Source organism: Lissotriton helveticus, chromosome 2_1 (assembly GCF_964261635.1).
Source record: "Lissotriton helveticus chromosome 2_1, aLisHel1.1, whole genome shotgun sequence".
Classification (NCBI taxonomy): Eukaryota; Metazoa; Chordata; class Amphibia; order Caudata; family Salamandridae; genus Lissotriton; species Lissotriton helveticus.
In genome coordinates this window covers 1301495185-1301567273 of record NC_136059.1, presented here as the reverse complement: position 1 = coordinate 1301567273, position 72089 = coordinate 1301495185, and positions in this window count along the sequence as shown.

Sequence of the window (72089 nt, the reverse complement as noted above, 5' to 3'; positions counted from 1 at the left end):
ATAACACAGGGCATGAACAAAATCTTTATCAACACCAAAACTATCTCTGATCCCATCCAACCCTCGCAACTCCCCTCTCACAATATCATCAGTGAACCACCCCGGCTGTCCAAATTCAACCCAAACAGCTGGTGGACTCCCCTTCTCAACAATCAATCTCACAGGCCAAAAAGAGCGAGCCCTTAGATGTCTATGAGAGAAGTGAAGGATATAACTAAATCATACAACCATATGATATCTAAACTCCCCCACCTCTAACATCCTGGTGATCACCAGTATTGGCAGAAACGTCACCCCACCCTGAGTTACCAGACCACCATCACAATGCACCAGAATACCTCTGGCACCCACTCCCATAAACACATGACCAGTAGTAAGATAAACTGCATGTTCGTAAACTGTAGATCAGCACTCAAGCACACAACAGGGTTAGCTGAAGCCATACTGCACCATGACATTGACATTCAATTTGACACAGAAACCTGGGTCAATGAATCATCCTATCTGATCCTCATCCTAATAATCCCCACAGCTTTATCCATCATCAAGAAGGACAGGATAGACCATCACAGAGATGGCATAGCCATCATACATAAGAACAGCATCACAATGGCTGAAAACAAATACATTCTCCTATACAACTTTTCAATACGCCAGTACCACCCTAGAGCTCAAAGATAACAAAATAGCGAAATGTCATCTACCACCCAAAAGGAAACTTGCCTGCCTTCGGGGAACAAATGTATAATGGACTGCTCTCTCTCTAACTCCGGATATATAATCCTAGGTGGCTTCATTCTCCACTGGAATAACAAGAAGAACACATTATTATAATCATTGAACAAACTTCTACTCTGCAAAGATCTTACCCAACACTGCAAGGGACAGACCCTCAAAAGGGGTTCAACCTTAGATGCTGCCATAGCCCAAAATGAATTAATAGGCATGACCAATATTCTCCCAATTGTCTGGTCAAACAGGCACATCAATCCTTTTAAAATCAACCAAGTGGCAGCGCCTCCCAACCGATCGCGAAAAACCATCCATTGGGGTAGGAAACTCAATCAGATCCCTCTAACTGACCTGCAAGACAAAATGTCATCCCTGCCCACCTAGTACAGACAACCTCAATCTAGATGAGATCACTGCCCTCTACAACTTGAAAATGAAAACTGCCCTGGACCAACTAGCCCCCCTGACACTAATAAGTGTCAAGAAACCCACTTAAGAACAAGGTTAAAAGAAGACCTCGACACAGAAAGAAGACAAGGAATAGCTGCTGAAAGACTCGGAGACCGAATCCATTCACAACCCACCTATACCAGCTCAGAAGAGAATGCAGGAATTACAAAAAGAGCATCCTAAAAGAGAAAAACAGCTTCTTCCGGAATGTAATAGACAAAGCGTAAAAATACCCCAAAGAACTTTTTAACATCATTACACAACAAATATTTAAACCAACCCCACAAAATTCCCTTGCCTTAATACTGGCCTGCGACAACCTGGCCAAATTCTTCAATGGCAAATTCACTAAGATCAAGTTCTACCTGGACTGTCTCCCATAGACTCACTCTAGCAACTCCTCCCAGAAACTTTGGAAAACTCAATCCTGGATCTCCCCTTTATCCTACAAACTGAGGACCCTCCCCCAGGTACTACACCCAAGGCCCTCCTCAGCGTCCTAGATTTGGAAGACATTCAACCCATTCTCAGAGAAGGACATCTCCGTTATAATTGCCAAATCCAAGCCCTCCTTACACTATGCAGACCCACTCACTGCATTCCTGGCAAAAAGCCTCAATCTCGATTTAACCCCTCTATGGACCAAGAATATAGAAAACTCCCTGAACAATGGGATGATACCTGACAACCTTCAAGAAGGTCAAATTGCTCTTTTAATAAAAGACGGACGCAGACTCAAAATATCCCATGAATTTCAGATCCATCACCAACCTTCCCTTCTTAATTTTTGGTAAAACCCTTGAAAGGCCTTACAGATATCCTCCGGGGTTTTAGCAACCGTACCATCTAATGACTTAACTTCTGTGATCTCCCCTTTGGCGGCTAGCTAAAAAGATATATTAATCCTTCATATATAGAGGAATCATTCTTGTAAAATGTTTATGAAACTGTATAATTTAAAACAAAAGTACTAATCTATCATTCTTAAACATGCACTTTTGGTTAGGCTTCAAAGCTTTCTCTTTTGACTCTTGCTTATAGCTTAATAGACATTTATTAGAATACTTTGCCTAGCACCAGCAACTTAGTTAGAATGTGCTGAATTCAGATATATGCTTTATTCAGTTTCCTCACCCCATGTTAAGTCATTTACCCTAATACAATTAGACTTGCTGTGATTGTTATAATAAAAACGATTTAGACATTTTATGTCTGCTTCATCAGAATATTATTGCTAATTTGACACTGCATCTCTGACAAGCTTTGTCTTCAAATTGAAACACAAAGTACATCTTTTAGCTTAGGTAAAAAGGTTTACAAGATAACTTTCCCTTATGTATCAAAGTCTTGAAACAAATTTTAACACTACAGCAGCGTGAATGTTTACCGTGGGAATTGGGAGAAGAGACTTCGAAAGCTGACAACACCATCGGATGAGCTGTTTTCCTTGGATGCAATAGCCGACACCTAATAGAGTGTGGATAAAATATGGTGTGATTTTATATTAATGAGTGTTCCTAGCTAGTAGAGAGAGAGAATGTGCAATGTTCCTGATCCAGACCTATCTTCCCTGCCTTGTGCTTCTTCTCCCAGAAAGTTGATCTTTTGCTTTGTTACCAACCGCTGCTGCTAAAGGTGACTTATTTCCTTATTTAGCTAATGACCTTTTTCTGGCCATTGCTACTGCAGAAATCATTCTATCATTGATAGTTTCTACTACAGATGTAGGGAACTTGACTGAGTTTCCAGAACAATTATTCATGGGAAGTTCTTTTATTTTCATTGTTACTCTTTTTTGAAAGGAGGCTTCATAGGTTTTACTCAAAATAGGTTAGGTTCCCATGCTAGTTTAGTGATGGTTTCCTTTCTAGAGCACTGTGTATTTATTCATGCTGTCCCTAATACATCTTTTAATTATATTTCTATAAACTGACTAAATTGAATAAATATGACAAAATTATACTAATTCTTTAAGATAAATAAAGGTGTTGACATTTTTACCAACCTCTCTTCATTGACTGCCATTATAGATAATGGGGTTAACCCTATAAGTCAAGGCTGACCTGGGTATTAGACAGGAATGAAGAAATGGTCTGTGAACAATTATGTATGAGAGTTGAGTTCAATTCTTTACACAGTCAGTATTATGTGAAGTCTCTTCATTGACTGAACATTTAAAATTCTACTGTTAGTGAAACATGCATAGTTTATGTTTTATTCTAGTTCCATTCACAAATGGTGGCAAAGGTCCATTGACCTTTTCAAGAGCCATCATGATTTCCTGACGACGAATTCTGTAAGTTGGGTGTTTGATCTTAAAACCATATATGGCTAATCCTCTGGCTCCCGCATTACGCCTCACCTCAGGAGGGGTGTAGATTTGACACTTCACCAGGTTTACATCATGATCTACCTAGATACTGACTTCTGTCCAGTTCTTTGGTGAGGAAAGAGGTCTTACACACTACTAGGGAACATCAATCTTTGAAAATCAACTTTTGGTTTAAACCTGCAACAACTACTGTGCAAGGACTGGGCTCTCTCAATCCAACCTAAATCATTTACTTACAAATTAGCCAGCTCCATTGTTAACCTCATCTCATTGTTCCTTATTTAATGGGCTTACCTTTCCTTTTTGTGTGTTCTGTCCTGCCACTGGAGTATAGAGTCGCTATCTCCCTGTTGATAACCTGTTATCAAAGACTCTATTTCGAAGGCTCCTGCCACAAGACCCCCTCAAAATGAGGAAGATAACAATTAACACAAGACAACACCTTCAGCCTGCCACTTAACACATCACCCACTATACAAACTCAACTGCCTGAAATCCCACGGACCACACGCTTTCTCCACCACTTACCCCAACATCTCAGCTAACGCCACTAAAATCGCTATCAAGATCTTCAAACAAAGACTACTCAAACAACCCCCCAAAACACTCATTTCAGACCTCTACTACAACACTTCAAAAAGACAATACAAAACGGATTTAATCTTTTACACTACCTGCCAGGTCAAATGGAGAAATAATCTATCTAACCCCTTATGAATAACCTACACAACTAACAAGCCTTATGACCAAAAATGGCTGATCTGCAATTTTCCCACCTTTGAAGGCAACGCTACCGTACAAATGTACTGAAATGGCATGGTACAAGCAAAATCATCAACTTGCGCCAATTTGAATACACATTCCCGATGCTAATCAACTCCATCTTTCATCACCCCAACCATCTAAATATAACCCCACTACTTCTCCAAAGCACACCGCAAGGAAGAACACACAAAGAACTCACCAAAAGCTCACACTCAATGCACACCTCTGACCTACACTCCACCTTTACGACATACGTCCTCATGCCTACTACCTCACAACTTCACCCCTACTCCTCTCTCCCTTGTAAATAACCTCTCTACCAACCACATCACATTAGCCAAGCTATGCACAATTCCATTGCCAGTCCCAGTCCTCCTCTCTACAACTCCATGAAATACCTCCCCTCAGGTTACCCCTCCCCTTCCCCCAACCTACACAAAACACTATCCTAGAGTTACCTGCCCCTGGAAATCCCAACCTACTTTTAACCACCACACAAACTGTAACCAAGGAAACACATGGGTTCCTACTGAACGCATACCCCATGTTCCTCGCAAAGGAAAAATCATGTGGTATTACAAAGCACACTCCAATTGACCCACACGCCCCTAGCCCTGGTCAACACTCTCATGCTAACCTACTCCTTAATATCCCCACTCTCTTGACATTGAACCTGATGTCTATTGTCAAACTAATCGAACACCTATAATGCATGGAGAGACTACTCAAGCCACTCTCTCCACAGAACCCTATGCCTACGTATACCATAACTGAAAGTCTAATTTGTCTTCACAGACAACTCAACATAATAACACAGGGCATGAACAAAATCTTTATCAACACCAAAACTATCTCTGATCCCATCCAAACCCTCGCAACTCCCCTCTCACAATCTCATCAGTGAACCACCCCGGCTGTCCAAATTCAACCCAAACAGCTGGTGGACTCCCCTTCTCAACAATCAATCTCACAGGCCAAAAAGAACAAGCCCTAAGATGTCTATGAGAGAAGTGAAGGATATAACTAAATCATACAACCATATGATATCTAAACTCCCCCACCTCTAACATCCAGGTGATCACCAGTATTGGCAGAAACGTCACCCCACCCTGAGTTACCACACCACCATCACAATGCACCAGAATACCTCTGGCACCCACTCCCATAAACACATGACCAGTAGTAAGATAAACGGCATGTTCTTAAACTGTAGATCAGCACTCAAGCACACAACAGGGTTAGCTGAAGCCATACTGCACCATGACATTGACATTGCATTTGACACAGAAACCTGGCTCAATGAATCATCCTATCTGATCCTCATCCTCATAGTCCCCCCAGGTTTATCCATCATAAAGAAGGACAGGATAGACCATCACAGAGATGGCATAGCCATCATACATAAGAACAGCATCACAATGGCTGAAAACAAATACATTCTCCTATACAACTTTTCAATACGCCAGTACCACCCTAGAGCTCAAAGATAACAAAATAGCGAAATGTCATCTACCACCCAACAGGAAACTTTCCTGCCTTCGGGGAACAACTGTATAATGGACTGCTCTCTCTCTAACTCCGGATATATAATCCTAGGTGGCTTCATTCTCCACTGGAATAACAAGAAGAACACATTATTATAATCATTGAACAAACTCCTACTCTGCAAAGATCTTACCCAACACTGCAAGGGACAGACCCTCAAAAGGGGTTCAACCTTAGATGCTGCCATAGCCCAAAATGAATTAATAAGCATGACCAATATTCTCCCAATTGTCTGGTCAAACCAGCACATCAATCCTTTTAAAATCAACCAAGTGGCAGCGCCTCCCAACCGATCTCTTAAAACCCTCCATTGGGGTGGGAAACTCAATCGGATCCCTCTAACTGACCTGCAAGACAAAATGTCATCCCTGCCCACCTAGTACAGACAACCTCAATCTAGATGAGATCACTGCCCTCTACAACTTGAAAATGAAAACTGCCCTGGACCAACTAGCTCCCAAGACACTAATAAGTGTCACGAAACCCCCTTAAGAACAAGGTTAAAAGAAGACCTCGACACAGAAAGAAGACAAGGAAGAGCTGCTGAAAGACTCGGAGACCGAATCCATTCACAACCCACCTATACCAGCTCAGAAGAGAATGCAGGAATTACAAAAAGAGCGTCCTAAAAGAGAAAAACAGCTTCTTCCGGAAAGCAATAGACAAAGCATAAAAATACCCCAAAGAACTTTTTAACATCATTACACAACAAATATTTAAACCAACCCCAAAAAATTCCCTTGCCTTAATACTGGCCTGCAACAACCTGGCTAAATTCTTCAATGGCAAATTCACTAAGATCAAGCTCTACCTGGACTGTCTCCCATAGACTCACTCTAGCAACTCCTCCCAGAAACTTTGGAAAACTCAATCCTGGATCTCCCCTTTATCCTACAAACTGAGGACCCTCCCCCAGGTACTATTCCCAAGGCCCTCCTCATCGTCCTAGATTTGGAAGACATTCAACCCATTCACAGAGAAGGACATCTCCGTTATAATTGCCAAATCCAAGCCCTCCTTACACTAAGCAGACCCACTCACTGCATTCCTGGCAAAAAGCCTCAATCTCGATTTAACCCCTCTATAGATCAAGAATATAGAAAACTCCCTGAACAATGGGATGATACCTGACCACCTTCAAGAAGGCCAAATTGCTCTTTTAATAAAAGACGGACGCAGACACAAAATATCCCATGAATTTCAGATCCATCACCAACCTTCCCTTCCTAATTTTTGGTAAAACCCTTGAAAGGCCTTACAGATATCCTCCGGGGTTTTAGCAACCGTACCATCTAATGATTTAACTTCTGTGATCTCCCCTTTGGCGGCTAGCTAAAAAGATATATTAATCCTTCATATATAGAGGAATCATTCTTATAAAATGTTTATGAAACTGTATAATTTAAAACAAAAGTACTAATCTATCATTCTTAAACATGCACTTTTGGTTAGGCCTCAAAGCCTTCTCTTTTGACTCTTGCTTATAGCTTATTAGACATTTATTAGAATACTTTGCCTAGCACCAGCAACTTAGTTAGAATGTGCTGAATTCAGATACATGCGTTATTCAGTTTCCTCACCCCATGTTAAGTCATTTACCCTAATACAATTAGACTTGCTGTGATTGTTATAATAAAAACCGATTTAGACATTTTATGTCTGCTTCATCAGAATATTATTGCTAATTTGACACTGCATCTTTGACAAGCTTTGTCTTCAAATTGAAACTCAAAGCGCATCTTTTAGCTTAGGTAAAAAGGTTTACAAGAGAACTTCCCTTATGTATCAAAGTCTTGAAACAAATTCTAACACTACAGCAGCGTGAATGTTTACCGTGGGAAATGGTAGAAGAGACTTCGAAATCTGACAACACCATCGGATGAGCTGTTTTCATTGGATGCAATAGCCGACACCTAATAGAGTTTGGATAAAATATGGTGTGATTTTATATTAATGAGTGTTCCTAGCTAGTAGAGAGAGAGAATGTGCAATGTTCCTGATCCAGACCTATCTTCCCTGCCTTGTGCTTCTTCTCCCAGAAAGTTGATCTTTTGCTTTGTTACCAACCGCTGATGCTAAAGGTTACTTATTTCCTTATTTAGCTAATGACCTTTTTCTGACCATTGCTACTGCAGAAATCATTCTATCATTGATAGTTTCTACTACAGCTGTAGGGAACTTGACTGAGTTTCCAGAACAATTATTCATGGGAAGTTCTTTTATTTTCACTGTTACTCTTTTTTGAAAGGAGGCTTCATAGGTTTTACTCAAAATAGGTTAGGTTCCCATGCTAGTTTAGTGATGGTTTCCTTTCTAGAGCACTGTGTATTTATTTATGCTGTCCCTAATACATCTATTAATTATATTTCTGTAAACTGACTAAATTGAATAAATATGACAAAAATATACTAATTCTTTAAGATAAATAAAGGTGTTGACATTTTTACCAACCTCTCTTCATTGACTGCCATTATAGATAATGGGGTTAACCCTATAAGTCAAGGCAGACCTGGGTATTAGACAGGAATGTAGAAATGGTCTGTGACCAATTATGTATGAGAGTTGAGTTCAATTCTTTACACAGTCAGTATTATGTGAAGTCTCTTCATTGACTGAACATTTAAAATTCTACTGTTAATGAAACATGCATAGTTTATGTTTTATTCTAGTTCCATTCACAAATGGTGGCAAAGGTCCTTTGACCTTTTCAAGAGCCATCAGGATATCCTGACGACGAATTCTGTAAGTTGGGTGTTTGATCTTAAAACCATATATGGCTAATCCTCTGGCTCCCGCATTACGCCTCACCTCAGGAGGGGTATAGATTTGACACTTCACCAGGTTTACATCACGATCCACCTAGATACTGACTTCTGTCCAGTTCTTTGGTGAGGAAAGAGGACTTACACACTACTAGGGAACATCCATCTTTGAAAATCAACTTTTGGCTTAACCCTGCAACAACTACTGTGCAAGGACTGGGCTCTCTCAATCCAACCTAAATCATTTACTTACAAATTAGCCAGCTCCATTGTTACCCTCATCTAATTGTTCCTTATTTAATGGGCTTACCTTTCCTTTTTGTGTGTTCTGTCCTGCCACTGGAGTATAGAGTCGCTATCTCCCTGTTGATAACCTGTTATCAAAGACTCTATTTCGAAGGCTCCTGCCACAAGACCCCCTCAAAATGAGGAAGATAACAATTAACACAAGACAACACCTTCAGGCTGCCACTTAACACATCACCCACTATACAAACTCAACTGCCTGAAATCGCACGGACCACACGCTTTCTCCACCACTTACACCCACCATCTCAGCTAACGCCACGAACATCGCTATCAAGATCTTCAAACATAGACTACTCAAACAACCCCCCAAAACACTCATTTTAGACCTATACTTCAACACTTCCAAAAGACAATAAAAAACGGATTTAATCTTTTACACTACCTGCCAGGTCAAATGGAGAAATAATCTATCTAACCCCTTATGAATAACCTACACAACTAACAAGCCTTATGACCAAAAATGGCTGATCTGCAATTTTCCCACCTTTGAAGGCAACGCTACCGTACAAATGTACTGAAATGGCATGGTACAAGCAAAATCATCAACTTGCGCCAATTTGAATACACATTCCCTATGCTAATCAACTCCATCTTTCATCACCCCAACCATCTAAATATAACCCCACTCCTTCTCCAAAGCACACCGCAAGGAAGAACACACCAAGAACTCACCAAAAGCTCACACTCAAGGCACACCTCTGACCTACACTCCACCTTTACGACATACGTCCTCATGCCTACTACCTCACAACTTCACCCCTACTCCTCTCTCCCTTGTAAATAACCTCTCTACCAACCACATCACATTAGCCAAGCTATGCACAATTCCATTGCCAGTCCCAGTCCTCATCTCTACAACTCCATGAAATACCTCCCCTCAGGTTACCCCTCACAATCTCCCCTTCCCCCAACCTACACAAAACACTATCCTAGAGTTACCTGCCCCTGGAAATCCCAACCTACTTTTAACCACCACACAAACTGTAACCAAGGAAACACATGGGTTCCTACTGTACGCATACCCCATGTTCCTCGCAAAGGAAAAATCATGTGGTATTACAAAGCACACTCCAATTTACCCACACGCCCCTAGCACTGGTCAACACTCTCATGCTAACCTACTCCTTATTATCCCCACTCTCTTGACATTGAACCTGATGTCTATTGTCAAACTAATCGAACACCTATAATGCATGGAAAGACTACTCAAGCCACTCTCTCCACAGAGCCCTATGCCTACGTATACCATAACTGAAAGTCTAATTTGTCTTCATAAACAACTCAACATAATAACACAGGGCATGAACAAAATCTTTATCAACACCAAAACTATCTCTTATCCCATCCAACCCTCGCAACTCCCCTCTCACAATCTCATCAGTGAACCACCCCGGCTGTCCAAATTCAACCCAAACAGCTGGTGGACTCCCCTTCTCAACAATCAATCTCACAGGCCAAAAAGAACAAGCCCTAAGATGTATATGAGAGAAGTGAAGGATATAACTAAATCATACAACCATATGATATCTAAACTCCCCCACCTCTAACATCCAGGTGATCACCAGTATTGGCAGAAACGTCACCCCACCCTGAGTTACCAGACCACCATCACAATGCACCAGAATACCTCTGGCACCCACTCCCATAAACACATGACCAGTAGTAAGATAAACTGCATGTTCTTAAACTGTAGATCAGCACTCAAGCACACAACAGGGTTAGCTGAAGCCATACTGCACCATGACATTGACATTGCATTTGACACAGAAACCTGGCTCAATGAATCATCCTATCTGATCCTTATAGTCCCCACAGGTTTATCCATCATCAAGAAGGACAGGATAGACCATCACAGAGATGGCATAGCCATCATACATAAGAGCAGCATCACAATGGCTGAAAACAAATACATTCTCCTATACAACTTTTCAATACGCCAGTACCACCCTAGAGCTCAAAGATAACAAAATAGCGAAATGTCATCTACCAACCAACAGGAAACTTTCCTGCCTACTGGGAACAACTGTATAATGGACTGCTCTCTCTCTAACTCCGGATATATAATCCTAGGTGGCTTCATTCTCCACTGGAATAACAAGAAGAACACATTATTATAATCATTGAACAAACTCCTACTCTGCAAAGATCTTACCCAACACTGCAAGGGACAGACCCTCAAAAGGGGTTCAACCTTAGATGCTGCCATAGCCCAAAATGAATTAATAAGCATGACCAATATTCTCCCAATTGTCTGGTCAAACCAGCACATCAATCTTTTTAAGATCAACCAAGTGGCAGCGTCTCCCAACCGATCTCGAAAAACCCTCCATTGGGGTAGGAAACTCAATCAGATCCCTCTAACTGACCTGCAAGACAAAATGTCATCCCTGCCCACTTTGTACAGACAACCTCAATCTAGATGAGATCACTGCGCTCTACAACTTGAAAATGAAAACTGCCCTGGACCAACTAGCCCCCAAGACACTAATAAGTGTCAAGAAACCCCCTTAAGAACAAGGTTAAAAGAAGACCTCGACACAGAAAGAAGACAAGGAAGAGCTGCTGAAAGACGCGGAGACCGAATCCATTCACAACCCACCTATACCAGCTCAGAAGAGAATGCAGGAATTACAAAAAGAGCGTCCTTAAAGAGAAAAACAGCTTCTTCTGGAATGCAATAGACAAAGCATAAAAATACCCCAAAGAACTTTTTAACATCATTACACAACAAACATTTAAACCAACCCCAAAGAATTCCCTTGCCTTAATACTGGCCTGCGACAACCTGGCCAAATTCTTCAATGGCAAATTCACTAAGATCAAGCTCTACCTGGACTGTCTCCCATAGACTCACTCTAGCAACTCCTCCCAGAAACTTTGGAAAACTCAATCCTGGATCTCCCCTTTATCCTACAAACTGAGGACCCTCCCCCAGGTACTATACCCAAGGCCCTCCTCAGCGTCCTAGATTTGGAAGACATTCAACCCATTCACAGAGAAGGACATCTCCGTTATAATTGCCAAATCCAAGCCCTCCTTACACTATGCAGACCCACTCACTGCATTCCTGGCAAAAAGCCTCAATCTCGATTTAACCCCTCTATGGATCAAGAATATAGAAAACTCCCTGAACAATGGGATGATACCTGACTACCTTCAAGAAGGCCAAATTGCTCTTTTAATAAAAGACGGACGCAGACACAAAATAACCCCTGAATTTCAGATCCATCACCAACCTTCTCTTCCTAATTTTTGGTGAAACCCTTGAAAGGCCTTACAGATATCCTCCGGGGTTTTAGCAACCGTACCATCTAATGATTTAACTTCTGTGATCTCCCCTTTGGAGGCTAGCTGTCTTGTCCTTACTGCCAATAAATGCCCTACTTGCTCGCTAAATTTGTACTGTGTTTGCTTCCATGCTAGAAATTTCCCTGCTGCTTTTACTGCAATAGCTTCCCCTGCGGTCGATTTTGCCTGAGTCAATTTGCACAGGATCCCATCTATATTCAAGCCATGAGCAATTACCTTAACCAGCTCCTCTTCAAGATCCCCAATTAACCACTGCATAGTCTCCCATTCACACTTTTCCAACCGGCTCCTTCTCAAGCAGTAGGTCATTGTTTCCCCCCGAATTCCAGCCTTAAGAGAGTCCCAGACAATTCAAGGTTCAGCACTCCCCCAGTTAATCTCCAAGAAATCCTTGAGCCAATTATTCATATGGTTTACATATTCAGAATCGTGTAATAAGGCTCATTCAAATGTCCAATTAGCTGTTTTTTTGGCCCCTCCATTGGTCTGGATGTCTAAAATCAAAGGGCTATGGTCCGATATTAGACGCGGTAATTTCTTAATTTTGCAGGCTGAAATAATTGAAAGGGAAACTAAGAAGTAATCTAGACGCGCCACTATCCTGTGAGGTGCAGAGTAATAGGTGCTACCGGTGCCTAGGGAATTATAATGCTCCCCTACATCGACAAGGCCATTATCCTCCATCGTTTGAGTTACCGCCCTATGGTCCTTCTTTTTCCGGCCTGTAAATTTAGTTGGATCCCCCTTCCATAGCCCATTCATACCATTTATATTAAGATCTCCACAGTAGATAATCGGGAGTGGCCAATTCGCCAGTTGTTGGTTAACTGAATCAAACATCTCTGCATCATCAACTGGGGGGCCATAAACCGAACAGGCACTTTTTAAAGGTTAGCCCACTGCTTTTAGCCAATATTACCACCCCCTGGTCCTGGTTCCCTGTGAGCTACAAGCTATTAGTTGAAAGCCTAGTTGTTCCAAAGGAACTTGCGTGACCCCTCAACATGTGTAAGAAAAATCAAAGGGGGGAGTGAAGAGGTGGTGCTGGATGGCACCAATGTGGGCACGTCCTCCTCTTTTCTGAAGTACTATTAATCAATCGGGTCCACCTCACGTAGGGTGAGTGTATACCCAGATGTTAATGGAATACACATCGTTTTTTAAAAATACCCCTCACACACCAAAAGGGCCCTTGGTGTCATGCTTCATCATCGGGGTCTTCCCGTCCCGCTGCGGGACGGGGCTGTGCTGCGACGGCGACTACGCTGGAGCACCTTTAGATGGGGGTGCTATGTGAGTGGAGTGAGTGTCAGTGAGGTCAAGAGTGATACACAAAGTGTTGTTAAAAAATACCTGGCCTGGTGATAAGAAAAAATATTTAATAAACACTGGCTGGTATTGTTAAAAATAAGTGTGGAGCGGAGAAGTTAAGCTGGTTAATGGGCTTACTCTCCTGTGTGGGCCAACATGTTTTGGGGCATGGAGCCCCTTCGTCAGGACCGGGAGAAGATCCCCCTGTCACTCACTAGTGTTACACCACAATAAAAAGATTCTCTTAAGGTGTATGTACAAATAAGTGTGAAAAAAATTATTATCTTATCAATGTGTGTAACTATATATTTTATATTTACACAGTTCCTACCACTATCAGAATTGCTGATGTAGTATGCCTGAAAGACAAGAACAGGTGGTTATAATTGCGCGGATCCCAAATGCGCTTGACTCTAAGTCACCTGTGAGGGAGAAAGAGAGAGACAAACATATATACCGACTTAGGTATTGGGATTTTTGGTGATTTTGAGAAATACTCATTTGTGAAACAGCTAGACACTGTTTGAAACACACAGTCAATCACACATAGAACTGGAACACACGTGGGTAGGTTAAGCCATAAAGGTAGTCTATATTAAATACATACTTTTAGAGGGAGGAGTCAATGCCCCATGAGCCAGCTCTAGACAGAAGGGTATTGGAGGGTCCAACTGCAGATGGGGAAACAAAGGTAGAAAACAAAGACGGATGTTTCCTATTCCAAAGTTCCCTTCTAGTGGTCCTCATGAACTAGAGTGAAAGAGCATAAGTGAGGCTCTAAAAACGTCCTGTACGTTCGGCTATGCCGTACTTACTCAACCCCCAGCACGACGGTGCTTCCTCCTTCGTCCGCGGCTCCCGTGGATGTGAAGGGAGTGAGTTTGGCGGGTTTTTATATGCTTGCAAGTGATGGAGTAATTGGTTAATTGCTTTCTTAACGAGACAGGTGTGCCGCTGTAGATGGGCTAAAATCACGTAGCTGCGGCGGCCATTATAGACTGGTTAATTTCTATTCATAACTTGGCAAAAAACTTCCTATTCGTACTCAGTTAACTCGGCGGTAAAAGTTAAAATGCTATAGTTACTTAAACCTCTTGACCGAGTCTTCGGGTATTGCTTCTGTGCAAAACACGCTACCGTCAACTAGGGCGCATGTGCAGTTATGTCCTCCTTGTGCTCTATGGAGAGGTACATTCACCGCGCATGCGTGTGTTCCAGCCGCTATACAGTAGCTCTAGCGCTAGAGGCCACATGTCGTGGTGGGCGTAGCAGATACTGTAGATCCGCACATGTGCACAACGGAAACTGGCTTAGGCGTGCATGCCTGAGTAGCTACAATTAACGAAGTAAGCGCTAGAGGCCACGTGTCGTGGTAGCAGATACTTTAGATCCACACATGCGCACAATGGAGACAGGCTTAGGCGTGCATGCCTGAGTAGCTACAATAAATGAAGTGGTAGACAGCTCAAGGAGGCTCTCACTACGCTGGTTATATTAGGTCATACAAGATACAAGCCTGTTACAATTAGTCACTATTGTGGCAATGGTTCAGTTGAGGGGAGGTTTAGGGACGGAGTTGGGACCACGGAATGTCATCATTCAGGCCAGTATGGTGTGTTCCAAGACGGTACACCCAACGTTGTTCTTTAGATAAGAGATCTTTGTCATTTGGGAAGGCCTCAATGACTGTCCATTTAAAAGGTCGTGGAAGCTATGTCCCATAGTAGCGTAGTGTGCAGCCATTCTGGTTGTTGTTTTGTTGCAGCGTACATTGCTGCGGTGTTCGCCCATATGGATTTTGACAGGTCTACTGGTCATGCCAACGTATTCTTTATTGCAGGGGCAAGTGATCAGATAAACCACATTGCGACTATTGCAATTGGTAAAGGAGCGTTGCTCCCATACAGTTTGGTTGGAGAAAGTGATGCTTTGGCTTTTCTGTGTGTATTGGCAGGACACACAAGAACCACATGGATGGTGACCGCTGACTGGTGTGAGTCTTTGAGGTTCATTGCGAGCAGTTTTTTTCGGTCTAGTGTGGACTAACAGATCCTTTAGATTTTTTCCTCTTCTATGTGAAAACATAGGCTTAGGAAAATTAAGTTTTCCACAATTTAGCAGTCTCCAGTGTTTGTTCACAATTTTTGTGATGCGATTGGAATTGGTATTATACGTTGTGACGCAAATTGGACGTGAATCAGGTTCTTTTATCACGGTCTCTTCCAGTAATGCCTCCCTGTTGTTATTACGTGCTCGTTTGAGGCCTTTGTGGACAATGGTTTTCGGGTAATTCCTGTTCAGAAGTTTACACTCTAACTCCCCCGCTTGTGTTTTAAAGTCTCTAATGTTGCTACAATTACGCCGCAAGCGGAGGAATTGTCCATAAGGAAGTTTGTCGCGTAGGTGTCGCGGGTGGAAGCTACTGTAAAGTAGCAGGCTGGTCTTAGCTGTAGGCTTGAAATGAGTGCATGTTTCAAGTTTACCATTTACGGGGTAGATGTTCAGATCAAGAAATACTAGATTTTCTTTCGAAACCGTATGGGTAAATTTGAGGAACTGGTCCTGTTGGTTCAGCCAAGTCATGAAACGGGTGACCGAGTCATGGTCACCCCTCCAGATGACTAGTATGTCATCAATGTATCTTTTCCATGTTAATACATGTTGCCTGTAGGGATTTTGGTAATTAAGAATTTTTGTTGATTCAAGGTGGTGCACGTATAAACCTGCCAGGCTGGGGGCGCAAGTGCTCCCCATGCTCGTTCCGTGTCTCTGTAAATAGTACGTGTCTTCGTACTGGAAGAAATTCTTCTTTAGAGAAAGGGAGATACATTCAAGTACTACCTGTCTTGGTTTGTGGTATTCCTAGGGTGTGGAGAAGAGTACTTCCTCTATTATTTCCAAGGTCTCTCTGTGAGGAAGGCTCGTGTAGAGGCTCTCTACATCAAGGCCTAAAAGAAGGTCTTGTTCTGGGTCGAAAGGTATCTCATTGATCACTTGGAGGACTGCCTTAGTATCCCTCAGGTAGGTGTCAGTTGTTTGCACAATAGGTCTAAGAAATGCATCGGCAAATTTAGACAGAGATTCCAAGATTGAATCGATACCGGATACTATAGGGCGCCCAGGTGGATAGGGGGCGTCCTTATGAATCTTCGGTATAGTGTAGAAATAGGGTGTTTTAGGATTGTCTTGGATCAGGAATTCACTCTCTTTCCTGGTGAGCCAATTGTGTGCTCTGGCTTCCTCAATCATTATCAGGATACAGATCCTAACCTCTTCAGTTGGGTCTTCTCTGAGTACTTGGTAGTTGCGTCTATCTTCCAACAGTTTTCTACATTCCCTATCATAGTTGGTGTAGGTCTGTATAACTGTGGCCCCACCCTTGTCGGCTGGTTTTATCACGATATCCTGATTATTGGCAAGTTTGTGGAGTGCAACCTTTTCCAGTCTGGACGTGTTGTTGAAAGAAAATTTGTCACCGATGGGCAACTTATCTATGTCCTCCATAACAGCTTTCTCAAAGGTCAAAAGTTCGACAGGTACTGTGGAGTCTAACGGGGTGAAAGTTGACTTCTTTTTTAGCCCCGTGTCTGACTGGTCAGTGTTTTCATTGGTTGAGTCCTGGAAAAAAGCTCTAAGCTTTAGTTTCCGCATGAACTCTTTTACCTCCTGACAGATTTTAAATTTGTCCATTCTGTTGGTAGGGACAAAACCGAGCCCCTTGGACAGAACGTTCTCTTGGGCCTCTGTTAACTGGTGACCTGACAGGTTCACTATTAGGTTCCCCGGCTGGTGGATGCTGTTTGGCTCTGGGTTGATACCCCCGGGGCGGTCTCTGGTGGTTGGTTCCAGTGGACCTGTGTGCCTCTTCGATTTCTTCCCCATGTGTCTCTTGCTGGCAAATAATATCTGCCCGTAGCGTTTTAAGATATTCACTCACCGCTCTCCTTTTAACTGGGTCATTCAAACCACAGATGTTAAGTGTAATTACTCGCATGAACTATATGGTTTAGCGTAATACCAATCATATTAATCTTGGCCTTTTTGCGAATCAGCTTTATCTTCTTTATTAAGCTGACCATATTTCAAACTAGATGTTGAATTTCCCCCCCTTTTTCCCCTCCCACACCCTCCCAGCAGAAAATGAATCCATATAAGCCTTTGCTTGGATCTCTGAGGTAAAGACTTTGGATGTGTTTTTATAAATAATTTTTAGTTTTGCAGGATTCATCAGAAAGGCCTGCGCACCCAAAGCTTGACAAGGTTGGATCAGTTCTATTAACCTCCAGCGTCTTTCCACAGTTGCATGACAATAGTCTTGCCTGGTGAAGAAAGACTGGTTCTCAAATGAGTGTTTATCATTGGGGCGTGCCTTTGCATAGATCTCTTCTCATAGCAGGAAATTTCCAAAGTAGATTAAGATTGCTCTAGGTAAGGTGGATCCATGTTTGGTCGCATACAATGATTTCTTCAGCATCAAAGGAAAGCGATGGACGCGTTGAATCTCAACCTCCCAGTTCCAATGTTGTAGCTCAGGGAAGGCACCTTTCATCAATTTTAAGATATGGGCACGGATGTCGTCGCCCTCCGTGCCTTCCTCAATTCCAAGAACTCGGAGGTTATTGAGCCGTTGCCTGTTCTCAAAGTCCTCCATCTTTCATTGAAGATCGACCAGTTGTTTGTCATACGAGTCAACCTGAGCTTGGGCTTTCGCTGCATTATCTTCGAAAGTGCTTGTGCGCTCTTCAACGTGTGTTATCCTTGTGTTTACATCCGTGCAAGCCTTGGCCATTTTCCTTACTGCCCCTTGCAATTTTTTAGTAGCAAGTCTATTTTTCTTGCCATCCGTACGCGTCTCCTCCTGCAGTTGTTTGATAGAATCGAATATAATTTTCAAGGATGGTGAGGGTTCATCTCTACCTTCTTCCGATCCCGTTTGATCTGGATAGGTGCTCCTGGTGGCTGAGTAATCCCATCTCAAAGCAGTGTCCAAGCTGGCTCTTTTTTCTCTTTGATGGGCCTCCGCACTTTTCTCCAGTACCGAACCTTCTCTCTGTTTCTTTAGTATTTTCTTTCTCCTAATGACCGTGTCTCTCTGAGGTGTGCCAGGGCTTGTCGTGGTGCTGGAAAGTTGTGACTCACTCTCTTCCACCTCGGAGGGGCTTAAATCAGATCCATCAGAACCATCCGTCACAGAGTAAAACTTATCTCCTAAGTCAAGATCGAGATCAGCCAGTTCTCCCAAGACATTGGTTACTTCAACCCCATCTATTAGTGCGCTAGTGTCCATTTGCGACTCAGTTGGAGGCGGTCCCCCAGTTGCCCCTAAGGCCCCAAGTGCTGCGGCTGCCTCTGGGGAGACCCCTTCCCCTGTTGGGGGGTAAGTTATGTCTTGACTTCCTAAAGGGGTTCGTATGCTTGCTGCAGGGTCAGTTTGTAGAGTATGCTCAAATGTAAGATCAGCATGCACATTGGTGTGTATGTGTATACTAGAACCAGGCTGAGAGGGTGGTGATAATGCCTGCTCGGAGTGGTCAAGTTCTAGATCCACCATCTGCTCCTCTCCCTCACCCCGTACTGGAGCCTGTAAGCCCTTTTTTTTTAGGGCTGATGCCGTACCAGAGAAAAAGTTTGTAATAGCATTCCCCTTCCCGGGATCCTTAAAGCCCATTTTTGCCCCCTTAGCACCTGCAGCTGCACCCACAGTGCCCTTCTCCTTGTCCTTCTCTCCCTTTTTCTTGCTTACCTCAGTGCTCTCACCTTCTAAAGCAGTGTTTGGGTGAGCTTGGGGTGTTTTTGCACTGATCTGGCCTTTTCCTCCCTTACTAGCGCTTGACTCTGCTTTTTCCTGTGGTGATGGATGCATCTGTGTCTCTGGAGCCTTTCCCCGAGCTCCACGAGTCGTCTTTGGAGCCATTCTCACCGCTTGTGGCAATTGGGAGCGGTATCCCACCGCGAACCACCCGGGCCGTGTTGCCGGGTCCGCTCACGCTCCTCGGCACTCCGTGCACTTTCTGGCTGGATTCAAGCCGCTCCGGAGCTCCACCAGCACCAGCCGCACCGCCGCCGAGGCCGCCACCAGCAGCTCCTCGACTACGGCAAGAAATCCGGCATCAGCGAGATCCCAGCCAGGGGGCATCTGCAGGTAAGCGTGCCTCTTTTACCGCGCGTCAGCACAGTTTAACCCACAAATTAATATCGTGCCGCGAGAAGAGATCTCCGAGCCGGCTACTCAGGTGCCATCTTGCTTCCCAACCTACATCAGTGTTCCTGATGGCTCGCAAATACCCCACTATTAGTTTATCACCAACCTTCCCTTCCTAGCAAAAAATCTCTAGGATTAAGTTCTCTTCCAACTCAACCAACACATGGATTTCAATAACCTACTCGACTCACACCAGTCAGTTTTCAGGAAGGGATGCAGCACTGAAACAGCTATAATGAATGTAACAGTTTTAAATCCCTAGACCTATCAGATGCTGCCTGCTCATAGTCCTAGACCTATCAGTTGCTTTTGACACAGTGGACCATGAGTTACTTTTAGATGTCCTGCAACAATGAATAGGAGCAGATGGTACTGTTCAGCAAAGGTTCACCTCATTTCCGCAAAACCAATTGCAACTAACAAAAATCACCAACTGGATGTCCAATATTTCACCCATCACGCAGGGTGTCCCACAAGGCTCACTCCTCTCTCCGACACTCTTCAGTATTTGCGTAGAGCCCCTCACCGTAATTCTGAGACAAGCAAATATCTCCTATCAGCTCTATGCTGACAATATCCAGCTCTACCTAGAAATATCCTAAATGAATGACCTACACCGACTTAACACACTCTTAAAAGTACAAAACTGGCTATCACACAACCACCTCAAACTCAACCAAAAAAAAACTGAAATTCTTGTCTACTCTAACCAAGGCTACTCACCACAGAAACAAGAATGGATTAATAACCTAAATGCCCGGGGAGGAGCCGCGCCAGCGACCAAGATGGCCACTTGAGTATCGGCTCTGCCGGCCGCCACATCCTGACCAGCTATCCGGCACAGTATCCTGAGCCCCGTCCCTACCATCGGGTGGGGGACCAGCACCTGAGTCACCAGGTGAAATTCTGGTTCGATCGGGCGCTTCAGCGAGCGATTATGGTCGTCGGGAAAATTGGGGCCTACGATCTCGGACGCCGGGACCTCAAGTGTGGAGCCGCCCGTGACGGAGTGCGACAACAGCGGCCTCCGGGACCGGAAGTGACCGGTCGGAGCTTCATTTGTCGCAGCGGGGTGACGGACAGGACGTCCTGGGCCTCCCTGCCCTGGTTGGAGGCTAACTACCAAAGAACCTGCCTGGGCTCGACTGAAGAGTGGTGGGTTTCCCCTGCCTTTGCGGTGGCGATGGCGTCAAGAGGTGACCCTGAGAAGCCTCAGCTGAAAACATCGAAAGGCTCTCGGCAGGTCCAGTCAAATAAAATTGACAAATATGCTACCTACAAGGGGTCCCCAGTCGATGCGAAACGAGCCCCGGCGGGGGGCAGGGATGGTGAGCCAATTGAGGACGATCCCACAATGAAAGACCTGATGGCTGCTATCACTGGGGTCCAATCTTCCTTGGGCAGGATGGACAATAAACTGGATACAGTATCCATTGAGGTGGGTCTCATAAGGGCTGACCTCACCAAAACTTCTGAGAAGGTCAAGAACCTCGAAATAAAGACGAAGAGTCTCATCGAGGATGTGACTGAATTGCAGAAGGAGGTGCGTGATCTCAAGATGGCCCGGACTCAAATTGATCGAAAGCTCGATGAGTACGAAGGTCGGGCACGCCGCAATAACGTCCGCATCTTGGGAGTGCCGGAAAAATCAGAGGGGATCGCTCCAGACCTCTTTGTTGGGGAGCTCGTCCTGCAGCATCTTAAGCCTAAGGGCCTCAGTAACTTTTTCACTGTGGAAAGGGCCCACAGAGTCCCCGGTGGTTGCCCGAAGGTTGGTGCGGCTCCGCGACCCATTATCGCCCGAGTCCTGAATTTTCGGGACCGGGATGCTATCCTGCAAACGGCTAGGTCCACGGGCCCGCTGGCCTGTGAGAACGCTTCGCTGTTGTTCTTCCCGGACTTCACCCAGATGGTACAGAGACAACAGCAAGGCTTTATGGTCATCAAATGGCGACTGAGAGACCGGGACATGAAGTACTCGATGATGTATCCGGCTCGTCTGCGGATCGAACATGATGCTAAGACTTGGTTCTTTGACACTCCTGGGGTTGCCGCGGACTGGCTGGACCGGATCGAGGGCTCGGATGCCGGGACAAAAGCCCAAACAGATAATGAAGACCAGTGACTAGTTGACTTCGCACTGTATTAGTGTGGCTGGTGGCAAAAGGGGTCTGGTAGGGGTTGATTGTTCTTCTTCCCCCCCCTTTTTTTGGACTATTTTGTCCGTGACTCTTTTTTTTTACTTTACCGGGTGGGGGGGTAGTAGCTGGTTTGGGGTGGTGGGGTCGGGCGGCCTGTTGTAAGGTCCACTCCGTTCTTCTACTTTTAGATACTTGTAGTTAGTTGGGGGAGACAGGCACACTGCAAGTTGGGGATGAGCGTATGCTACATGCAGGGATACAGGGAGGGGGGCTGGGGGTTGGGGACCGAGGGGCTTTTGTTTGTTGGTTTGTTTGTTTTGTGTGACCAGAATCCGCTATGGGTACCTGTGGATATCCTGTTCTTTTTTAGAGATGTGAATGGCTTCCGGTAGGTTGGGTCTGGGGTTTTCCGTCCTCTGCTGGAATGTGAATGGCCTGGGCGATAAGATAAAGTGCACTATGGTGAATCAGTTGATGAGAAGGCACTCGCCGGACGTGGCGTTGTTGCAGGAAACCCATCTTATGGGTAAACGATATATGGCACTTCACCGTGGTGGCTACAAATTAGTGGCGCATGCTGGCTTTACTTCTGGCTCTAGAGGAGTAGGGATCTTGGTAAAAAACTCCTTTCTTCTCATTATTCAGTCGACGTGGTCTGATAATAGAGGCCAATATGTTGGCATATCGGGGCTTTGGGAAGGTAGGACTGTCACGTTTTTGTCTATATATGTCCCCCCAGCGCTACAGGCGGATACTTTTTGCGATTTGTGCAGTGTTTCTTCCGCTGCCTGTTGGAACGTTAGTGCTGGGCGGGGACTTCAACGCTGTGATGGATGGTGAGTTAGACAGGACTCCCTCCCGTGTACTTTTGCCTTCCCGCAGATGGCTGGCGGATTTTGTCGCCGCTTCGGGTTTGGTGGATGGGTGGAGACTTCGGCACCCCAGTGATGTGAGTTATACCCACGCCTCTGCGGCGCACCTCTCGCTCTCTCGGATAGACCATGTTCTACTGCCGGCATCTCAGGCGGCCTTTATTCAGGAGGTGACTCATTTAGCACGGGGGGTGTCACTCACCGATTTGGCTTTGATTGCGGACGGGACTGGGTGATGTTGGTAGGGTTGCACCGATTAATGCATGGCGCCTGAAAGACCCTACTGTCAGGAAGGAGCTTGTGATTGTCACGGACCGTTACTTTCAGGAGAATGAGGGGTTGGTTACGTCGAAGTGCTCCCTGTAGGAGGCTTACAAAACTGTTGCACGGGGGGAGGTACTCTCCCTAATATCCGGGCAGAAGAAGAAGAGCAGGGCCTCAATCGATAGAGTGGAGGCGGAGCTATTGGTCTTAGAAACCGCTGTCTCTTCTGGGATCGACCCTGAGGCGGGGCACAGTCTCGGGTTGCTCCGGGATGAGTACAGGACCCTGACACGTGACAGAGCAAAGACGCAGCACACTAACACGCAGAGTAGACTATATGAACACGGCGACAAGGCCGGGAAGTTGATAGCTTGGTTTGAAAAGGGCGATTGGGGTTCCCGGCTGATTCCGGAACTGCGTATTGCGTGCACGGTGTCATCGGATCCCCAAGCGATTGTGGATGACTTTGCCCGGTATTTTAAGGAGGTTTATACTTCAGCTGGGGGCTATACGGAGGAGGAGAATGCCGACATGATTCGTGACATCCCGATGCCGGTTCTATCTATTGAGCATAAAGAGTTCTTGGATTCCGCTCTCACTAATGATGAGGTGGCAATAGCCATCAGAGGTGTTCATTCTGGCAGGGCTTCCGGCCCGAACGGTCTTCCCATTGAATTGTTTAAATTATACGCCGACCGCTTGGCCCCATATTTAAAAGATATGTATCTTGAGAGCAGAGACCGTGGCGAGTTACCTTATGATCAACGTCTCGCGAATATAGTGGTCAGTTATAAGGAGGGTAAGCCGCATTTGGATTGCTCATCATATCACCCGATCTCCCTATTGAATGTGGAGCCTAAGGTGTTGGCCAAATTGCTTGCCGCCCGCCTGGTGAAGGTCATTACGACGCTGGTGCATCCGGACCAGTCTGGTTTTATGCCTCGTCGAAACTCCGCCCTTCATCTCCGTCGGCTTCATGGGGTGGTGGCAAGCGCGTCCCGCATCCATGAGCCGGCGGTGATGTTATCCCTTGATGCCACTATGGCTTTTGACAGAGTGGAATGGTCGTATCTTTTTGCGGTCCTGGAGAAGATGGGGTTTGGCCCCGAGTTTATCGGTTGGGTCCGCCTTCCTTACTCAGCCCCACTGTCTCGGGTTGTCATGAACAACCATAAATCCAGCGACTTTTCACTTGGGAGGGGCACTCGACAGGGTTGCCCTCTCTCACCTCTTTTGTTCGCCCTGGCTCTCGAGCCGCTTGCGGCCTGGGTACGGTGGGACGGTTCGATCAGGGGATTGCGCTGGACTTCGGACTGGGAGGATAAGATCTCGTTGTATGCAGATGACATTCTATTTTATTTGACCTCCCCACACAGTTCCCTGATAGTCTTTATGGATATCCTTGCGATTCTCGGGAGGTACTCGGGCTTCGCAATCAATTGGGCGAAGTCGGTCCTCTTCGTGTTGAGTGGTGAGCCTCCCAGGGTGCCAGAGAATTGCCCAGTGAAGCTGGAACTGGTTAGCTTTCGGTACTTGGGTATCCAGATCTCGAGAGACCCCAAGGTTTGCTTCAGATTGAATTTGTTGCCCCCGCTGGCCAGACTGCGTGGCGATGTCACTAGGTGGAAACACTCCCGCTCTCCTTATTGGGCCGTGCGGTCCTCTTTAAGATGATGGCCCTCCCGCGCTTTTTATATGCTTTGCAGAACTCCTGTGATCCGGTGCCCCCGTCGTATTTTAGTGAGATAGAATCGCTGCAGCGAGGCCTTTTGTGGGAGGGGAGGGCCCGTATTGCATTGTCGAAATTGATGTAGCCTTGGTACGACAGGGGTATAGGTCTGCCCAACATCAGGAAATACTATTCGGCGTCCCAGTTGGCACCCATTAATCAAGCAATCTATGGCTCGCCGATGGATCCGGGTTTCACTATGGACCGTGGCCAAGTGCCCGGGGGAGAGTATACTAGGGTGTTATACGCGAAATATGGTCGTTTCCCCTTGGTGGGTCCTCCATCGACGAAGATATGGCATGAGGCTACAAGGGCTCTTAACTGGACAGGGCGTATAACAATGGCTACTCCCTTGTGGAGCTCGGAGAAGTTGGGGACACTGTGGAAAACGAAAGGGTTTGACCGATGGGATTTGATTGGAATGGTGCAGGTGCGAGATGTGTGGGGGGTAAAGATGGGATGTTAGCGTTTGAGGAGCTGCAGGCCAAGTACCAGCTGCATGATACTGAACGGTTTTGATACTTTCAGATTCGCCATGCTTTACGTGCAGTGGTCCCCCATGGTGAGAAACCTCCGGTGGCCTCTCCGCTTGAGGATCGCTTACTAGACCGTCACATGCTAACCAGAGCCATATCATTGACATACAATAAGCTGATTAATCATACTGAGGATCCCGTGGTGAAGCTTAGGGACCAGTGGGTCGCAGATGGCTTTGTTATGGATGAGGAGGACGGGAGGGAGGCGGTGTCATCCCCTAGAATAGTGGCGGTCCCAATGAGACTTCAGTTGGTCCAACTTAGGATTCTGCACCGCTCCTACACCACGGGTCCTGGATTGTTGAGGATGGGGTTGGCAGCGTCTGCGGATTGCCGAAGAGGGTGTGGGAGGCCGGGAACATTCCTACACATACTGTGGGAGTGTGAGAAGGTCCGTGATTTTTGGACGAGGATACACTTGAAGATGAGTGAAGTGTGGTGGGTACGGATCGAGTTGGAAGCGCGTCGCTGTTTACTGAATGTCTGGGAGCCCTCCGACCTCTCGATTCATGGCGAGATCTGGGTCACTCTTGCTTGCGCAATTGCCAAGCGCAATATTGCTCAACTCTGGGGTGCGACTCAGGCACCTCGGGTTGGGAAGTGGATGGAGGACCTTGATTGGTGTATGTTCCGGGAGAAGTCTGTGTATGTATCTAGGGGGCGGCCCCGCAAGTGGGGTAGGATCTGGGGTGTTTGGAACGCTTATCGTGGGGACATCTGCACACCATCTGAGATGGACCCTGCCGGTGTGGATTTGGAAGACTCTTAGACCTATTCACATATTTTGTCTTATTTGTCTACCTCTGGAAGTCTATGTTCTCTATATGCATATGTGAAGTACTCAATGCGCTCTGGTCAGTTTTGAGTTGTGTAATGTCCTTTGTTTAATAAAAAGATGTTTTTAAAAAAAAAAATAACCTAGATGCCCTGAACTGCAAGCTTACTCTAGCTGACTCTGCCAAATCTCTGAGGATCTCTCTGGACTTAAGTATAAATATGAGCTGACAGATAAGGTCCACTGCAAAATGCGCTTTTATAGCTTAAAACTCATCAAAAAAGTCAATTCCTGCCTTCCTCCAAATGTCCTAGAAACAGAAGCGCATTACTGAATGAGAATGTCTAGACTCCCAAAATTGCACTATTATTTAATTTCACTGTGATTGACTGACAAATGCCAAGACTGTAGGCTCTGTGGTATTGTTGTATGTTGTTAATAATGTACTGTGACTGTCTGGTATTTGCTGTTACGTTGCTTTAAAGCACTCTGATACCCCTCGAGTCATGCAAATGCTATGTAAAACTCCGAAAATAAAACAAATATTGAGTATAGGCAGCATCAAATTCCATGGCTGGTGATTGGGAAAACCCACTGCAATGCCCATGGAACACCTCTAGGGAGCAGAGTAAGGTGATGCAGGGATTTGTAGTGTTTTGCCTTGCTCATGATTGATGAGGCCAGTCAAAGCCACGCCGGGTGACTTTTCGTGGCTTCATAAACCTGTATGAGAGCCCTACATCATGCATGCACTATTTAATGCGGTGCAATAGTGGCACAGGGCTCTCATGAATAAGCCCTTAAGTACTGCTACACTTACCACTAAAGACATGTATTAGCACCAGTGAAAAATGTTTTGCAATTCAGACACTGAATTGACTGTGGTCCTGGTAGTTAATTCCCTGATGAATGATTTCCTTTTCCTTGCCCTTCCTTACTGTAATAACTATAGGTATATTTGATGTACCATTTCAGTTGTTAGCTACATTTTGGCAGAGTGGTGGCGTGGCAGTGCAAATTACCATGCCACTGCTCTGCTAAAGGTTGCTGTCGCCCACTTGCCAGATTACAACCTATTTTGCAGGCTGGCGGGTGGGTGCTTCTTTCAAAGGTGACAGTGCCTTTGAAAGGGGCACTGCAATGGGAACACCACACAGGGTTCCTGGACGGCATTGACTCAAAAGTCCATGCCGTGCAGGAACCTGTGTGCATGCTCACAGGCGGGCACAAGTTGTACCCCACTGCATGCATCCCCAGGTTGAGGGCGCATAGGGGGCCCTATAGTTTCAGCACTGCCAACCTTTTCACGGAGGAAAGACTTCCATGAAATCACTAGTTGTACTGATACTTCTAATATGCATGCCAGTGCAGCAGCGGCATGACCTGTATATTACATAACCCCTGACCACAGTGCAACCTCCAAGAAATGGTGGGTCCCTGGCCGAGCTGGCGGTCCAATTATGGTCCGACAGCCCAAGTCCTAATAGGGTGGTCGGACTGCCACTACCACCGTGTCACCACAGATCTGGAGGTCCTCGGACCACCAGACTCGGAATTTGGCCCTGAGTGTTTTGCATAGACAGAACATGGTTTAGTAAAATACTATACCCCCAGCTAGCAAGTACGGGAGGAATGAATGTGTTTTGCCCTGCAAAAATATTGAAAGTCTGTAATATCATAGGCACAAAATAGCAGACTCCCTTCCATATACTATGGCAGACCACCTTTAGCATCCTCTTTAGGTACTTTTCAAAGGCACTCTTTTGAGTATTTATGAAGTAAAACATAAAATATAAACACTTTTAAACCAAGTAACAATACCTCTTCACAGTAGGTGATGACACATTTTATCAAATAGATAACACTCGTTCCAGAATTGGTAAGTGGTGAGCTCAATACTGGAGATTGTCAGTGAGCAATATCAGAGTCATAAGTCAGAAATTATTTATGGATTTCTATTCTCTTAGCGTCAGTTTCAACACTAGCTTGATGTTTCTGTAGAACCATTACATCTTGCACTTTATAAGTGCTGCTGGGTGAGTATACCCAAACATGGATGTTTGAATCCAGTACTGATTGAGCCTTTGGCCCACTTCTCACATGATGTCATGTGCTTTTGGGAAGAATAACAGCATGTAAGACAAAGTGCAACAACAGCATTGGTCTTTCTAGCACCCGTCAATCACTCCATGAAAAATAAACATTACCTTTTCTGACTGAGGTCCAATAAATGTTATCTTGTTGGGCTCTTATTGCCAATTCGAAGGATCACTTATCAAATAATATAATAATATAATTAAATCTAGAAGTTAGATAACCTGAGAACAGTATATAATGAGTACTACTGACAAATCATTTGTATCGGGCAAATGGGACAACTAAATTTGCGTGTAGCCGAGTGTAGAAAATCAATGAAAACATAATCAGCGTATGTGCAAGTAGCTAGTGCAATGTCAGAGAAGGAGCATGTGTGTCTGTGTCAATTTGATCTGTTTCTTGTCTAAACTTTACAGGTATGTACTGCTAGATTATGCTGGATACTGCTGCTGTCAATCATACCTTTTAATTGTGCAAAGCATGCTTGCTGAAATAATTGTCACAAACAGCTGTTTTGAAACCCTGGGGCGTATTTATGAACCCCTTGTGACACTTTTGCTCAGCCATTGCGTCACTTTTTGTGACACAGCAGTGGTGTAAACAATGCTCCATGTTGTGCCATATTGACAAAGTGATGCATCTAGGCAGATGAGTCACTTAGTAAAACCATGCGGCACATTATACCTGCGTCATGTATAATGTATGCAGGTTGTGCATTCCCCCCGCAAGAAAGCCTCGTTGAAGTGGCGCAGTGAAATGATCAGATTTCACTGCGCCATTTCTAGGATACCACTGCGTCAAAATGGTATGCCTGCCTCATAGCAGGTGTAAGGGTGATGCAGTGCAATGCGTATAGGACTCCCCCATGCATTTCCAGAGGTGCATCATGCATACGACACATCTGTCATTCCATGCGACATGGAGCAACCTACAGTAAATAAGGAAGATCCATTGTGTCGCAAGGAGGGCACAGTGAAAAGTTTTGCATCGCTGCTTTCCTGTCACGATGCAACACTTTTCATAAATGAGGCCCTCAGTATTTCCTGCTACCGGTCGAATTTTCTTGAATGTCAGACGAGTACAAAATGGGCACTACACCCTCCCGATCCCAATAGATGGCATACAAAGTGCACTTCACATTCCTTTCCAATTCCTCTTCTCATAGAAACAACTGAGTCAGTCTTTGGTCTTCACAGTGTAAACTTTATTAACTTACAGATACGGCCAATTACTCCATTGGCCTCTCTTCTATTATTCTGTGACCATTCTTTATTCTTGCTTTATTTAAAACACCACAGCAAGCAAATAAAATATCCAGGTTATACATTTCTATTGTATTTACAATTGCCTCTCCACAGGTCTTGTTGCTTTGTATTCGGGCTGTGCCAGAAGGCCACAACCAATATACCCTGCTCTCCTTATGCTGACCGCCCCCCGGCCAACAGAGCAGCAGGTAGATAATTTGCCACTGCTTGTGACAAGCACCGGCTTCCTGGGTAGAGCCAGAGAGTCCAGAGACACCAGAAGGTCAGCCCCCTCTCCCGCCAGCCCAGAGCCCCGATAGACTTCAAGCCCTGTTCTGGGGCCAAGCAGCCACCGACAAACGGAGTCCCTGTCATTTCTCTTGCCCAGGACCCCGCCTAACCAAGCTCTGCCTTCAGGGATGGGTGGGTGGGTAACTCTTCACGCGACCTCCGACCTTGCTGCAGGAGAGTGGACAAAGAGGGCGTCGTTATTGCCCCGCCGTCTTTTAAACCCCCCCACCATTTACTACATCCGGGTCCCCCGCGTGACGTGTGTCCGGTCTCGGCGCTTACTGTCCTCCCTGCCTTTAACCCCTCACTTTCCTCTTCCGCGTCTCCTGACCTGGGAGGGATTCCTACCCTAGCTCAGCCCTTTGCTGCCACTAAAGTCGCCACGCCCCCTAGCTGGGGTGGCGCCCGTCATAGATGGCATACAAAGTGCACTTCACATTCCTCTCTGTTAGAAGCAGCTGTCTCTAGTTGGCAGAGGTATACACTTCTGACAAATAGGGACACACCTTTTCTAGTCAGGGCAAGGGGATCACACACTTAGATAACCCCTGCTCACCCTCTTGGTAGCTTGGCAAAGCAGACAGGCTTATCTCAGAGGCAGTGCGTTAAGCATTTATGACCACATACAGTAATAAAGTGAATACACTACAAATGGACACGACACAGTAGTATTATAAAAATAAGGATTTTTATATAAGGCTTAGCACAAGACCAAATAACGACAAAAATATACCACAATCTTAATAAATACTCTTGGAAGGAAAAATAATAGTTCAAGCGTAGTTTCTTCTTAGCACAAAGTCTTTAGTATCAAGCAACTCTTCTTCTTTAAAACACAGTTCTTGGCAACAATGTAACCCACACGGGAGTCACACGACGTCGAGGCAAAGTTAATCCAAAGGTTCGGCGTCGACCGCGAGGAGCGCTACGTCGAGCCCGGAGTCACACAGACCCCAACAACACAGTACCTTGGAAAAGTGAAGCACTCGATGATCAGCGGCGTCGAGATGTCCGGCGTCGCGTCTTCGGCGTCGATCGGGCCTCGGAGTCGGGGCGATCTGCAGCGGCGTCGACCGACGTCAGGCAGGAGCAGCGCTCACGAGATGAAGCAGGATACGGCGTCGTCGATGTCGATGTTGCAAGAGTGAGCAGCGCTCACGGCGTCGAGAGGGCTCGGAGTCGATGCGATCAGCAGCGGTGCAGACAAGAGGTCACTTGGAGCTGGAGCCGAACTCACTACTCACTGGCGTTGTTGCTGGCGTCGATCGGGCCCGGCGGCCGGCGTCAAGGAAGCGGGACACTGGAGCCGTTACTCACGATGTTGAGCTGGATTCGGCGGCGTCCGTCGGAGTCGAGATTGCTGGATTCTTTCAGAGGTGCTGGATTCACAAGTTCCAACAAACAGCACTTTAAGCAGATGAAGTCCTTTAGCCCTGTGACTTCAACAGGAGACTGGCACTCTTCCAGCCCTTGGAGATTTTCTTAGCAAAGATTGAGAGTACACACACAGTTCCTCTCTCCTGGTTCCTTGGCAAAAATAAAGAAGCAATGCAGGATTCCCCCAACAAACAGCACTCTGGCAGAAGGGGTAGGCAGTCCTTAGATCAGCAGGCTTCTTGTCCTTGGTTCAGGTTTCCTTGTCAGAAGTGATCTAAATTCTTGGTTCAGGGGTCCTTCTCTTATACCCCTTTTTGGCTTTGATCCCTTTGTCCATGCAGGGGAATTTCCACCCATCTTGAGTTTGTTGTGGGTGTTGCCAGGCCGAAGCACCTGGCCTATTCACTGTGCAGGGCAGAGTCTTCAGCCGCCCAGCAGGAGCAGAGACAGCATTGTCCCTGGCAGGGGCAGGGCCATCAGTTGCCCGGCAGGAGGTGGGCCAGGAAAGTCCCAGGCAGGCACAGAGTCATCAGCCGCCCGGCAGGGGGGCGGAGCCAGCATTGTATCAGGCAGGGCAGGCTATCAGGAGCTACTCTTCCCCTACTCCCAATGCAAATGCCCCACTCACCCCACACTGACTCATTCAGACCTCTGGAGCCACCCAGCTCCTGTCACACGCACACCAGAACCAGCAGAGACCGGTAGACAGTTAGACAAGAAAATAGCTACTTTCTAAAAGTGCTATTTTCAAACACAGAGTCTAAAAACCATCCACACAAACGGATGCGTTATTAAACCCTGAGTTCAGGGATACCAAACTCGACATTGCACCATGCTCCCCAAGCCCGCTAGGATTATAGCATTAATAATCCTGGCAGCCCATTCTAACTGATGGAGAGCAGGTTACCTTACACTAGTGAAAAACGAATATGGCTGTAATTCACTATTAGGACATGCCAACCTTGTCAGGCTTGTCCTACCTTATGCTTACAATGCACCCTGCCCTTGGGCCTACCATAGGGGTGACTAACATGAAGTTAAGGGAAGGTTTAGGGACTGGCAAGTATGTGTACTTGCACAGTCTGCGTGACAGTACCAGACTGCATGTGGTCTAGCAATGGTAGACCTTCAGACATACTTTTACTAGGCCGCTCTTGTGGGTGGCACAACACGTGCTGCAGGCCCACTAGCAGCATTTGTATTTACAAGCCCTGGCACTCCTGGTGCACTCTACTAGGGACTGACAGTAAACCAAATAAGCCAAACATGGAATTCAATCAATACCGCAATTTCACATAGGGAGCACTTGCACTGTGGCACTGATCAGCAGTGGCACGGTGCCCAAAGCAATATACCAGCAAAACATCGTAAACAGAGGAGGCAAACAGAAAAAATGGAGGAGAGACTCATGCCAATTATGCCAGGTCTAACACGTGTCCCCTCCAGCTGAAATGTGGGGAGAACTACCCTTACCCTAGGGAGTCCTCATCACTAAGGCGGAAAAATCTGGACAGACCATCAGCATTGGCGTGATCTGTGCCAGGGCGGTGTTCCACTGTGAAGTCCATCCCCTGTAGGGAAATGGACCACCTCAACAGCTTTGGATTCTCACCCCTCATCTGCATCAACCATCTGAGGGGCCTGTGGTCTGTCTGAACCCAGAAGTGAGTCCCAAACGGGTAGGGTCTTAGCTTCTTCAGCGCCCAGACCACAGCAAATGCTTCTCTCTCTATCGCACTCCACCTCTGTTCCCTGGGAAGTAACCTCCTACTGATGAAGGCTACAGGTAAGTCTCGGCCCTCTTCATTCACCTGAGCTAGAACAGCCCCCACGCCATGCTCTGAAGCGTCCGTCTGGACAACAAATTCTTTAGAAAAGTCGGGTGCCTGGAGTATGGGTGCTGTGCACATTGCAGTTTTCAGGGTGTCAAAGGCCGTCTGACAGGCGTCAGTCCAGATCACAAGTCGTGGCTGCTTCCTGGAAGTCAGCGAAGTCAAGGGGTGCACAATGTTACCATAATCCTTGACGAACCTCCTGTAATAACCCGTGAGACCCAAGAAGGCTCTCACCTGAGTCTGGGTTTTGGGCGGTGCCCATGCCAGGATGGTATCAATCTTGGGTTGCAGGGGGGCCACCTTGCCGCTCCCTACTTGGTGCCCCAAGTACACCACTGAACCCCGCCCAATCTGGCACTTACTGGCTTTGATTGTGAGGCCTGCTCTGCGCAGGGCCAACAACACTTCCTGGAGGTGGTGCAAGTGTTCCTCCCAGCTGGCGCTGAACACTGCGATGTCGTCCAGGTAGGCGGCACTGAAATCCTCCAGTCCAGCCAAGACCTGGTTGACCAACCTCTGGAAGGTGGCAGGGGCATTCTTCATCCCAAAGGGCATAACCCGGAATTGGTAGTGCCCATCTGGTGTGGAGAATGCTGACCTCTCTGTTGCCCCATCAGTCAAGGCGATCTGCCAGTACCCAGACGTTAGATCAAACGTACTAAGGTACCGGGCAGCCCCCAACCGATCTATGAGCTCATCAGCTCTGGGGATGGGGTGCGCGTCAGTCTTGGTGACTGAATTGAGTCCTCGGTAATCCACACAGAACCGAAGTTCCGGTGAAGCACCAGGCGCTGCAGCCTTTGGGACCAAGACTACTGGGCTGGCCCAAGGACTGCTAGAGGACTCAACCACCCCTAAGGCAAACATTTTGGAGACCTCCTCCTTGATGTATGCTCTGACCTTGTCAGTCACTCTGTAAGCCTTGTGCTTCACAGGAGTGCTGTCCCCGGTGTCCACATCATGGACACACCACTGAGTGACACCAGGAATCAAGGAAAACAGATCAGGGAATTGTCCCAACAATTGGCGACAATCCTGCTGCTGCTCAGGGGTCAGTGTGTCAGAGAGGACAACACCATCCACTGACCCATCTTGCTCTTTTGCAGACAGGAGGTCAGGAAGAGGCTCACTCTCCTCCTCCATTCCAGCATCTGTAGCTAGGAGCATGCCCACTTCGGACCTTTCTAAGTGGGGCTTTAAACGGTTGACATGCAGGACCCGCAAGGGGTTCCTGGGAGATTCCAAGTCCACCATGTAGGTGACATCGCTCTTTTTCTCCACAACCTCAAATGGTCCAGTCCACCTGTCCTTGAGCGCACAAGGTTCCACAGGGGACATAACCCAAACTTTCTGTCCAGGCTGAAGCTCTACCAGAGTGGCCTTCTGGTCGTACCACCGCTTCATCTCCTCCTGGCTGGCCTCCAGATTTGCCTGAGCAAGATCTCTGAAGCGCCTGGTCTGGTTCCTAAAGGCCAGCATGTAACTGTATACATCCTGGGGAGGTTTCCTGGGAGATTGCTCCTAGCCTTCTTTGACCAGACTCAAAGGTCCTCTTACCGGGTGTCCATACAAAAGCTCAAAGGGGCTGAACCCTAGAGACTTTTGCGGTACCTCACGGTAAGCAAACAACAGGCATGGCAAGAGGACGTCCCATTTACGCCTCATTGGTTTTTCAAGACCCATAATCATGCCTTTAAGGGTACGGTTGAATCTCTCAACCAACCCATTACCTTGAGGGTGGTAAGGAGTGGTGAACTTGTATGTTACCCCACACTCCTTCCACAGAGACTTCATATAGTTGGAAATGAAGTTGGTGCCCCGGTCTGACACCACCTCTCTGGGGAACCCCATACTGGAAAAAACACCCATCAGTGCCCGACTCACCACGGGGGCCGTCACCGTTCTGAGAGGGATGGCTTCCGGGTACCGTGTGGCATGGTCCACCAAGACCAGGATGAACCTGTTGCCCAGGGCTGTCTTGGGGTCCAGGGGCCCAAAAATGTCAATCCCCACCCGGTCAAAGGGGGTACTGACCACGGGAAAAGGTTGGAGGGGAGCCTTCTGCTTCCGCCCGCTTTTCCCACTTGCCTGGCAAGTTTGACAGGTCTTGCAATGGATATCTGTATCCCTTCTCATCTGAGGCCAATAAAAATGGGTGACAAGCCTGTCAAAGGTCTTGTCCTGCCCCAGATGTCCAGCTAACGGAACGTCATGAGCCAAACCCAGTAGGAAGGCTCTGAAGCGCTGGGGTACCACCAGCACACGGGCTGACCCAGGCTCAGCAGCCTTAGGCTCGCTATATAGGAGGTCGTTCTCCCAGTAAACAAAATGTGACCCTGACTGATCACCTGAGGTTTGGGCTGAGGCCTGCTGCCTCATACCCACAAGAGAAGGGCACACTTTCTGTTCTACACAGAATTCTTCCCTGGAGGGACCACCATCCTGCTGCCAGTGGGTCAGCTCGGGCAGGTCTCCCAGTTCAGCAACTTGTTCACCTGTGGGTTCCAGGGCATGCCCCTCAAGGCCTGCCTCCTCCTGGACCACGGGAACTACGGGGGATGGTTTCCCGCGCCCCCTGCCTCTTCTCTTCACAGCTGGGTCCTGGGCCATACTTTCAGGCTCCAGAACCCCATCAACACCCTTACTTGCTGTCATCGATCGAGTGGTTGCACACACCCACTCTGGCACACCCAACATTTTCAAATGTGTCTCCCTCTCCACCTTAGCCCAAGGGGAGTCTTCTAAATCATTGCCCAGGAGACAATCAACAGGCATGGCGGGCCTTACAGCAACTTGAAGAGTACCTGAAACTCCCCCCCATTCAAAGGAAACTTGAGCTACCTCACACTCTCTCTGGGAGTTGTCAGCAGCTATCACAGGGTAGAATGCGTGGGGCACAACCTGCTCTCTGGACACCAAGTGACACTTGACAGCTGTCACACTGGCTCCGGTGTCTCTGAGAGCTTCCACTCTATGGCCATTAATGGTCACCCACTGCCTATATTTCTTAGTGTTACTAGGCAGAGGGGGTGGAGGGACCGATTCCATGTCTCCTAGAGAGACCAGGGACATCTCTGCGGGACCCTCCCCACCATGGGCAACCATCTCCTCCTCTCCCAGGGCTACACTCGCCAACTGACGGGGGGCGGCACGGGGTGGTGCACTAGAGTTCTTCAAGGGGCACTGGGGATCATAAAACCGGTGTCCCACCTGCTTACAAGCGAAGCAGGTCATTGGGCCCCTACGAACAGGTTTACCTGTCGGGGCCTCTGATTTCTTCTCTGGGGGAGGCTGGGAACCCTTCCCTTGGTTCCCTTGGGGATTACTTTGGGGCCCTTTCTGGAACTCCCTCTGTTTACCCCTGTCCCCCCCACTCTTCTGCTGGGGTCCCTGCCCACCTTTGGCTGAGTCTCCCACTGGACCCTTGTGGACCCTGGTACTGACCCAGCGGTCCGCCTCTTCCGCAAGTTTTCTAGGGTTAGATATCTTGCTATCAATAAGGTGCTGGCGCAGCTCTGGAAAACAGTTATTAGACAAGTGCTCCCAAGCAAACAAATCATAAAGAGCTTCATAACTTTCCACTTTGCTGCCCTTTACCCAACCATCCATGGCTCTGCAAAAATATGACACATATTCCACCCACGTCGTACCAGGCAACTTCTTACATTCTCTAAAGGCCTGTCTATACTTTTCTGGGGTTAGGCCATACCTTAACATTAAAGCATCGTTCATATGAGCATAAGACATCCTATCCTCAACAGGCATGTCTAACAGGGTATCTCTTCCCTCATTCACAAAGCGACCCCACAACCCCGCTCCCCAATCCTTCAATGCTAACTCATATGCTTTAAACCATTGACCAATATCTTCATTCTTCTGAAAATCTTTGATCACATCTTTAGGAAAATAAAACCTACTTTCTGCAGGCACAGATGGGATGCTGCCACCAGAGGGATTCAATTCTAACTCTTTAGCTTTGAGCTCCAACTCCCTCATCCTGGTATCACGCTCAAAAGCTAACTTCTCTCTTTCAAACTCTAACCTTTTGATCTCCATATCAGCTTCTCTCCTGCCTCTTGCATTCTCTATTTCCAACTGCCCATTTATCTTAAGTTTTGCCATTTCCATGTTGTAAGCTCGCTCTTTCTCCCTTTCTTCTCTTTCTTCAGGAAGGAAACACTGCTGCCAGGAGGGGATGTGGGCCCATTCACTGGCACCTCCTCCTCCCCTTCCCCTGTCGGTACCACCACCGGATCAGAGGGATCTCTGGCCTCTAACCAGGCCGGCAATGCTTTGAGATAATCTGGCCTCCTTGAAATGCCTGGGGTAGGAACTTGCAACTGCTTGCAAAAGGATTTCAGCTTCTTTAACGGGTAGTCGTTCATCTTACTCCTATCAAATTCCTCCACAACAACAGGTGTAGTGCCTTCAGCATTACTCATGGTCAAAACTGGCAGTTTCAAAAATCAAGCTCCAGGAAATTTGGAGAACAAAAATAGAATATCCAACCAAAACAGATTGTGGCTGCGCTATGGTCTGCTTTCACTATGTAGCGTACACTAATCACTGCACATGGGTCATAAATGCAAAGTTCAAATCCCACCGCTGACCCACCAATGTTAGAAGCGGCTGTCTCTAGTTGGCAGAGGTATACACTTCTGACAAATAGGGACACACCTTTTCTAGTCAGGGCAAGGGGATCACACACTTAGATAACCCCTGCTCACCCCCTTGGTAGCTTGGCAAAGCAGACAGGCTTATCTCAGAGGCAGTGCGTTAAGCATTTATGACCACATACAGTAATAAAGTGAATACACTACAAATGGACACGACACAGTAGTATTATAAAAATAAGGATTTTTATATAAGGCTTAGCACAAGACCAAATAACGACAAAAATATACCACAATCTTAATAAATACTCTTGGAAGGAAAAATAATAGTTCAAGCGTAGTTTCTTCTTAGCACAAAGTCTTTAGTATCAAGCAACTCTTCTTCTTTAAAACACAGTTCTTGGCAACAATGTAACCCACACAGGAGTCACACAATGTCGAGGCAAAGTTAATCCAAAGGTTCGGCGTCGACCGCGAGGAGCGCTACGTCGAGCCCGGAGTCGCACAGACCCCAACAACACAGTACCTTGGAAAAGTGAAGCACTCGATGATCAGCGGCGTCGAGATGTCCGGTGTCGCGTCTTCGGCGTCGATCGGGCTTCGGAGTCGGGGCGATCTGCAGCGGCGTCGACCGAAGTCAGGCAGGAGCAGCGCTCACGAGATGAAGCAGGATACGGCGTCGTCGATGTCGATGTTGCAAGAGTGAGCAGCGCTCACGGCGTCGAGAGGGCTCGGAGTCGATGTGATCAGCAGCGGTGCAGACACGAGGTCACTTGGAGCTGGAGCCGAGCTCACTACTCACTGGCGTTGTTGCTGGCGTCGATCGGGCCCGGCGGCCTGCGTCGAGGAAGCGGGACACTGGAGCCGTTACTCACGATGTCGAGCTGGATTCGGCGGCGTCCGTCGGCGTCGAGATTGCTGGATTCTTTCAGAGGTGCTGGATTCACAAGTTCCAACAAACAGCACTTTAAGCAGATGAAGTCCTTTAGCCCTGTGACTTCAACAGGAGACTGGCACTCTTCCAGCCCTTGGAGATTTTCTTAGCAAAGATTGAGAGTACACACACAGTTCCTCTCTCCTGGTTCCTTGGCAAAAATAAAGAAGCAATGCAGGATTCCCCCAACAAACAGCACTCTGGCAGAAGGGGTAGGCAGTCCTTAGATCAGCAGGCTTCTTGTCCTTGGTTCAGGTTTCCTTGTCAGAAGTGATCTAAATTCTTGGTTCAGGGGTCCTTCTCTTATACCCCTTTTTGGCTTTGATCCCTTTGTCCATGCAGGGGAATTTCCCCCCATCTTGGGTTTGTTGTGGGTGTTGCCAGGCCGAAGCACCTGGCCTATTCACTGTGCAGGGCAGAGTCTTCAGCCGCCCAGCAGGAGCGGAGCCAGCATTGTCACTGGCAGGGGCAGGGCCATCAGTTGCCCGGCAGGAGGTGGGCCAGGAAAGTCCCAGGCAGGCACAGAGTCATCAGCCGCCCGGCAGGGGGGCGGAGCCAGCATTGTATTAGGCAGGGCAGGCTATCAGGAGCTACTCTTCCCCTACTCTCAATGCAAATGCCCCACTCACCCCACACTGACTCATTCAGACCTCTGGAGCCACCCAGCTCCTGTCACACGCACACCAGAACCAGCAGAGACCGGTAGACAGTTAGACAAGAAAATAGCTACTTTCTAAAAGTGCTATTTTCAAACACAGAGTCCAAAAACCATCCACACAAACGGATGCGTTATTAAACCCTGAGTTCAGGGATACCAAACTCGACATTGCACCATGCTCCCCGAGCCCGCTAGGATTATAGCATTAATAATCCTGGCAGCCCATTCTAACTGATGGAGAGCAGGTTACCTTACACTAGTGAAAAACGAATATGGCTGTAATTAACTATTAGGACATGCCAACCTTGTCAGGCTTGTCCTACCTTATGCTTACAATGCACCCTGCCCTTGGGCCTACCATAGGGGTGACTAACATGAGGTTAAGGGAAGGTTTAGGGACTGGCAAGTAGGTGTACTTGCATAGTCTGCGTGACAGTACCAGACTGCACGTGGTCTAGCAATGGTAGACCTTCAGACATGCTTTTACTAGGCCGCTCTTGTGGGTGGCACAACACGTGCTGCAGGCCCACTAGCAGCATTTGTATTTACAAGCCCTGGCACTCCTGGTGCACTCTACTAGGGACTGACAGTAAACCAAATAAGCCAAACATGGAATTCAATCAATACCGCAATTTCACATAGGGAGCACTTGCACTGTGGCACTGATCAGCAGTGGCACGGTGCCCAAAGCAATATACCAGCAAAACATCGTAAACATAGGAGGCAAACAGAAAAAATGGAGGAGAGACTCATGCCAATGATGCCAGGTCTAACACTCTCCCATTCCCTTTCTCATAGAAACAACTGAGTCAGTCTTTGGTCTTCACAGTGTAAATTTTATTAACTTACAGATACGGCCAATTACTCTATTGGCCTCTCTTCTATTAATCTGTGACCATCCTTTATTCTTGCTTTATTTAAAACACTACAGCACGCAAATAAAATATCCAGTTTATACATTTCCATTGTATTTACAATTGCCTCTCCACAGGTCCTGTTGCTTTGTATTGGGGCTGTGCCAGCAGGCCACAACCAATATACCGCACTCTCCTTATGCTGACCGCCCCCCGGCCAACAGAGCAGCAGGTAGATAATTTGCCATTCTTGTGACAAGCACCGGCTTCCTGGGTAGAGCCAGAGAATCCAGAGCCACCAGCAGGTCAGCCCCCTCTATCGCCAGCCCGGAGCCCCGATGTACTTCAAGCCCTGTTCTGGAGCCAAGCAGCCAGAGACAAACGGAGTCTCTATAATTTCTTTTGCCCAGGACCCCGCCACAGGGCGAGGCGCTCACTGGCTGACTCAACCTCCACCCTGCGCATTCTATCTCCTCGGCAAGGGCTCTCAATAACGTCTGTATAAACAAATCCCAACCTGCATCGGACAAGTGTACCCCATCCGCTGCATACAGCTCTGTCCTTGATGTTTGTATTAACTTGTGCCTGATGGTACGAATGCTGGATTTCTTTAAAATTTCAGCCACTGACTGATTCAGTCTCCTCAGTGACTTATTAACTGCCTTCGGAGGTGCTCCCTTCGCCCATACTTGATGCGGTATCACCTCGGACCATAGTATTTTTGTGTTCGGCAACATGTTCTTAACCACAGACAAAACTGAAAAAAGGGCCTCCATTACCCCCCTCCTTCCTGCTGGGATCATATCATTGCCACCGAATGGATCAGCAATAGATCGGGAATCGGCATGCCCCTGGCCATGGTGCCCCGCAGATCGTTAGGCACCTCCGCTAGTCGTTGTCCGCCTACCCCCACCCAATGGTGGTCAATTCCCTTTGCATTCTGTACTCTTTCCTCGCAAGACTTCTTGAAGATGTGCCCTGATCTGCGAATAAAAGAGTGACCACACCAGCATATCTGGGCCCTCTGTGACATTTGACCTAGATCAAATTTGAAAATGGAAACAATCAGCGTGATACAGGACAAGTGGAGAAGACTGACTGACTACTCATGCTAACTGGGGGCGTACACAATGCTCAAAACACGTCGACTTCCAACGACCCACCCTCTTAATGGTTTCCTCAGGGAGGCCTAGGGCGGCCGCCATCGTGGCTGCGCCGATGCGGAATGAATGAGATGTGAAATGCAATATGTCCACCCCTAGACCTTCCAGAGCACGCTTACATATCCTAGTAAACTGAAATCTGGTGAGAGGAATGCCATGAGCATGCAATAATACCCTGCTGTCACCCCCATTTGGTCTAATCTGTAGAAAATTATTGGCCAAGCTTACTGGGCAACATATTGCCCCCATCATTGAACCTAACTGGACCCAGGTTCCTTTACCCAACGGGTCCGTTTTAGATCTCCGCACCCTGACCTGAAGGGACTCCATGGTCAGGATTACGTCTTCACAGTGTATGCCCCCTTCCGTGTCTGATGTTGATGCTGGTAACAATTCCGAGATCCTAAATGCCCCAAAAAACGCGAATGAGTATGCCAATCTAAGTAACTGCATCTCGTAAGGCGTGAAGCAAATTCTGGGTAGAATTTCCAAGATACTTGTTAACCTGCTCGCATCTATGGGTCTCCTACTGTCCTTCACTCCTGGTGCCAATCGCTCCCAACCCTTCATAGCTCTTCTCACCCTTGGGTCTTTTGTGGGGTCTGCCACCCCCCTAAACCCGTATAAAAAGCTATTGCCGACAGTTGTTTCCTCACCATTGCTGGTGATCTTTCGCTCGGTTTCTGCTGCACTATGAACTCCAGGACACTTTGTGGTAAGAACCTCTCTACTGCCCCCGCCCCCCTTAAGGTAGTCAGGTATGCTTGCCATGACCTCTCATACAAACTCTTGGACTTGGGGGCCAAAGACGCCGTTATCAACTCATGGGCTGTGGGGCACCAAGCTTCCACAATCCCTCCGGGAAGATCGTCATCTGTTTGTCTGCCTGCGGACATCGGGTGCAAAACCCTGCCAACTTAAAACGGGACAAGGCGTCAGCTACTGTGTTGTCCACCCCTGGCACATGTCTGGCAGTAAAGTGTACATTGCACTGCAGGCATCGCAAAACTAGTTCCTTCAATAGGCGCAGGACCCAGGTACATTTCGCTCTGATTGTAAATCGCCATTACTATAGACATGCTATCTGACCAAAATACAATATGTCTGTTTGCCAAAATGTCGCCCCACAAATGCAACTCCACAATAATTGGGAACAATTCTAAGAAGGTAATATTGCGGGTCAGACCTGACAGTGCCCACTCCCCTGGCCAATGCTGCATACACCACCTTGGACCTAAGTCCACACTGCCCGCTGCATCTGTGTACAATTCCAAATCAGCAATTGGGAGACTCGGCTGTTGGCAGACCACCATCCCGTTGAATTCTTCCAGAAAACCTTTCCAGATAGCTAAGTCGTGCCTTACGTCCGCCGAGACCCTGGTGTGATGATGCTTGGCACGCAAACCAGACATTGCCCTCGCTATACTCCTAGAAAAGGCCCTGCCCATAGGTATGACTCGAAGCGCAAAAGTTCAGCTGCCCCACCTGTACCTGTAATTGGTGCAGCGTCACCTTCCGTGCCAACAAACAAGACTCAATGGCTGACTTGAAAGCGGCTACCTTCTCCTGGGGAAGCCTGCAGACCCCCTCCCTGGTGTCTATTTCAATGCCTAGGAAGGTTAACCGAGTAGTTGGCCCCTCTGTTTTCCCCGCGGGCAAAGGCACGCCCAGCGCTTTTGCCAGATGCTGGAAGCCCAGCAGGGCCTACCTGCATGCAAGGGAGCCCTGTGGTCCCAGAAACAAGAAATCATCCAGGTAATGTACCACTTCGCAAGATGTCACAGACGTTAGAAATTGTTGCACCGCCCCTGGTGTGATGATACTAGGTGCGCAAACCAGACATTGCCCTCTTTATACTCCTAGAAAAGGCCCTGCCCATAGGTATGACTCAAAGCGCAAAAGTTCAGCTGCCCCACCAGAACCTGAAATTGGTGCAGCGTCACCTTCCGTGCCAACAAACAAGACTCAATGGCTGACTTGAAAGCTGCTACCTTCTCCAGGGGAAGCCTGCAGACCCCCTCCCTGGTGTCTATTTCAATGCCTAGGAAGGTTAACCAAGTAGTTGGCCCCTCTGTTTTCCCCGTGGCCAAAGGCACACCCAGCACTTTTGCCAGATGCTGAAAGCCCAGCAGGGCCTTCCTGCACGCAAGGGAGCCCAGTGGTCCCAGAAACAAGAAATCATCCAGGTAATGTTCCACTTCGCAAGATGTCACAGACGTTAGAAATTGCTGCACCGCCCATTCTAAAAACCTGCTGAAAGTTTCAAACACCGCGCACCCGATTGAACACCCCATTGGCATGCAGAGGTCAATGAAATAATCCCCTTCCAAAGTGAACCCCAAGAACTTTGTTTCCTCAGGGTGTACCGGCAGTAGGCGGAAGGCTGCCTCGATGTCTGATTTAGCCGTCAACGATCCTTCCCCCAGTGCCTGCAACTTCCGGATTGCCATGTCAAAGGTGGTATAACGCACCGTGCACAGATCTGGGTAAAGTTTGTCATTGACTGACAACCCTGGTGGGCTCGACAAGTTGTGAATCAAACAGAATTTCCCCTTCTCTTTTTTAGGTACCAACCCCTATGGTGAGCATACAAGGTCGGGCCTCGGCAAATGTTGGAAGGGTCCCGCCACCCTCCCCAACGAAACTTCCCTCACGACTTTCTGCCTAGCCACTTCTAAGTTTTGGAGCACTGATCGCTGGTTGCGCAGGGTAGCTGTGGACGGGGTAGCCGAGGATGGGATGCGAAAGCCAAAACGAAAGCCATTATGTAAAAACTGAGCCTTTTGTAACTTGTCATACTTATGAAGGAGGTGGGTCAGGACCTGAAGCTGGATGCGCGTTGGGATTGGGTGTGGGCAGGCTGCTATTTTGGCCTCCCCAATTTCTTGTAGCATCTAATCTCTGGGTGTGCCGGGATGCCACAGAAGGAACAATGTTTAAACGTACATGTTGTGTCCCGGTTGCACTAGTTCTTGTTGAACTGCCAGCAGGCCCGTATTTTTATCTCCAGACCCCCTGTCCCCCTGAAAGGGCTGACTAGTCTTGTTCAAGGGTATTGTTGAGTGAAATACCGAGTACCATATGTTAATCTCGCGCTGGGCCCACGCTAACTCTGGATGAACTACCTGCATTTGCCTGAATTTGTTGTCGTACTGGAGCCATCCTGTCCCTGAGAATTCTGACGCTGCCCATGAAGCATGGATATGCAACTGATTAATTGAGCTGCCACTGCAGGGTACCTCTCTACCATAACTGCCGCCTAGATTGCGAACCCTGTAATCCAGTTCTTGATCGACCAATCTACTCATACCTTTTTCTGTTTGAGCTCTCCTTCCTTTCAAACCCTGGGTTTCCCCGGCACCACCCCGGCGTTTATGAGATCAAACACATCTATATACTCTCCCCTAAATATCTTTTCTTTGATTTCCATTCACACGTGCCATGTGATCCCCGCCGAGGGGGATAGCCCAATGGAAGCCGACCAATAGATTAGTGGGCTGTATGCTAGGGCTGCTTGCCCCGTGACTATTGACCCCACGGCCATAGGAGAAGCCATTGCGGGGACCGCTGAACCTGCTGCGCTATAGCTGTGCCCTTGCCCTTGTGACGTTGCCGCCACCACCACTGGGGATTGAGCCACACCCCCTGACTGAACCCACACTTGAGCTATACCACTGCCTCGAAGCGCGAACACCGGTGGAGCGGTTTGTGGGGCGATATGCTTTGAAGGCACCGCACCCATTGTGATTGGTAGCCCCCCGTCTGCGAGACATCGTTCGTTGTGTTGGATCCCCCAGCCAGGCCCATGGAAGGAACGTTCAACGATTGCGCTGTCTCAGCCACCAGGACTGTTTTGTCTATCACCCCTGGCTCACCAGAGGTAGTGGCCTGAGAGTCCCCCGCTCTGTCGCGCTTTTCAGGTTGTGCATCTTTAAATCTCTCTGGTGACCGCCGCACCCGCTTGACCCGCATTGCCTCTTCCGGTGAGCTCGTTCCGGCCCCTTGCGTAAGTGTCTTTAATGCCCAGTCAACGCCTTTTTCTTTATTGACCTCCAACAGCTCTGCCAGTGTAAGAAAGTCGTCCTTAGTGGCCTGGGAGTCCTTGCCCTTTCGGGCCCGTCTAGGTTGCATTCTGCACTTAATGGAAGCAGAAAAGCATTAGTGTTCATTCTCTTCTGTCTCTTGCCTCCTTTGACCTGGGACCTGAGGCTCCCTGTAGTGTCATTCAGAAGATTGAGTAGAAATGAGTCTTCTAGTAGAGTTGAATGTTGAAGTATTTAATCATAGGTAAAGTAAATACATGCAGCTGGATGCGAGGTCAATCCAAGAATGCCTCTCGGTCTCCAGTAACCGCTAAGTGATCTGCAAACAGCATTCATACGAAAACATTCCACATTACATAACAAGGTTCTGTCTTAAAGATAAATGCCATCACTACACATCCCCCTTCTTAAACAAAAAAAAACAAGAAATAAAAACTACAAAATACAAATATTCGTAAGCATACATATGATACTTAAAAACGAATAAAATCCTCAAATCTTTTAGGAGCAACAATTTCCCTTCCGTGTCTGGTATATTTTCCAGATACACAATTTTTATCTACTTTGACATTCTCCTGTGGGTTGGAACCTTCTTCAGGTGGCTGGTCAGACAACTCAAGATGTTGTGAGTCATGCAAACCAAGAGTGTCAGGACTACCTTCACCAATAGAAAAGTCTGGACCTTCACAAACCAACTCACTGTGTGAGCCCACAGAAATAAGAGTTTCTGATCCATCCCGTGTTTGTGTCTGAACAGGATCGCCTAACAACAGACCTGACACCTCACCATCCCCCTTTTCAAACTGAGATAAAACATCTAACCACCAATAATCTCTTTTTAAACCACTACTGTCAAATCTTTCCCTACAGATGTTCCCTGCCAAAGCAATACGACTCATACGGTGAATCGTGCCATCATCCAATTCGACAGTATTTCTCATAACTTTAGTAATCGTTCTGGGCTCAGAGAACTTAGAGTGCATTTTCCCTGTTTTCCTTGCTGACTTAACACGCACTAACTGCCCAACTTTGATATTCACTTCTTTAGTACCATGCTTTTCATCATAATACTTTTTATTTTTACTCTGCGATTTCAAAATAGATTGTCTGATTTTATCAGAGTCCCAATCCAACTTCCTACTTCTACCAATCCATCCTGGATTGATTTTGCAATGAGGAAATCTCCCCCGCATCAAACAAAAAGTACTTTCACCAACAGTGTCGTGCTCTGTAATTCTATAAGACCACACTAATTTATATAATTCATCATCCCAGTTCTTGTTACTCTTTCTTGCTAGTTGTAATACACCTTTGAGCAATCTATTCACTCTCTCCACGACGGAATTGCCCCTGGGATGATACAGTACAGTACCATCAACATCATCAAATTGACTTTATTTCGGATATATTGCAATCCATAAAAGTACACACATAAAACAGTTCATAATAAAACATCACAATTATCACAAAGTCAATCTAAATTACATACAACTCAAATGTATCTTAAAAAAGAGTGCATAGACAGAGTCAGAACAATAAAAAGTGCAATAGGGTCCATATACAGAAGAAAGTGCAGTAGTGCCTTGAGCTGCAGTTAATGCACAATTACTCATCCAAACAAATCCTTAGTCTCATAGTCAATTTTAAAAATTCTAACACCTGGAGGACACTGTCAGAGTACAGCAGCTGTAAATACATAAGGGCGGGTCTGATTTGATTAAAATTTAATTTCTTTAAAAGAGTAACCAGATACCGCTTACGGGGATATTCATAAAATGTACATAAAAATATAAAATGCAGCATATCCTGTGGAGACTTCCCGTCGCAGCCACAGGGAGCTGCTGGTTTCTTAAAAACATCCGACTTGGGTCTAATTAAAAGCTGATGAAAGATGTTAAACCTGAAGAGAGTCAGCAAAAATTTCTCATGGGTGGTGAAGGAGCATGTCAGATACATTTCCATTGAATCACAAGTTCTCAACGTGATATACTTTCTGACATTGGGTTTCAAAAGCTCAACTTCATCTCTTAAAGCATTACGGTTCAGGAAAAAAGCACTCTTAATTGCAGCAACATCACCCTTAACTATATCCCTCGGGTTATCAAACAGGTTCAGGTGGCCAAGCTTCAAAAATTGGGACTTAAAATATTTAAGCCAGGGTACACACATTGCATGATCAAGAGATACGAGATCCTCCACTATCAGGTGGGTTAGAGGGATTGCATCACTTAACCATAGTTTTACCCAGCACAACAGTGGTTTCAGTCCAACAATGTCCGATAAATGCAAACAGCCAAGTTCTTCATGAGCAGCTAGATTTGGTGTGCTCCCAGGGACACACAACAGACGTTTTAAAAATTTATTTTCAACTATTTGTAGTTGTTCACAGTTTGTGTAGCCCCATATCTCACTTCCATATACTGCTGTGGCTATGGATTTAGCGTTATATAGTTTCATCATAGCCACATTAGGCTTTTTCCCCAACTTAGAGGCAAAATTAAAGATGGAGGCATTCACCCTGGACATTTCCCCCTTTTTCTTGGCCAAGTGTGGGGCCCAACACATCTTAGTATCAAATAGGACACCCAAGTAAGAAAATGTCTGGGTGATGGGTATCGGGACATCGTTCAGTTTAAAATTGAACTTCTTTTTAGGTTGACGGCCAACATGCATAATAAAGGATTTAGAATTGTTGACCGTAAGATCCCTATCAGACATAAATTTATTAAACCCATTCAAAAGTGTCTGAAGACCTAATTCTGTTCGTGAGATTAAGACCGCATCGTCGGCATATAAAAGCAAAGGAATGCACCTCGCACCAGCTCTAGGACAATCAGATTTTATCTCTTGTAACTCAGCCTCCAGGTCGTTTATATAAAAATTAAAAAGGTAAGGGGCCAGGATGCACCCCTGGCGTACACCTTTATTAATAGGAAAGCAACCCGTAGTTTCCCCAGTCGATGAATACCTTACGTTGGCTTTTGTGTCATTGTGCAGATCCGCGAGGAACTCCACAATCCCCCCATCTATTCCCTTATCCTTCATGGTCCGCCACAGCCTCCCCCTGTTGACACAGTCAAACGCTGAGGACAGATCCATGAAGGCAAGGTGAATAACTCCCTTCTGTACGACAGTATATTTATTCAAAATGAGGAACAGGTTGAGACACTGGGTTATAGTTGAGCGCCCCTCACAGAAGCCGTATTGACAAAATGTGGTTTTCATTCGACCAACTTATTAGGCGTTGAAGTATAACCCTCCCCATAATCTTAACCATTGAATCAATTAGGGATATAGGTCGATAGCAGAGTGCACTTCCCCTATCTCCCTTCTTGAATACAGGGACTATAGTTGATAGTCCCCACGTTTCCGGACATCCCACTATGGCTGCCGCATTAAATACGGCTGCCAGAATGGGAGCCCAAAAAACTGGATCAGACTTGTAAAGATCCGGGGGTATTCCGTCAGGACCTGGCGCTTTATTAGCAGTGAGGCCCATAATGGCTGCCAAGACCTCACTTTTGCCAAAAATAATAGGGCTATCCCTAACATGGGGGGCAACAGCCACAGATTCCGAGATTTCAGAATAGTATAAACTTTTGAAATGATCTTCCCATTCCTCTTTGGTTATACAGCACACGATTCCATCACCAGGGTCCTCTGTCAAGAAAAGTTTCTTGACCAAAGCCCAAAATTTGGTGCTGCTATTCAAGGTAGAGGGGTCAAGCAATTCTTCCCAGGCCTCTCTCTTCAGTAGCTCCTTACGAGAGACAGTAATAGCCTTGTATTCCTTTCTACAAAGTTTAACAACCTCCCTATCCCTCGGGGAAGCTGACAGAGCTAGCCTCAATTTGCTGGCAGCTACAGTGCAATCATGGCTAAACCATCTCGGTCCTACTCTAGCCTGGGTTTTATTAGGAACCGATAGAAACACTGACACCTTCTCCGAAATATTTTGATAAGCCTCTAGAACCGATTGAGGTACACTTCCCCCATTGATACAAACGTCAATGTCCTCTGCACACCCTTCGGTAATGTTCTCATAGAGTAAATCCGCAGAGACCATTGACCATTTTAGCCGCCTCCTCCCATCTGTTGTGCCCAGTCTTCCTTGCACAGTACTCTTATGACCTTTTTTTACCCATGGACAGTTCAGACAGATTGTGACAGGATTATGGTCACTAAATTCACCAGGAAGGATGCAGAAAGAGTCTAAAAAAGTTTGCATAGTCCTTGATACAAGTATGTGGTCAATGAAGGTACCCCTTCCGTGCCCCTTAAAAGTAGGGATGTCAAAACGGTATGAGGGGTCCTTTAATGACATAGCCAAAGAGAGGTCAAAATCATTCAGTAAATCGTTGCACAGTTCCCCCTCTTTGGTGTGCTCCATATGCAGACAGTCTGCGCTAGCACAAGTCATTTCTGATAAACACTTGTGCAATGGATCTACACAAGGATGCAGATTAAAATCCCCCAAAATCATGAGGTTATGGCCCATTTTTCCCATAAAATTAGAGACAAACGAATTAAGAACATGAATATGATTCGTACCTGCACTATCAAAAGCAGCATTATAAAAGTTCACCAGGCCCACGAGAACATTGCCTCCAGATAAAATTAATCCCATGACCCCTGTATGGTGAGCTTCAATTCTCCGTACTTCACATGGTATCAATATGGACACAAAGATTACAAGACCCCCCTTAGGCCTTCCCCGCAAAGAAGGCAAGGCTGGCACAAAGAAGGCCTTATATCCTTCTAAGAAGAGATTACAGCCCAGCTCCCAAGTCTCTTGCAAACAAATAATAGAAAATTGTTTGATGTAAGTAACCCAATTTACATCAGACATTTTTGCCGCAAGACCAGCAATATTCCAAGAGACAATAAGATTTCCTACGGTATTAATCACCGGGTTAACTGAGTTTGTAGATTCACCTGAAGCCCTAGTCTCCTGAGCCACAGGTCCCCCCAGTCAATCACACTGCTCAAGACCGGATAACATTTCGAATCTGTTCTGTGTGTTTATGTTCGACCCATATTGATACTGGCCGACACTCGGACTCCTAATGTGAATTCTAGAGGGCCCACCTGACCCACAGGGATTAGTAACGTTGTAAAGAAACTGAGATTCCTGCACAGGAGTATAAGGTTCAAGCCCCCGCCTGGTTAAATTCTGTTGTGGTATAGGTTTACACAAATGCGCATAAAAATAACCCAGGGGGCGTACACAAATACTGTCCATATTATAAACCAAAGCAGAAGCTCTCAAAAGGATAGTTGCCACGTGCTGGGGGTGTTTAAAGTTTACGACTATACAGTCCCCTGTCCCAGTCTTTTTAGACGGCCCTACCCAATTTACACGTCTTACTGTCATAATTTGATCCGAGTAAGAGACTGGGAACCCACAGTTTTTATTGAGCCATGACACTGTTTTATTTTTCAAAGAAGTTTGGGATTCGTCAAAAGGAGATGCGGGATGGGTGCCACAGGAGGGCACATTAGTTAATACTACCACAAACGGGGCACAATCAGGTGGTAAATTAAGATAACGGTTGTACCTCAGGGGTCTGGGAGCTCTGCTGTTTATTTGCTTTGTAGATGGTTGCGGCTGAGCAGCTGCCACAGGGATATCAGGACGAATAGGGGCTACAGAGCCCGAGGCCACTGCAACAACAACATTCCCCCTTGCCTTATCACATGTATCATTAGTATCGGCAAGTTCTCTCCCTTTCCTCCCAGAGTGTACACTTCCACTAGGTGTGACACTATTCTGTGATAATAACAGAGCGCCCAACCTTGTCACTTCCTTAGCTAAGTTATCTATCTTACTAGTTAATGGTTTAATAAGCTCCTCCATTTTAGTTGTCAAAGAAGCTTCTAGATTTTTTATAAGCGAAGCTAGAAAATCAGGAGTTATATTTACACCATTTCCATTACCATCATTACTAGTTCCCGTAAAAACAAAAGGGGTTGGTATTGCAGGGTTGTTAATTGCCTTACCATCCTTTTTTTTAGACTTATCTTGCTTCCCATTTACCCTTTGAGACAAAGTTCTACAAGTTCTTATAGCCCTGGTTTCTGGTTGGGTCTCCTGTAACACACTAGTATCAGGACATGATAACACCTGTGGGTCAGAATGAACCTCCACGATTACTGACATGGGCACTGGGGGGTCAATAGTGATGACAGCAGTTGAGTTAATTGCACTATCTTGTGATAGGCTGATAGGGGCATTTTCCAGTAATGTCTCCCCTGCCACAGTGCCTTTCCCCAACGATGCACGTCTGTCATTATTAATCTGACTGACTTTCCTGACCAGGAAATTATCAAGAGTAGCAGGACCTACCTGTACCTTATCATTTTTGGGTTTCGACATAGTAAATACAAATGGAGCTACTTCTTGCAGACTAGTTCCTTCAATCTAAGCACTCTTAATTGTAATAAAAACAACCTATAAAACAAACAAGTATTAAAAATTTTATCAAATGTCTTACAAGCTCCTGGCGCAATAAGGTCCAACAGAAGGAGGCTAAAAGGACCTGGCCCAGTCCAGTCTCCTCAGGCCTCTGAGGGCCACAGAGGGCCCGCCCTTTGCCCGGGCTTAGCCCGGCACACGCCCGCGCGCGTCCCGCGGGACGGTGAGGCGTGTTCTCCTTTATGCGCCTCCCGGCGCTGCCCTTCTGCGTGAGCGTGGTCCAGAAGCGCTGGGGCAGCTGGGGATTGTAGTCAGGGCGTCCCCCTGGCGGAGCCAAGCCCGGCCGGTAACACCACGATGCAGGAAATGCAGGAAATGCCGGCGGAGCCAAGCCCGGCCACAGACACCACGGCGGAGCAAAGCCCGGCCGAGTACAACAGGTGAAAGTGCCTCCCAACACACCCTGGCGGCGTGCTCTCCTTTATGCGCCTCCCGGCGCTGCCCTTCTGCGTGAGCGTGGTCCAGAAGCGCTGGGGCAGCTGGGGATTGTAGTCAGGGCGTCCCCCTGGCGGAGCCAAGCCCGGCCGGTAACACCACGATGCAGGAAATGCAGGAAATGCCGGCGGAGCCAAGCCCGGCCACAGGCACCACGGCGGAGCAGAGCCCGGCCGAGTACAACAGGTGAAAGTGCCTCCCAACACACCCCGGCGGCGTGCTCTACTTTATGCGCCTCCCGGCGCTGCCCTTCTGCGTGAGCGGGGTCCAGAAGCACTGGGGCAGCTGGGGATTGTAGTCAGGGCGTCCCCCTGGCGGAGCCAAGCCCGGCCGGTAACACCACGATGCAGGAAATGCAGGAAATGCCGGCGGAGCCAAGCCCGGCCACAGGCACCACGGCGGAGCAAAGCCCGGCCGAGTACAACAGGTGAAAGTGCCTCCCAACACACCCCGGCGGCGTGCTCTCCTTTATGCGCCTCCCGGCGCTGCCCTTCTGCGTGAGCGTGGTCCAGAAGCTCTGGGGCAGCTGGGGATTGTAGTCAGGGTGTCCCCCTGGCGGAGCCAAGCCCGGCCGGTAACACCACGATGCAGGAAATGCAGGAAATGCCGGCGGAGCCAAGCCCGGCCACAGGCACCACGGCGGAGCTAAGCCCGGCCGAGTACAACAGGTGAAAGTGCCTCCCCTCCACTAATTTATATAATTCATCATCCCAGTTCTTGTTACTCTTTCTTGCTAGTTGTAATACACCTTTGAGCAATCTATTCACTCTCTCCACGACGGAATTGCCCCAGGCATGATACAGTACAGTACATTTTTGCTCAATGCCTGTACCAGTAACAAAACTCCTCATCAAATCTGATCTGAACTGGACACCATTATCCGTCAAAATCGATGCCGGAAAACCCTCTCTTAAAAAACACAATTCTAAGAATCTAATTACACTTTGTGTATCGAACTTAGTTACAACCTCCACCTCAAGCCATCTCGAAAATAAATCAACAAGCACTAAAATGTACTTAACCGCATCGTCTTGCCAAGTTATAGGTCCCATGATATCTAAAGCAACACTTTGCCATGGCAAACTAGGACACTCTAAAGACGACAAAGGCGGATTAAGAGTTTTCTGTGTTTTGTCCGAAATTTCACACTGAATTCAATTGCGAACATGTCTTTCAATGCCTAAATCAATTCCAGGCCACCAATATAACATTTTGATACTCCTCTTGGTTCTAGAGATTCCTGGATGACCTTCATGGCCCAAATCAAGTATCTTCCCTCTCATGCCTAAAGGAGGTATGATTCTTCCAGATCTACACAAAAAATCTCCATCCAAGGCCAATTCATCTCGGACCTCCCAAAATGGTCTAAACTTGGGATCGAGTTTGTCATTCTTACACCATCCCTGAATGACTCCGTTAGAAATATCACGCAAAATCTCGTCTTTTTTATATTCCTGCTCCCACATAATCTTTGAAAGACTAGGAGTGGCTTCAAATACCGCAGCAACACACCAATTACTCCAAGGATCTGATGCGACTTCTTTGAGAGGCAAGCAATGCCTACTGAGAAAATCAGCAATGACATTTTTTGCTCCCGGCACATACTGCACATTATAAACGAAATCTTGGATTCTCATAGACATCCTGGCTATTCTAGCCGAAGCTCTGGAAAGGCCTTCTGTGGTCAGTAATTTGGTTAAAGGTTTATGATCTGACCTTAAGAGAAACTTCTTTCCCCAAATAAATTTTCTAAAATACTCCATGGCCCACACACACGCCAGTGTTTCCCTTTCTATGAACAGAGTATTTTTCTTCTGTCGGGGAAAGCGCACGAGACGCAAAAGCAACAACTACTTCTTTACCTTCCTTATTCAATTGTGATAATACGCCTCCAAAACCTGTACCACTTGCATCAGTAGTAACAATGGAATCAGCTGCAGGATCAAAACCTTGCAATGCAGGGGCTCGTGCAATAGACTTCTTAATGATCTCAAAGGATTTTTGACAAGTATCACTCCAATAAAAAGGAACCTTGTTTTTCATTAAGATGCGCATGTCATATGTTTTGCTTGAGAAATTATTTACAAATTTTGCATAAAATTCTGCCAAGCCCAGAAAGGACCTCAACTCATCCTTCGACTTTGGAGAAGTAGCTTTCAAAATTGCTTCCACTAAAGAACGTTTTGGTTTGATTCCTGACCCATCAATTTCATGGCCTAGGTAAGTAACATGTTTTTCTGAAAATTTACATTTGCTGCCTTCAGCAATCAAACCATTAGTCCTTAGAATGGACAAAACTTCCCTTAATAAAGTATCATGATGAATGTTATCTTTGCCCATAATCAGAATATCGTCATGGAAGACAACGACCTCAGGAATGTGGTTGAATAGGTTCGACATCAGCCTCTGAAAAACTGCAGCGGCCGATGCCAACCCAAATGGCGTACGAATAAATCTATAACATCCAAAAGGAGTACAGAATGAAGTTAATTGTCTGCTCAACTTATCCAGAACCACCTGGTGATAAGCAGAGGAGAGATCCAAAGTGGAAAACCACTTGGCATTCCGTGTGAGAGAAAGCATTTCATCAATCCTAGGGAGAGGAAATTGGTCCACAACAATGTTATCGTTAAGATACCTCAGGTCCACACACAAACGGGCTTTTGGATTTTCGGGCTACGACCAAAGGCGAAACCCATTCGGACGCTTCAATAGGCTCTATAACTATGTTTGCCAACATTTTATCTAACTCTTGTTTGACCTCCTCCCTGATGATAAATGGAATGTTCCTAGCTTTGTGAATTTTGGGAATGGCACCCTCCCTTAAACGGATCTTATGAGTGAAACCTTTCAATTTCCCCATGCGATTCTCAAACACCTCAGGAAACTCTTGTATTACCCACTTCTTGGTGTCCACACTTTCACAAGAAACTAAAACCTGTTCCTTACTGTTTGGATTGAGGATGATGTCTAGTAACTTTTGGTCTTTCCACCCTAGTACTGGTGGACCAACCCTTGCCACATACAATTTCCCAATGGACTGCCTTTCTTTAAACTTAAAAATGAGAGTTCTGAATCCTAACATATCAATTTCCCCGCCTGTATAACCCTCTGCAGCAACACCATTGGGCTCCAACCATCCTCCTATTTTGTCCACAAATTGGTTCTCCCAGATTTTCTGAGGCACTATAGTGAAAGGTGAACCCGAATCAGCAGCCAATTGAACTGTGATGCCACCTAATGAGATATGACACAAAGGTTTTGATGATATGTCACAGATGATATTCAAGACTACCTTCTTCTTTTGAATTAAGTTCACCTGAACATCATCATCATCCGACTCTGACACAGAGGTGTCATCCTCGTGTTGAACATACGTAACTTTTTTCTTTGAAACTTTCTTATTCTTCCTGTTTCACACTCTCGAAAAATGACCCACCAGTCCACACTCCAAACACTTGGCAGATCTAGCTGGGCATTTTTCAAATGTAGCTGCATGTGAGTAGCTGCCACATCTATAACAAATTACATTACTAAATTTCTTTTGCTCATTGCCCTCCAATTTCCTTCTATCACGTAAATCAACTTTCCCTTTCTCAAACTTGTTAGTCTTATAACTTTTATATGTTGCCTTCTTTTCAACAACCTTCCCAACTATCTGTTGAGAATCTGGAATCTTGTTATCGTGCGATAACGTAGCTTTCGCGCAACGATCAGACAATTCCGCCTTTTTAACAAGGACAATTATATCCTTAAGACATTTATCTCCCTCAACCCATAACTTATCCCGCAAGGTTTTGTTTTTTGTATACATAACTACTTGGTCATGGATTAAATCATCGTGCAGTTGAGCAAATTCACACTTCCGTGCTAACTTTTTCAAAGCCGAAACAAATTCCTCAACAGACTCATTTTTCCCTTGTTTCCTGTGGAAAAATGCCTAGTAACAGCAATATTGAGGAAGTAAGGGATCCCGGCGCCGCGGACTACGGACGCGAGTCGCCTCGACATTGAGACCCCCAAATGCTGCCCCCGTCCAGGGAAGCCGAGTTACCGGAGGACTATGGCTCCGCGGCTTTAAATTGAACAAAACAAGCTGCAACGAAGGAAACATTCGTCTCCCTTGCAAGCACACTGCGAACAAATTGGAAAACAGGGCAGTATTCAATTCATTTGTCCCAATTTCAGGAAGCTCCGTTTCCGTCCTGATGATGATCTACATTCATATAGATCGAAACGCCGTCGAACCACACAAGAAAATTCCCCTGCTTTATTGTATATATTTATGTGGATTTACCTTGTTGTTTTGTGATGTTTGACTTCACTTTGTTCACTTATGTCACGTCCTGCACATTGTCACTTATGTGAGCACCTGGAACCCCCCTTTTTTTACAAAGTACTTTAATTATAAATAAATGTATACTGTATAAATTCCCTATGTGTCCTGCTCCTTAGCGTGAATTCACTAAACACTTTTCCCATTTTTATGTGATCCTGTTGGACAGCTGTCGAACCATTGTCTACTTATACATAGTAACAGCAATACACACTGAGGGAGAAAAGTGGTCATCTAAGTCTAATAAAGCACTTTTAAAGACATCTAAGTCTCCTTCAGTTCTGTCATGAGTATGCATTTCTTCAAAAATGCGCAAACCCTCCGGACCAAGTGAATATAACAACATCCTCTTCTTCCTTTCAGGAGTAAATGCACCGTTGACATCTTCTAAGTTCGCAATGTAATTTAAAAAATATGCCTTCCAATCCAACCAAGATACGACAGGTTCTCCAGGGACTAATAAAAATTCCTACGGTGAATTGATTTGTAAATTCGATGAACATTTGTCCCCTGTTGGATTTGCTTGTGACCCACTAGCTTCCAAAGGCATAATTGAATGGTTATTCGAACAAAAAGCTGAAAGAAAGAATTGTTAGTTAACTGAAACAACCACTTGGTGAATGATGTCTTTGAGAAAAACACAAGTCATCTAACACCACATTTGTTAGATGTTCGAAATAACAAGTTCGTAAAGAGTGTCTTCTTGAAAGAACAGCTGCATGTATGCCTCAAGAAAATATAATAAAAATTGTAAATACCGCCAGTCCTCTTAAAGTTTTGATCGTGGAGCAACAGAAAATTTTGCGCTTAGAAATCCTCGGAGTAGTTACCATGGAAACCGGAGCTCAAAGTTTAAAGATGGTCGCCGGAAACGTGACGACGTAATCACGCTACCCTTCACGTTGGGACGTCAGTACGTCACTTGAATTCTACATGGAATCCTAGGCGCGCTGAAGATGAAGGCATCATGGTGCTCCACGCAGTGCACAAAGGACGTTCTAAAGCCAACAACGCTGCCAGAAAAATGTTAAGAGGCCAAGTTTTGAAGGTAAACACTTGTTACCGAAACGTACCTTTGTTTTGAATTTGCCGAACTCCCTTCTTTATAGCTAAACAATCCAGTGCAGGAAGTTCACGACAAAGTTTAAACAGACTCCACTCAAATTCTTTTAAAACAAAATCTCTCAGTCCAACGTTCCTGAATGTCAAACAAAAATGCAGAATAAATTGTACGCATTGAAATTTCCAGGAGTACTCACGAAGAAAATTTCTCGGTTGTTTAAAGGTACTGACGAGGCAAGTTTCACAATATGTATTCAAACGATGCTCGGTCCGTGTTCAAACCTTGAAGTTTCTTTGTCAATAAATCTGCGGTTGTTTTTAAAAAAAAAAATCACCATCCATGTCGCCAAAAATTGAAGTGTAATTCAGAAGATTGAGTAGAAACGAGTCTTCTAGTAGAGTTGAATGTTAAAGTATTTAATCATAGGTAAAGTAAATACATGCAGCTGGATGCGAGGTCAATCCAAGAATGCCTCTCGGTCTCCAGTAACCGCTAAGTGATCTGCAAACAGCATTCATACGAAAACATTCCACATTACATAACAAGGTTCTGTCTTAAAGATATATGCCATCACTACACTCCCCCATGACGCATGCGCCCCTTTACCGGTGCCGGTAATACTCACCTGTACCCGCCTTCACCCTGCATTCCATTAGCTTCTCTCATCCCATTTGGTAACCCATGTCCTAATCCCTTTTGTCGCCCCTCCTTTGCCCATGCTGCCCTCAAGCCTCTTCCCCCAGCTATGATTGAAGAAGGCAGCAACCATGATTGAAATGAGTAGAGTATGCAGCTAATGTTTAATTCTGTATTACATGCAATAAATCCATAACTATGTGGCAACACCGTACTAAACCCGATACCACTGAATTTACCACTGACATTTGGTTCCGTAGCAGCATGCTGCCAACCTTAAAGCGCTTCAATGTTTGCGAAGGGCCAAAGCGCCATCTAGTGCTCTTAAAATTGGTCCGACTCGACAACCACCCGGTTAGCCGCCGACTCCCTCACCCACGAGCAGCCCGTCACTCTGCTTCGTAAATTCCTTTTATTAGTGCCCCCTTAACCAGAGCTCATTTTGGCGCCTGCCGCCTCTCCCAGCGGCCTCTCACAGTGCCCTCCGCCCTTGTGATCTATCTCGCGATCGGGGTTGAAAACCATTCTCCGGCCATTCGAGCGACTCGCACACCAGGCTTTTTAACGACTCGCGGACACAGCCCCTCATGCCTCCGCACTCAACTATCGCCCATTAATTAAATTCAGTGCACCCGTCTCTCCGCTTTGTAAATTCCTTTTATTCATGCCCCCTTAACCAAAGCTAATTACGGCGCCTGCCACCTCTCACTGTGACCTCTCACTGCGCCCCCCGCCCTTTTAATCCGTCTCGCGATCGGGGGTTGAAAGCCATTCTCCGGCCATTCGTGCGACTCATGCACCAGGCATTGTAACAACTCGTGGCCACTGCACCTCATGCCTCGGCACTCGACCATCACCAATTGATTAAATTCAGCGCACTAACATACCATATTCAAATCATCAGTTGTTCTCACTGTGAGGCCCCCTCACCTGCAAATGGATCGCGCGGTCGCTCCTCTTGGACCCCTGGTGCCCACGTGGTCCTCCCGGGTAACTCTTCACGCGACCTCTTACCTTGTTGCAGGAGAGTGGACAAAGTGGGCGTCGTTATTGCCCCGCCGTCTTTTAAACCCCCTGCCATTTACTACATCCGGGTCCCCTGCGTGACGCGTGTCCGGTCTCGGCGCTTACTGTCCTCCCTGCCTTTATCCCCTCACTTTCCTCTTCCGGGTCTCCTGACCCGGGAGGGATTCCTACCCTAGCTCAGCCCTTTGCTGCCACTAAAGGCGCCACGCCCCCTAGGTGGGGTGGCGCCCGTCATTTCAGTCGCTGTCTTAGTTTAGTACACCCACAACTTCTGCCGGCTCTGGATGGGAAGATTGATGTCCTTGTAATAAAAACTCTGATCAAATTCAGAATACTATTATTTGTGTCATAAACGTAGGTGATTCATTGTACATATGGAACAAAAGACATTTGGGTGTTTAAAACCATACGCATCTGTTATCCAATGTAATGACTAACACATCAACATAATATCCTAATAATAATAACATAATAATCCTAAGATTAGACAAGGATCAGCCTATAACTCAGCATTATAACATTGAACAAGCACATCAGGCACATTGAATATAAAAGAACAGAAAATCTAATTGAAACAACCTTTACCATGGAGGGTTTCATTAGTTTGCTGCACAAAGGCAGAAACCTCAAGTAGAAGCTCAGTTAACCTCTTGGTTGGCTTTCACCTGGCACAGACGTTGCTCAGAAGCACTGAAGAGATCCTGGCTAATTTTCTTGTGCAACTGTATCCTTGCTACATGAATTTAGAAATGAAGATAGGATTCTGCATTTTCAATTGAATGCAACGTAAACTTGCTGTCTACTTAGGTGTCACGTTGAATGTGATGCCAACAGCTTAATGTTCAAAGAGCACTTTTATAGGTATTCACGAAACAGCAGTTTAAGTAACACTGCAGACTTTCTTCAGAAACCATTCAGCAGTGGTACAGTTTACACAAACTACATAAATGCACTGAGGGCGAGGAAGAACAGCACCTCACCCCAATCCACCCCACCCATGGGTTTGACTACAGATAGACAAGACACCGCTTTTTAGTCAATCTCTTTTCTCGGTTATTTCATTCAATTGCTACCATTGAGCATTTTTAACAATAATATTTATAAAACGTTTTCAGTCTAGCACGCCTATAGTTCTTACCTTGATTTGAGAAGATTTATGACTTATGTGTAACATTTAGGATATGCACACCAATATCTGAAAAATTTTACATTCCTGTGCCTTTTACTTACTCTTAATAGAAAATCTCCCTTTCCACATATTATTCACAAGGTACTTGCACAGTGATACTTGTTTTTTTAAATTTTTACCTCAGGGCAAATATCCCTTTGAAGAAACTGCTTTCTTTAAAGCACTTTGAAGCAAATGAGGGGAATCGGCACATTTTTTACACACCACTTTTACGCACATGGTCAAATATATTTTTTTAATAGAAGTTTAAAGTATGGTGGAAAAGCAATTGGGAATACCTACCAAAGTAAAATGTCATAATTTTCAATGGTCAAAGAACTAACCCTCTTCCGAGAACACTATTAATCCCACCTATATTGTTGCATTCTGAATATTTCATAAATCATAATTCTGGGAATAGGATTTGACATTTACTAACAGAAACACATTTTGTGATGTACCTAAATTATACTTTGGTCACAAAACGCGTGTTCATCGCACCCACCATTGTAAATTGCTTGCTAATAGAAATGACAGATTTTATAAGTCAGCTATGTTCAAATAACTTCAGATTGTTTTGCAATCACTGTACGGTTAAATCATTTAAAGTATGAGAATCTAACCTGCTCCCCTAGAGTGTATTGCGACTAATTCATTGTGGGCCAGATTCACAAACAAAATCACAATGATGAGTGAGTAGAAGTTAGTGTACTTTTATCTTACATTTGTATTTTGTGATTTAAATTTTTTTTTTACCTCATTTACGTCATGGAAACTAACCCTGGGCGTAGTTTGCGAAGTAGCGCTACACTTAGCTACGCGAAGTGCACTACGCACTATGGGAGCTACGCATAGCCCTACGCGAACTGCATAGTAGTCTGTTCGCACTGTGCAGACAAGCATCCGGCACTGTGCAATCATTGAAAACTGTATCTTGCACAGTGCGAGCTGTAGTTTTCTGACGCTCAAGTTGATTTTTACTCGAGCGGCAGCTTTCTCAACGCAGACTGATAGTTTCTCATCACGATTGGTCTCGTGCATACGCGACCACTCGCAATGAGAAACCTGACCTCCCTGCATTGAGAATCTCGCCGGGAGGTTTATTTTCCACGCTCCCGATAGGCAACTTGATGTTGCTGATCGCGAATGAGGAAAAAGTCTCGCTGGGATGTCATTTTGCTTGCTCGCGGTCGCCAACTTGACGTTGAGGACCGTGAGCAAGCAAAAAATGACCGCTGCACTACACTATGTGTGTTTGCACAGTGCTACGTGCAATTTGCGTAGTGCTAAGTAGCGTAAACTTCGCAAACTACGCGAGCGTGGCGTAGTGCTTTGCCCAAGGTTAATGGAAACACATTTTAGCTCATAAATGTACAGCAGTATTCCTAGAATCGTTACCCCTATGTCAGAACTAGTCTAAAAAGTGAATTGAACTGTACTTTGTGTTAAGGTACATATGCTCTTTTTGCATAGGAATAAACCACTTTCCAGACACTTTGAAATTTGAGGCAAAGTCTTTCCCTTCCCAACCTAGAAAATACATGATAGTGTACCTTGCTGTAAATTTAGCAATGTCTTAATGTTGACAAAATATCTGCAAAACTATTGTGAATTACACATTCTAACTTTGTGGGGTCTACTGAAGGCTTTGTCCTCCTGTTTCCTCCCCTTTCTTGCACTTACTCACACAGAAAAATTTGTTTGGAAGGCAGTCTTTTCCACTTGAGAAGCCACATTCATACCAAGAAAACATTATACTGTGAATCATGCATTCCATTTTTAGAGCAGAGATTAACTTTTCTATGCTCATATAGTTGTTGCCTAGATTGATCATGCCAAACCAAAGGGGATGATGGACGGAGTGTTGAACATTGCAAGCACTCACCCCCAGTCAACTAATCTGGGTTTAATCCATCATCATCCTTTAGCTCACTCCGCCACCCCAGTTCAGACATATGCAAATCAGTCTGACACTGTGCCTCGTGGGAACAGTCCAACCCGAACTGCCAAGCCATGTCTTCCCTGGACCAAAAACAAGCATCCTGGGATCGGTGTCTGGCTAATCAGCCGTCATCAGCCAGGCTAGCATGAATCCAGTGGCAAAGTGAGCAAGGGATCCATGCCGGGGCATACCCTGCCAACTATGGCGAACAAAGCAAAACCAAAGGGGATGATGGACGGAGTAATTAACATTGCAAGCACTCCCCCCAGTCAACTGATCTGGGTTTAATCCATCATCAATCTTTAGCTCACTCCGCCACCCCAGTTCAGACATGGCCATATGCAAATCAGTCTGACCCTGTGCCTCCTGGGAGCAGTCCAGTCCGAACCGCCAATCCATGTCTTCCCTGGACCAGAAACAAGCATCCTGCGACCTGTTTCTGGCTAATCAGCTGTAATCAGCCAGGCTAGCTTGAATCCAGTGGCAAAGTGAGCAAGTGACCCACGTCTGGGCATACCCTGCCAACTAGGGCAAACAAAGAAAAACTGAAGGGGATGATGGACGGAGTGTTGAACATTGCAAGCATTCACCCCCAGTCAACTGATCTGGGTTTAATCCATCATCATTCTTTAGCTCACTCCGCCACCCCAGTTCTGACATGGCCATATGCAAATCAGTCTGACCCTGTGCCTCATGGGAACAGTCCAGACCAAACTGCCAAGCCAGGTCTTCCCTGGACCAGAAGTGGGACGGGTATGCTCAGACGTGAGTCTGTGCTCTCCATGCCACTAGAATCAAGCTATCCTGGCTGATGAGGGCTAAAAGCCCGAAACCGGTTCTAGGATGCTTGTTTTCAGTCCAGGGAGGATCTGGCTTGGCAGTTCAGGCTGGACTGTTTCCATGGGGCACAGGGTCAAGACTGATTTGCATATGGCTGGGTTTAAACTTGAATGGCATTGTGAGCACAAAAACTATGGATTTAGGCCCAGATCTCTGTACTGGGGTGAATGTATGACATTGTTTTGCATTCTGTCCATCAACTGTTGTTTTTGCATTTGTCAGCCCGAGTGGGACGGGTATGCTCAGACGTGAGTCCCGTGCTCCCTATGCCACTGGAATCAAGCTATCCTGGCTGATGAGGGCTGAAAGCCCGAAACCGGTCCTAGGATGCTTGTTTCCAGTCCAGGGAGGATCTGGCTTGGTAGTTTGGGCTGGACTGTTCCCATGGGGCACAGGGCCAAGACTGATTTGGATATGGCAGGGTTCAAACTGGAATGGCATGGTGAGCAAAAAACGATGGATTTAGGCCCATATCTCTGTACTAGGGTGAATGTATGACATTGTTCTGCATTCTGTCCATCAACTGTTGTTTTTAGATTGATCATGGGTACATGAGATTAATGTTTTTTTTTTACTTGAGAGTAGTTCCAAGTGACCTCATGCACAATTAACGTTGCAATTGTGTGACTAATGAACCAGAGGCTGAAGTACCCCTATGTTGATCTCTATGTATATATAACTTTGCTTTGTTTATTAGAAAATTGGAATGTTGAGTGCTCCATTGAAAACAATTGAGTATTCCGCCCTTCTAATAGACGGTAGGAGCTGGGAGCATCAGCGTTCCAAGTTTTTTAGCAAAGGGCTTACAGACCCCGAGGGGATTTGAACCTGTGCGGGGTCAATGAGTCCTTTGTTTTACAAATTAGAACATTCTGCCTTCTAGGGGCGGAAGGCTCTGATGGCCTTAGAGCCCTCCGTTGTGAGCTCTACCCACTCCATTGTTGATGGCCCTCACCTTCGGCTCAATCCTTTAATACAGGAGTGGACCTATAATGGCTTGTAGAGCCCTCTACGGCAGGCTCTAAGGCTATATTATCCCACTGCTGAGCCATCTTTAAGCGTAGTCCAGAGACACGGTATGAAGAAGTATTGGAATGTGGGGAACACTTGCTTTGACACTGTTAGAACCCAGTTATATTTTACAGAGTTTTCAAACTCCATGAACTTGCTCATCACATTAGTACCTCCTTTATTTCAATATCATTCGGAAAACATAATCTAGACTCCTACAGTCCTGCCACACCTCCTCAGTGAGTTTCCAGCTGATTTATCTTATCAAATTATTTTAGTCAACTGGCTCAGCTTCCTAATCACTTTCTGCCTTTTTTCCCATGTGTTATTAAAGCATGGACCAAGCAGATGTCACCAACGATGGGCAAGGCAAACATCTCTTATCTGCCACTTGTTTGAAAAGGCCAGTGCAAGGTAGTGGAGACTCTAGATTGATCCAAAAGGCTGCCTGCCTTCCTGAACTTTCCTCTACTCAGTCATGACCTATGGGAATTGAGGAAAGACAAGGGGACACGGAATCATGACCTGCAGCTACAGTGGTTTGTCAGGTCTCTAGGATTCACAGTGGGGAGAAGAGGAAAGTCTGCCCTATCACTTCTTCCCACAGTCTATTGAGACTCAGGGGTGGGAGGGAAAGCAGCATAAGAAGGTCCTTCTAGAACTGTAATGTACGAGAAGCCATAAATATCAATAGCGTATTACATTCTGCTTGACAGGACTTATTTTGCAGTTCTGGGTTGAAATTAATACATCCCACACAGGAAGCATTTGTCTCAGACAGTTCATTAGGGGATTATATGCGGACTCCTGTAACAACTGCTTTGGCAGATATGAGGTTATGAGAAGTTGGGTGGCTCATTGGATTCCAAAAATGAATCTGATTGAATGAAATGGGAGTACCTTTAAAGAAGTGTAGAGAAATGGTCTTAGGGTAGACTTTATAAAAAAAGGTAAAGTGATAACATACATCCCTATGGTGAAGTCACCTGCTATGTCTTTATATTGGATGACTTTTGGCTGCAGTACCATTACCACTGTCATCCTTATTTTATATTTTGCTGCTAGTGCCAATTGCAATTTTTTTAACCTGTAGTCATAAACAGAATTGTCTATCCAGCGGAAACCATGAACATCATATTTTATGTGGATGATTTAGTGTTGATACTCACATATCTGGAAACCTCAATCCCTGGCATTAAAATAACTGTCAAGGCATCTTCAAATGTTTTGCTTACGGCATCAATTAGGCAAAGAGTGATGGGCTGACTCTGTATAAGGCTAGTGCCTGCTCAATCCTGAACTAACACCCCTTTTTGCTTGGGTTCCCTTGAACCTATCCTGGTTAACTAAGACCTTGAACACATGGTGTGGTACACAGTCCTAACGTTTAAGAGGGCAGTGAACAATTTTACAAAGTGGTTGAACCTCCATTTGTTCCTCTGGGATAAAGTTCAAGTAGTTAAACTAGCCATGAGATTAAACTATTCACTCACAATGCTCTTACTACCCATCACAGCGTCTACCATAGAATAAATCAATGTGTCTCTTAAATGCTTCACCTGGCGCAACACAAAGCCAAGACTTAAACTATCTAGATTCTACGCATCCACAAAAGGTTTGGGATTATGCTTGCTATATATGGACATTTATAAATAATCTGCCACCTATTTCTAGAATATTGGTTACTGCGGAATAGGCCTCATTATGGACCAGAATTTACACTAAACTGATGCCCACTGAAGGAGACCAAGATTCACTTCATGGGTATTCACCTAAAACTGCAAGGAACTCCATCATGCATACCATGACCTTTGCATGGCAAGATGCAGATAGGTTAAACAGTATGGAACTTTACACGCTCCTGAATACTTGCCTGTGAAGAAAGCTAGGACTACAAGCTGATGAAAAGGAATTATGAAGTATGGTAAAAAGCAGGAATGAGGCTGCTAGAACCTTTGCTTTAATAAGGGACATTTGAAGTCCTTTACAATGATCAACGCAAAATATAATTTTCAGCCTTCTCAGGTTTGGCGATATAACCAGCTGAGCCACTGCATTAATGAAAAGCTGGCAATTCCTCTGTGTGATCTACCAATATTCATTATCCAAAAATACTGTAAAGTTTGGGGACAATGAAAAAGTGTGTTCTCACCTTCATAGAGTCAGAATTCACAAAATCTACGGCAAGCGCACTTAGGCTCAAATGGCAGGAGAAGGTAGAACTACAGTATGAGGATGAGGTATGGTTGAAAATTACAGTGCATAACAAAGACTAAACTAAAGAGAGGCTTAAATTTAGCTACTTCAAAATCCAAGATGAATGGCACTTTTCTCCCCAAATAATACACCCAGCACATGCATGTCCAAATTCGAAATGCTGGTGATTAGGAGGACTGTGATACCCAACATATCCTATGGACATGCTCTATCCTCCCACATTACTAGAATTCAATATGGACATCTTTGAGAACAGCTTGTTTACTGAACTTTACAACTATGGGTTCACTGACCTTACTGTACCACATGTCAGCAATAGTAGGAGTGATAACTCACATGAGAACTTGGCTGTCCACCGTACTTTTAGTATCAAAATGATGCTTTGTAAAATAATGGCAAATTGCAGCAGTACCTACGTATCCTGACTGGTTTAAGCAAATTATTAATGTGTCTGAATATAAAAGATCAGAATATACTGTTAATGATCATGCTGCAATCTCAACATGGCCTGGAGCCGTTTTGTTCAAATAAAGGAGAAGTAATGCTAAGAGAGGAGTTGTGGGTATCAATATCTCCAGGTACCTAGGTTATTATAGGTCCTATAGAGAATGGTATAAAACCAGTAAATACACCATCCCTCACCACCGAAAAACCAAGACCAGTGATCCCACTCACTTTTTGATCCCTGGTATGTACATCACAAGATCGCTGGGTCACTCTGTATACAACAGTATTTCTGAATAGCATGCACACAAGAGGATAATAGATGGAGGACAGAGTGACATTTACAGTTGGATGTTACCTGGGCCTTGATTTAGAGTATGGTGGATGGGATAATCCTTCACAAACATGACCAATTTCCCAACGTGACAATACAAGTGCATTATATATTCTGTGGCACTCATAATATGGTGGATGGGATGCCCATCTGCCAATCTCCAAATCAGGCCCTTAGATTGCTCTTCTAACATAGTTATTCTTTGGTACGAAGAGACAAATGGGGGTCATTTATGTTTCTATGTCATTGCAAGAAGATGTTAAAACTTACAATGATGTTATGCGTAGAAACAAACTTTAGGTCGTACTATCTTATGGCATTAAGTGCAAAATCTGTAATATATATTCCTGATGCAAAAATAACTAGGTTGGAGTGGATTGAAAGCTTAAAGGGGGTCATGGCTGGTACACAGTGGCATCAGTGACAGAATGCGGACATAGGTTTTATTAAAATGTCAATACATAAACCGGGGGTAGGAGGGTCCTTGGGAAAATGTAACGACCAGCACAGATATGATCCCAAACAGAGCTAGAAAACACAAAAGTATGGGTCTCGTAAATCACCTGGCGCCTTAAACTTCCTACACACGAGTCATAATAGTTAAATATGTTTAAATTGATATGATCTCTCACTAAAAAGTCCTATTTAAAGGACAAAGTCTCCTCACTCACCAAGAGGTGACATGCTTCATCATCTGAGATTTCCTTCAGGCTGTAAAACCTAGTACAGCCGACCACTGCAACCCCCTCACTGTGAGGGAGGAGCTCAGGGATGTTTTCAAGAGTTCAGTTGGATACTCTAAGATCCTTCAAATGAGGAGCTCTAAAGTAATGTAAAGTGATGGTTGCAGTGCTTGAGTTGAAAAGGTGAAGTATAATAAAACTGGCTACCGTGAGGAAGAAATGTTTCACTACATGCAAGACTATTGTCCTATGAAAATGTACTGTTATCTTTTCACCATGCTTTAATTTTACAATGCAGCTTACCTTGCTTAGAAATACAGCGTTCTAGAAATGGGAATGACATTGCCAGGTGCCGGGATTATTCTATATAAAAGAATAGCAGTTTTACTAGTGTTTGGTCAGTAAACAATACTTTATGTCACTATAGTTTGATTAGTTTGATTTATAAGGCAATATTTGAACATGCTCAGACAGAAACTGATTCTATGTTGCAATAGTCTGTAAGGGAATGTTTGTTCATTTCATGGTATGCTGTTAAAGATATTGTAGGAAAATGCCTGACCATGCATATTTTTGGGGCTGATGCTGCTGTTTTTTGGACTTTGTGCTCTGGGACTCTGTTAACCAGGCCCAAGTCTACGTGCGCTGACCTCTAAAACATGTCCATATTGACTATACTCCTGGTTGCTATAATTAACTTACCTATAAGACCCTTGTATATGCTACAACATATATTGAATACCTATAAGTTAAATGACACTAGTAGACTGCCACATACATTGTGCCACCAGCAGAGTGACAAGAGCAAAACATAATTGCAGGCCTGCTGTCAATAACCTAGCTGTGCAGGTTTAAACCACAAATCAAAGCTGTGAAAATAACCCCTTTATCCCCATTTTAAATGTTAATAAGTGACTTCAATTTAAGCCTTAATGTCTAATAAGGCAAGATGCATGGCATCTAAAGTAGGACATGTAAAAGTGTAATGTAAATCATGTACTTACAGTGACAAGGCCCGAAAAGCTATTGAAACTGTAGCAGGGTTACCTGTTCCACAGGATACCATTGTGAGTTAATATTAAAATGAAATGATGATACCTCAGACTAGGAACCATGCTGGGTAAAAGGTTTATTTTTTGAATGTTTAAAAATATTTGTGGCAAATCCAATTCATTGGAAAAGTTGAATTTTTACAAGATATTTTATGAATTGCACTTTTAGAAAGTCACTTTGTATCTGCCCAAAACCTCTAGAAGCCCATTTGTGTGATCTTCCAACTGTCACACAGGAGCTAACTAGCTCCTTGATATGATGTGAACTTGAACCCAGAGTTGATACACAGGAATTGGGTGTGGGGAGGTCTTCTGTTCCTCTGATAGTATGATCATCTTGGCAGTGCCCAATAATTCAATGGTTTTCAAATGGGTCAACCTATTACAGGCAAATGTAGCCTTGGCTTGCCTGCTCTTTTGTAACTCTAGCCAGCCAGGCACCAATCCCAGTAGCAATGAAGCTGTTGCAGCCTCAGAACTGGTTTTAAGTGACTGTAAAGGAGGAGGGTTGCTCATTTACCTGACCACACATCTAGGGTGAGCACAGGAGTTCGGCACAAGGGAAGAAAGGTTTGACCCTCTTGATTTTAGGTAGACAATAGCACTGTGGGATTGTTTACAGTAGGGCACACAGGAACTGTTGCAAAATGTGGCAGGGTTACACCTGCAAACTTTTTTCCTAATGGTTAGCGAGGGAGCTGGAGTCGCCCAACCCACAGAATATTGCCAGCTATAAATGGGTCACCCCTGCATACTTTCTTCAGAACACTACTAGATCTGTGGAAGACAAAATAATGACTACACCTGTGTTTGACACCTGTGAGGAGAATTTTAAGGGCTCGACCAGCTCCCAATTGTACCCAAGACTAAGACGTAGGCTCCAATGACCACCTCTAAGTTACATGGACACAAAATCTGCAAGAAGTACCCTTTCCTGGAAGAGTTCAGCTGACCAGTTGCCACTGATCCTGCCCTGGGCCCTGCTGAGCTCTTCCGTTAGACTTAGTTCTGGTCCAGAAGAACTGTTCTTGAGGTCATGAAACCATTGACTGATGCCAGAGTGTACTCCTGCTTTAACTTAAAAATTGGAACAAACATTTCACCTGGAGAACCATTGGAAGACTGGGACTAACCTGTCCAGCCAATCCGATGAGGGTGCATTGCTGCTGGTCCTTATCTTCACCATAGCTCCCACTATATTTTTCCCTCTATGCCATAATCTGTCAATGTCGAGACCTTTTTGGTTCCAGATTGCAGCTTCATCAACTGTGCCATCAAAGGAGAAGTGATGGATGCCAGAGACACCCAGAGTTCAAAAACTGTAACTTTTTCCCCTGGAGCTTTTTCCCGACTTAACCAATGGTTTTACGGAGGCTCCATCTCCATGCCGGAATCTGCCTATGTCCAGCCCCTTCTCTTGATGCCAGGCAGATTGCCTGCTTCATTGAAGGCTTTCGGCTCCGGGAGGTAACTTTTCCTCTGTGACTGCTTTATTGCAGTTTTCAACAGAAGGGAGGGTGATCAATCCATCAGCGGGGCATTCTTTACCACTTAGCCAAGTGGAAGGTCCAGTGTCAGCCAATGCCCCCAAGAAGTCAATGAAAACAAAGTAGGTAGCTGAACCGTTCCTGATAAAGAGTTATGTGCATTTGGCGTGACCGGGGGTGTACATGTGGCACCCTGGGGCATCCATTTTGTTGGATATATTTGCCTCACACACCCGAATGGGTGTCATGCTTCATCATTGGCGTTTGCTCCTCGTCGGGGAGGCGGTGCAATCCCCGACGGGCTCACCTCAAAGAGGGGCTCTTTATCGGAGATCTTATAATCCAACTGCCTTATGGTGAAGTGCGGGTATGTGGGAGAATGGAGCAAGTAGCCTGGAGAGTGATTAAAATGTAGTAGGGAGTACCAAAAAGTACTACTTTATTCTGGGGGTCTCCCGCTACGGTTAAAAGCGTGAATCCAACTCACTGGGTACCACCTAGTTAGGTGTGATGGCACTAAATGAAGATGGATAGAAAAATGGTCAACATGTTTCTCGCCTAAGGAATTATCCGCGATTCATCAGGACCTTAAAAAAGGGGTAGAAATTATAAAATATGCAGTCATTCAACAGCATGCTAGTGTCATGTGTGAAATGCAAGCAAAATCGGTTTTAATTACCTCTGTAGTAATATCCTATGCCTAAAGGTCGGGGATTATATACTGCATGAGTGTTCGGCGGTAAGAATACATCAGGAGAGCACCTTAAGATGTTGCTCTATCAGCCTGAGTTCCTGTCTTCTGACCTACCCATCGCCGCCGAGCTCGGTGGTACCCATTCGGGTGTGTGAGGCAAATATATCCAACAAAATGGATGCCCCAGGGTGCCACATGTACACCCCCGGTCACGCCAAATGCACATAACTCTTTATCAGGAACGGTTCAGCTACCTACTTTGTTTTCATTGACTGCTTTATTGCAGTCAGCCTTAGCTTGGGCAAAGGCACCAGATCAGCCCAACCAGTGGTGCTTAACGCTTTTAGCACTATTTTCTTTTAAAACTTTAATAATTTTGAGTTTGCTTCATTGGAATTTGGTCAAAATGGGCTTATTTTGTTTATTAAAAGATTGTCTATTATCATAAATTGAACAGAGTGAGTTTTATTATGTTGTGCTTTCAACTTTTCAACTTTCTTGGGACTTCTAAATGCTTTACATATTTTCTTAAGTTAAACCTGTCTGACCTGTACCATAGCTACCATGGGTCTAAGGTTTAAATTACTGAGACCCTGACTGGATCTAACAGGAATAATGACGGTATTACTTGTGATGAACTACCATTCTCCTCAACTAATAAGCCAGCTTCTCATACGTTTTGCAGTGGCCATCTCCTTTTGTAAATGTATTTCTCATGAAATAATACTTTTTTTACCAATTAAACACATTTATGCTTAAAATGGGTGGTGTCCTCCATGAAAGAGCGTGAGTATTGTTTGACTTTTTTCTTATCTCAGAAAAAACTAAAACTGCACCTGTCTACTTACTGGGATGCAAACACCCACATATATCTGCACCACAATGACGAGCCAGGAGTAACAGCAACTCCATGCTTGAGCAAAGAAACACACATCTGGGTTCATATAGTATGTGGGGAACCCTACCAAACCCAGACACTTCTGAACTCTAGACACCAGAAGGAGTCCTGAGTGGTGTAACCACCAATGGTTCTTACCCATAATAACCTACACAGAATAAACATTGGTTTAAAAAACTGAATACTGTCACATTTCTGTGGTGGA